This window comes from Hibiscus syriacus, unplaced genomic scaffold, assembly GCF_006381635.1.
Source record: "Hibiscus syriacus cultivar Baekdansim isolate YM2019G1 unplaced genomic scaffold, ASM638163v2 tig00000452_pilon, whole genome shotgun sequence".
NCBI classification, from domain to species: Eukaryota; Viridiplantae; Streptophyta; class Magnoliopsida; order Malvales; family Malvaceae; genus Hibiscus; species Hibiscus syriacus.
The window spans coordinates 917,594-989,682 of NW_024061787.1; the positions used below are offsets into that span (position 1 = coordinate 917,594).

General features: G+C 33.1%; 3 protein-coding genes across 3 annotated transcripts; 2 read left to right on the forward strand and 1 right to left on the reverse strand.

Annotated features, from left to right (window-relative positions):
* The first annotated feature begins 14,742 nt into the window (after positions 1–14,742).
* LOC120205733 lies at positions 14,743–16,525 on the forward strand. Its single transcript, XM_039205562.1, has 5 exons — positions 14,743–15,036; positions 15,656–15,743; positions 15,928–16,100; positions 16,286–16,364; positions 16,470–16,525. The coding sequence occupies exons 1-5, from the start codon at positions 15,019–15,021 to the stop codon at positions 16,484–16,486; spliced, it is 375 nt and encodes a 124-aa protein (XP_039061493.1). The 5' UTR covers positions 14,743–15,018; the 3' UTR covers positions 16,487–16,525.
* A 1,081-nt stretch (positions 16,526–17,606) lies between these two features.
* Positions 17,607–18,198, reverse strand: LOC120205742. The gene is made up of 2 exons (XM_039205572.1): positions 17,891–18,198; positions 17,607–17,780 (listed from the first exon to the last, which is right to left on the reverse strand). The coding sequence occupies exons 1-2, from the start codon at positions 18,177–18,179 to the stop codon at positions 17,764–17,766; spliced, it is 306 nt and encodes a 101-aa protein (XP_039061503.1). The 5' UTR covers positions 18,180–18,198; the 3' UTR covers positions 17,607–17,763.
* Positions 18,199–44,357: 26,159 nt separating this feature from the next.
* On the forward strand, positions 44,358–48,596 carry LOC120205722 (probable methyltransferase PMT11). The gene is made up of 9 exons (XM_039205554.1): positions 44,358–45,026; positions 45,654–45,806; positions 45,900–46,170; positions 46,533–46,643; positions 46,866–47,025; positions 47,269–47,526; positions 47,618–47,740; positions 47,954–48,031; positions 48,315–48,596. The coding sequence occupies exons 1-9, from the start codon at positions 44,385–44,387 to the stop codon at positions 48,511–48,513; spliced, it is 1,995 nt and encodes a 664-aa protein (XP_039061485.1). The 5' UTR covers positions 44,358–44,384; the 3' UTR covers positions 48,514–48,596.
* The last annotated feature ends 23,493 nt before the right edge of the window (positions 48,597–72,089 follow it).

The following is a 72,089-nucleotide window of genomic DNA, read 5'->3' on the forward strand; positions in this document are numbered from 1 at the left end:
TCAATGACTGAGGATTAAGTAAGAGATTGGAATAAGTTTGGAAACTCGAATGAACTTATGTGATGTATCCCTATGGATTATGAACCATAAATCAAGTACGTCAGCATTTCATGGTATAGTTGAAACATGGAAATAAAATAAAGACCATTAGAATTTGCTTGTCTCCTTAAGATCTATTCAGTGATGACTCAGATGATGATTTGTGGATAAGAATTTTGGTATTAAAGAGTAAATACCCTGAAAGGTTAATGAATTGACAAGTTAAGTATTGGTTCCAGAAGCTATTCATCTGGAGTGTTCGATAATCGGATTAATCGTCATAGATTGTAAAGATTCTGAATACCTTCAAATTTCGTAGAGCTTCAGAAAAGTGTCGAATAAGATGATCCCGATGAAATCTATCCTGAATAACCGATGATTTTGTCAGTTATCAAACTCTTCTAATAGTGATTGTAATTTCCGGCATTCTATTGGTAAACTGAAGATTTGCGTTTCTCTGCCCGATAAGATTATCCTGTATCTCTAAATAATATCTGGAAACTCTAGTGTGTTCCCTACTTATATGAATATTTTATCTGATTTCTGATTTGAATTCTGTTTTGACATCTGATCTGAAATCTGTTCTGATTCCTAACCTGGATTATGTTATGATATCTGATCTGAATTATGTTTTGATTTTTGATATCTCCGTTTACCGACGAGAAAATGTTTTAAATGGGGGGTATTGTTGAAGGAAGAAGTTTCGCAGGTTCCTCGGCTTTTTGCTCAGGGCCTTATATGATGTGTTGGGTTGGGTGTATGGTTCTGGGGAACCTACATATTATGTTGTGTTGGGATGGGATGGGATGGGGGTATATATATATATATATATGTGTTTTAAAAAGATCTGAAAAGTTACATGGTTTTGGGGAATACGCTAGAAGACCTATTATGATCTCCTGAACTCAGTCATCCGAAATATTTCTCTGAACTGAAAGCTCATTGTCCGTTACCACCTGAAATATCAGTAGGATCTCTGCTCAGCATAAAAATCTGTAAATGTTCGGAAACAATAAAGAAATATATATTTATCTGTATCTGCACGTTCATCAGCATCATCTGGTAGTTCTGTATTACTGAGCTTTTCGAAGCTCACTCTATTACTCATTTTTTCAGGTTAAAAGAATTGTACCAGTGCATCTATCGACTTCAGTAAGGGTTCTTCCGCATTGTTGCAGAGTATGGTACATGTGATTAGGGGCATGTAATTGTATTTTGATTTATATACGAGTTTGGAAATCTGTTTTATTTTTAAATAGTGAAAACTGATTTTATAAGTTTACATGTTCTGAAAAAAAAGTTTTAAATTTTCCGCTATTTTTACAGTGGGTCGCTCCGGTAGCCCTAATGTGACTTCCCGGATCGGATCGGGCTACCCGCATCGGTCTGGGGGGTTACAATTTTATCTGTCAATGATGTGACCCGATCTGACGAGATCCGACTGAAGTCCACCTGAACCTGAATTAACCTAGTCTTTATCTGTTTCGGACCTGAACTGTTTTGACCTGAACTGACATCAATCTGAACTGAAAATGACTTGACCTGAACCCAATCTGGATCTGGTGTCAAATCAACCTAAAAATAACACATAATGATTTGACATGTACCCGACCTGATCCGAGTGAAATCATCAAATTGACTTGATTTGACTTGTATCCGATTTTACCCGACCTGTCAAGATCCGACTGAAACCTATCCGATTATCTTATTTTACAGCCTTAATAGTACAATTGTAAAAAGATAAAACGTGTACTGTTGTGAATAGGAGATTATGAATCTAATGAATGAATTTCTTCTTCTCTCAAATCTATTTTCCTTTCTTCTCTCGTATCCTTCCTAAACAACCCTAGAACACATAAATAATAATAATAATAATAGTAATATATAGTTATTTAAGAATATAATATGTATTATGCAATATAAATACAATAATAAAATAATAAAAATAACATGCGAGGTCGGACGAAAATGAGTGTCTACAGATCTGCAACAACATCAAATTTAATGTTGGTTGTCGACCGCCGGTATTCTTTATTGTCTTTTTCTTCTCTATGTCATATCTTTATTTTCTTATATTTTTTTATCTTCTATAAGTCTACTTGTATTGTGCGTTTTCATCTTCCTTTATGACACATTTTTTTATGTTTTTTTGGCATGTTTTTCGGGTTTTTGACCTTTTTTATTTATCTTTTTCTATTGATTTGACACTACCACAACTAATTAATATGACACTTATCTAATATCTTGTTGATATTCCCTACTTTGGGCCCTCGGATTGGATTTGGATACCCGATTTACGTTCATGGATAGCTTTTTTCGTCGCTTGAGTTTGATTTGTGGTTTGTCGTTGGTGTTTCAATAGCTTGATTCCTTTTGTAGTTTATTTGTTGATGTGATCAAATCTGTTTGTATCTATCTTTGTTCGAGTTTCTTTGTTAGATTTAATATTTCCTTGTATGGTCCTTATGTGATCATAAGTTATTAGTTTTGTTCAATGATTATAGGAAGTTTTCATGTGCTTAATTTACGATTGTGATTGTAAATCTTTATTGTATTTTGGGATATTTACTATTTTAAATAAAATTATTTACTTTTATAAAAAAATCATCAATTAATTCATCTATTTTTCTCAACAGCTTTAACGTACGTCGTTTTTAACTTCTTTTGGACTATTAAATTTTAATTGGCACGTTCATTTCCTGCTTAAAAAGTTTCATTCTTATGCACTTATCCTTAGCTATCCGAAAGGAACTTGAAGGAACTAATAAATAAAACATTTTCAGAAAAAAAAATTCCAAAACAGAATATTGTTCTATTTAAAAAAAAAGAAAGCAAAAAAAGAGAGTGCATTTTGGAAAAAAAAATACTTTCAAGTTGATGCGTATTTTATGTGCAATCCAATTATTTGCTAATTCAAAATAATAGATCGTTGTAGTCCTTTTTTCCTTTTCTTAATTTTATTGTTTTTAACAGTGATATGATTTCATTAAAAGGTGCTTCCTAATCTCATATTTATTATAAAGTAGAAATTAATGTTTTGATTTCTCAACAGCCTTATCTAGAAATCTTGTGTTTATCTATTTTCAATTTTGGAAAATGCCAAACATATATTTAAGAACCGAATAAATTAGTTAATTTAGCTCATTGCTGCTAACCATGAATACACTGCTTGGTAACTAATATTTGTTAATCCTAAGATTGCTTAATTAATTCGTTTGATTATCTAATCACCCATCAATAATCGCTTTATTCTTTACTATTTTTGTTCTTATTCTAGTGAAGTGCAGTTCTCTTAAATCTTTTAATTATTTTTATTATGTAATGATTAATTCGGTACTAAAGTTTTATAAATTTCATTAATTTGATCGTTTTAATTAAATTTGATCTTTAATATTTTAAAAATAATTAAATCATTTAAAAAACGCCAACTAAAGAATTAAATTTTTAATGTAATCTATAGGATTACTAGTTTTTTTATATATTATATCAATAAATAATTTAATATTCAAAACGTATTAAATTTCATAAAATAGGAAAATAAGTATAATAAAATGTGATTCATTATGGTTAAAACTAAAAGAAATCAATTTTAAAAAGTTATTTCACTTCAAACACGTGAATCGTTAACAGTCCAAATGATAGTTTGATTTTTAATCCAATCGATTGTTTTTAGTCCTAACTAGATAAATGATAAAGAAAGATGAAATTATCGACACTAGTTTTTGTCCGTTCTTAATATTATTATTATTATATTTTTTTATTTTATTTTATATTATATATATTATTATATTAATTATATATATTATATTATATATTATTATATATTTATTTATATTATATTATATTATATTATATTATATTATATTATTTATATTATATTATATTATATTATATTATATTATATTATTTATATTATATTATATATATTATATTATATTATATTATATTTATTATATTATATTATATTATATTATATTATATTATTATTATACTATTATTATATTATTAATATTATTACTACTAATATTATTATTATTAATAATAATTATTACAAGCCCAATATTACAAATATAACCCGGAACCCGTTTACAGATGCTAACCCAAGCTAGGCCCAAATCTAGCAGGCCCATGAGAGAAGCTCGTGCAGCTAGGGTTTCTCACAAACAGCCCCAGCCACCAGCTCATCTCCACCGTCCGATTCAGATGAACATTCCAGATGATTCCAGAAACCCTAGGGTATCATTGCCACCTTGGGTATATTTCGGCCACCACCTCTACAGCTCCAATCGAAGAGTGCCACGGCTCCACTGCCTCTCCAGAGATATCCCGAAGGTTCCAGAAGATGAACGAGGACCGTACAACACATTAAGTTAGGGTGAGTCACCACCGTAGGTCCAGTGACTCGCCAGATCTTGTTATCATTGCACCAAATCTTCGAGGCCTCTATAAGGCGATCTTGCAAAGGAAACCCACAGGGAGAAAAAATGAGAAAGCAAACCAACACAGTAGAAAGAGACAGAGGAGCAAGAAAGAGGAAATAACAACAACAATAAGGACAAGAAACGAAAAGCAACAGAGCAATAACGAGAGAGAAACAAAGCACAAAGTGCGACAAAACGAAGAGAGCAACGCATATCAACCAAAGAAGTGGATAACTGAAAGCAAAAGGAGAGGAGAAAAGCTTACCGTATCGTCGTCGGAGTCTTCAACGTCTTCAAAGAGCCAAAATACCGAAGGTAAAGGACTTAAATCTTTGTTAATCTATAGGTTTTTTTTAGAGGAAATAGGTTTGGAATAGTGTTTAGGGTTGAGAGAGCTTCATTTTGGTTTAATTTCATATTTTCGGCCACCGTGGGTGGTAACTGGCAGTGGCAGATGACGCCAACGTGTGGTTGTCGATCGGTGATCGGCCTTCCTTTGATGGAGGAAGTTTAGAGAGAGGGCATAGAGAATGAGTTCTCTCATTCTTTAGAGAGAGAGAGAAATGAAGAAATGGGAATAATGAAAGCCTTTAGGCCATATTTTGGGTATTTAAACCCCTTTCCAAATGGTGCCATTTTGGGGAGGGGTATTTGCATAATTTAGGGAATGGGGAAATCATGTTTGTGGTCCCTCAAGTTTTGTAATCTTCCATTATAGCCACTGAAATCAATTTTTTGTACCTTTTAATTTAGTATTTGCATTTTATTTTATTTTATTTTCGTCCCTGCCTATGTTTATATATTTTTAGGGTAAAATTACATCTTTAGCCCCTATTTATTTTGTAATTTATATTTTAATCCCCTATTAATATTTACGGTTGAATTTCACTAATAGTACCTAGTGTTTTTAATATTTTGAATTCTGTCTTTTAATTTAAATATTTTATAATTCAAATTTTAATATTTTTATTATTAATATTACCATTAGTTTATTTTTAGTATTATAAATTGGACTTATTTATAGTATAGATTTAGATCTTTTATATTTTAATTATTAAATCACATGCACTTAGGTTATTTTATTTTATGAGATAAATTATAAAATATCTCCCTAATTCACTAGGAAGGTATTTTAAATAATTTGTTGGTATGAAATAATATTTTTAATGTAGTTTTTAATAGGATTAATAATATAAATTTAATTAAAAATTTATCTTTTACTGCAAAGACATTAATTAATAAATGTCGGTACTAATTTTGGGCGTTGTAGGGATGTTAATCCTTCCCCATACGTAACCGACTCCCGAACTCATTTTTCTAGTAAGCAAACCCGAGTTGTATTATTTTAATATTATTCTTAGGAATTTTTATTAAAATAATATGATATTTTGGTGACCAATCTCACTAAATAAAAAGATTGGTGGCGACTCTACAACTTGGTGTTTCATCTTATTCATGGAGGATAAATACTTACTTTTTCGAGACTAGTTACACCGTTTTGGGGTGTACTATTTGCACTCTTCGTCGCCGGGAAGAGAAATGTCTCGATAGCTTGGCAACTCTGTTGGGGAGTTTTTTTTTTCAAAAATGATAGTCCATCCACCAATTTATTAATTATTCGTCTTTGCATTAAATAATAAATTTGTTTTAATTTTTTTATTATTATTTTACTAACTTTTGTTTTTTATGTATAGATTTAATTTTGGGTCATTAGAATAGAATAATAGGTTGTATATTATTTATTTTATGCTTTTCCTCACATACTGAGCACTATATTCATGACATGAGCTAAAACCCCGCTCTTATCATGTTTAAGTGAATGAGAAACTACTCCCTCGTGTGGTTTTCACCTCCGTATGGACATAAGGAAGTGTGTTCCTTTGAATTGAACTTAATTTGAAAGTCTGTAATGGACTAGGATTGGGGGCTTGACAGTCCAAGGGGACACCAACAAAGGACAATTCGTTGACCCTTTTTACCCAAGAGCCAAAACCCAGCATATAATAAAACCTAGAACTTGAGTCTAGGTGGAACCTAACCCAAATGAGTCTTGTAAGCACACAACGAAAATTATATTGAGTCTTTTAATTTACGCATTTTTACTTTATTTTCTGAATAAATGCATGCGAACTAGAAATCATGCGGTTAGGTTATTTTTCCAAACCAAAGCATGAAACTAAAAAGCATGAGGTTAGGATATGATTTTTTTTACTATCCATTTTTTTTTGTATATTTTGAAACTGCATATATTAATTTCTTTTGCTTACATTGCATAAATCATGACATGATCAAAGGTATCGATTCGAGAGTGGTCATCAAAATGATTTTTATTATGGAAAGGGTTTCATGATCAAGTAAACTACAACACAACCAAGGAAGGACATCATGATCCAAGGATAGAAGAGATCTATGTGCCTAAAGATCGTATGTTCGTTGAAGAGAAAAATGAGATACGAGAGATAAAGGAGCAAATGTATAAGATGATGGATAGAATATCTGTTCTGACCAATGAAAAAGAGACTTCTACACAAAAGGAGAGAGAGTTCAATGAACCTAATACTGCAATCTCATATATACAAGTAACTTCTGATCCTAACCAATGTGAGAAATTTTTCACAGTCACCATCCATACCAACAATTTGTCAGGAGACCCTAAGGAAATAATTGTAAAAGTTCCCAGAGATGAAAATAAACCATGTATTCAGAACTCATCATCATTTAAGAGTCATTTCCCAACTTCAGAAACTAAGGATCAATCTAGTTTGGTTAATAATTATCTAGACAGGTTGATACCAAAGGTAGTCAAAGGTAAGAGTAATAGTGTGGGCATCTAGAAGGAAGGAAATTCGCTGAAGAATGAGGCTCAAATACATCATTTGGAAACTGAAAAATGATAACCTGAGGGCAGAAATGGAAACTATACGTGAGGATCTCCAAATGATCAGTCAAGCCTTTCAAAAGGTTGGTTTAAGAAATATCCTGGAAGAGTGGATAACAGGGGTCACTAAACTGAAAAAGAATTGCAAGAAACATGCAGATCAGGGCAAGAAGTTTTTTCATAATCTACGGGCTGTAGGAGAAATGCGTGATACAACTAACATCAAGTTGGAAAGATGCCAAGCCGAAAATCAAATTTTGAATAAGGTCATAATCAAAATGGAAGATTCGTATCATATCCATCAGTGTGGAATTGAAGCTGAACTAGAAGACATCAAAGCCAAAAATAAGAAATTGATGACACTTTTGGATCCTGTACAAGAGCTTATTGATCGCAAAGATTCCCTTACAAGGAAATATAAGAAATTAATTTATTTTTAGTATTATAAATTTGACTTATTTATAGTATAGATTTAGATCTTTTATATTTTAATTATTAAATCACATGCACTTAGGTTATTTTAATTTTATGCGATAAATTATAAAATATCTCCCTAATTCACTAGGAATGTATTTTAAATAATTTGTTGGTGTGAAATAATATTTTTAATGTAGTTTTTAATAGGATTAATAATATAAATTTAATTACAAATTTATCATTTACTGCAAATATATTAATTAATAAATAACGGTACTAATTTTGGGCGTTGTGAGGATGTCAATCCTTCCCCATATGTAACAGACACCCGAACTCATTTTTCTGGTAAGCAAACTCGAGTTGTATTATTTTAATATTATTCTTAGGGATTTTTATTAAAATAATATGACATTTTGGTGACCAATCTCACCAAATAAAAAGATTGGTGGCGACTCTACAACTTGGTGTTTCATCTGATTCATGGAAGATAAACACTTACTTTTTTGAGACTAGTTACACCGTTTGAGGTTTATTATTTGCACTCTCCGTCGTCGGGCAGAGAAACGTCTCGACATAAATAGAATATCATTTATCTAGAGAATGATAAATAAAAATAAATCTTAATTTATCTATATCTCTTAAAAATAAAATAAATGATAACTATAATCTTAAATTATCTAAAATGTCATAGTCTAAATTTAATCAAGCTGATTAATAAAAATATTAAAATTTCATAATTATTAAAAAAATTCCCTATTGACTTGTATAAAAAAGATTTATGTGAACTGATCATATATTTAGTTTCTAATATTCAATTGAGGTGTTTCAAGAGGGATGGGTCTACAACACACGTCACACACCGATATGTACCTGTATAAATTTAGAAATTGCTATTAAACTATGATAAAAATGATCTTTTGGTCATTCAAATTTTAAAAAAGTTATAAAATGAGTACCAAATTTTAGATTTTGTTAAAAAAAAGTATTGACACTAAACTATCGTTAAGGGCTAATGTGGCATATTAAATTAATAAAAAAATATCTCATTTGTTTCATCAATTGTGACTAAAATTTCATATTTGATACTTTTTCAATAATTTTAAGTAATAATTCCAAAAAAAATAGAAAAATAATTTTTTTAATATATACAGTTTCAAAATTTATTTTTGAAATTTTAATTATATTTTTAAAATTATATTTAAAACTATCAAACAAAAGTTAAAGAATTGAATCACATTGTTTAATAAAAAATGATTTTATTTTTATAATTAAAATTGTTGGATCTCAAAAACTATAAATGAATTTTTTAAAATATAATCACAATTAAATAAAAATTAATTATAAATATTTTATGAATTAATAAATTCATAGTTTTTAAAAAATAATTATAATTTTATGAATTAAAAGATTAATAATAAGTTATAATTTTTAAAAACTTTATAATTTTAAGAATGAATCGTGAATTTCTATATATATATATATTTAAAAAATTGATTTTTTATAATTCTTACTTCGAAATATTAAAAAAATATCAAAATGAAATTTAGTTTACAATTGAGGGTTCAAATAAGATGTTTTTTAAATTAATTTGACATTTTAGGTTATCCTTTTATTGATAATTAAAGATGTGATTTTATGAAATTATAACTCGAAGTCAATCCGAAAAACTTAATTTTTTGAGTCAATTTGAGTTCTGCTCACCCTTGTCGACTAAATGTATTGAATTTTTCTAATAGTTTGTTTTTACTAGGAAAGAGTAGAAAATTTTTCTTTTAAGTTTGCTTTTACTCAAATCCTTTTAGCCGAATATTTGATATGAAAGCATATAGATTTTTTTTGTTTATAAATTAATGAGTTATTCTTTTCATAAATCCATGTCTTAAAATATTTGCAGAAAAACAATTGACTTGGTTTGTTACACGAAAATCCAAGAATCATCTCAACTTTTTTCTCAACAGCAACAAAATAAAAACAAATTAGTGAATATTTATAATTTTTTGAAAAAATATATCAATATTTGAGTGATTACGGTTCACCTGTAATTAATCATTTATTAATTGAATCAAATAATTAATATTTTAAAGTAGAATTATTATTTAATATTTTTATTTTTATTTGATTTATTAATTAATTATTTTAGATTGAATAGTAAGAAGTCCAATATAAGGTGACCTTCACAAAGTTTTTTTATTAGCAAACATTTGAATTTGATCTTTTGGTCTTACTTAAAGAATTTAGGTCCTTTTTTCTAATGAGATCAAATTTTAACCATCAGGACACTTGCATGAGAATTCATAAAGTTTACATGATAATTTAAAATATTGATTTGATGGTTTACGATATTATTGTTGTAGTACATGATAAATGATGATATGGCAGATGTGCTTAATTAATTTTTTAGCTAAGTTCGAGGGCCTAATTGATTTTTTAGAAAGTTTAAGGACTTAATTAATTTTCTTGAAAATTAAAAAAAATATTTAAATTTAAAATATAAACAATTATTAATGTATTTAATACATTAAATATAAAAATACTATAAAATTAAATTATTGAAAAATTAGTTTAGGAACCAAATTGAATGTAAAAAGTTTAGAGATCATATTGATTTTTCAATGCAAAAGTTTGAGGTACCATTAAGTTAAAAAATAATTATTGTTAAAAGGATTTGAACTTGTGTATGTTAAGTTACAAATACATAGTTTTTAAATCTCCAAAATAATTTTAATGAAAATTCTAAAAATGTATTTTTTTTTTGTATTTTCATATTTTTTTCACTTATTTTTGCTTTCATTTTCCATAAATCATTTTTTAGTTTTACAGTTAAACACATTTTCTTCAACATTTTCTATTTTTAAAAAACATAAATGAAAATAGCTTATATTTTCTATGACCAAACATACATTTATAATCTTATTAGAGGAATTGGTTGTCAATTAATATTTGCATTCTTTAGTAATTAGTAAATAATATTAAAAGTAATTGCATTCTTTAATATTCTTCAAAGAAAAAATTATTGAGTGATATGAAATAAATAGAAAAGATATTCACGCAATTCATTCTATATAGAATATATGTCCAGCTTTTAATGAAATTGTCTAGAATATAAAAATGCTTGATCCATAGATAAGACACGATTATTAGTTATAAACCAAAATCTAAGACCTTCTCAATCTTTTCTCAAACAACATATATTCGGTCCCTTGATTCTTCAAAGATTTGTGGAATTGATAGATTGCCATAATATCTTCATTTCATGGCGTACGGTGTGTGTGCGTGTGTATCTTAATTTTTAATTTAAAATTTCTAATATTAATTTTAAAATTTATATATATTTTTTTATAATTTATTTTATTCTTTTTAAGAATCTTTAAATTCGTATGTATCCCCACATTTGGATATCTTCAAATTCAATGATTCTGTTCAAAGCTTAATAATATATATATAAATTGAAAACACAAAGAGTCAACTATTTGTTGTGCAACTAAGCATATCCCCAAGCATCAACTTCAGCCTTATCGACCTTACTCATGATCAACAACGAGTCTTCTTCTTAACTCTTTTTTATCCAACAACTTCTAAATGACCTTTCCTTTTTTGGAACTCAAATTAAATTTGGGATATTTATCTTTTTTTCTGCTATATAATTGTATAGCTTGTAATATTACAAGTAGGATTCATTTCAAATTAATTAGAAAACATCCACCACCACGTTTCGGGAACTTAAATTAAATTTTAAAATTATTATTTGTATTACTTATAATAAGTTTTTGTACATGAAGTAATATAAAATTGAAGTAAATTTAAAGTTAAAATTGAATTATATAATAATAAAAATATGAAATAAATTCAGACACAAAATGAAAAATAATTAAAACATGTCAAAACAGAAAATAACATGAATACAATATAAATATATAATTGCAGGGACGTACACATGATTTTATGTTAGTGGGTGAGTTTACAAAATTTTAAAGAAGGGCAAATTTATAAAATTTTAGAGGAACGAAAATATGTTAAACAGAGTAACAATCTGAGACGAAATTCGAAACCTGAGAAAATAAAAGAATAAATTAAATTCTATAAAAAAATAAGGAAAATAAAAGGAAGATAAAATACTCTTTTTATTTTTGATCTTCTGATCAGACTAAGTTGAGGCCTGTCGCTATACAATTTCCTTAAGACAGATTTTCGACCACTCCTTGGTGCTCGGTATCTTTCAACTATATGATCAACTACAATAGCATGAGCAATAGAGATCACGAACTATCCTTGCATTCGACTATAACCGGAAAAACTAAGGAGGAAGAAGAATATTTTCTAAGGAGAAAAAATATTTTTCCAACATAGAAAAGTTCTTGAATTCTGAGTTGTAAAAAACCTAACAAGTTTGCTCACTATTTATAGGGGATTTTCAAAAGAGTTTTACTCTAACCAAATTTCTTTTAATATGTAAATTTAGATAGATAATAAAATCTTTTAAATTTAAAATATTAAGCAGATATACACTCCTTTTATTATTTAAACTTAAACAAATATGATTTTAATTTGAAATATTCAAAAGGTATATAATTATCTTTAATATTTAAAGTTAAAAAGATAATAAATACATGTTTAAATTGACATATTCAAAGAGTAATTATCTTACTAATATTCAAATTAAATAATATCTTTTAATTTATAATATTTAAAAAGACTCTGAATTTAATATAAATATTAAATTCATCAAAGTAATTTATCCCTTTTTCCAATAATCCCCCACATGAAAGAAATTGATGATTTAATCAGAAATATTTTGGTACGATGTGGTGATAGCCTCTACGAACGATAGTTGCATAGGATAGGTAGGTTTCCTCTTTTGAACCTTCCCTTGTGACAGGATGTTTACTTTACTGACTAAACAGTAGACACAATGTCCTTGAATTGTTCTACCGTTTGTGTAAACGATGACATACTTCACACAACTACCCCTTTGATAAGAATTTTGTTATCGTTGGTATGTCCTTAAAGCCATGGACATCTGCTTGGTTCTACAAGAGTTTGAGAGAAATAAGCCCAATAGTCTCCTTGAAGTGACCCTATTTTATTCTCACATAGGTGACTTATGCTGCTCGGCTTACCACAACACACAAAAGTCATTAAAAGCTTTTTCTTAACCTACACCATTATGATCACTATTTACATCAAATTGGACTCAATTTTTAACAAGTGACAGCATCTTGTTAGAGGGTTAAGTGTATCGAATCATTAAATTATTTCAAATTAAATTGAGAACTAAATTGATATGGTATTTTAATATTAAATATTTATTGAATTCTTCTAAACTATGATCAAATTTATAGAATATGTAAGTTTTGGGGACTAAAATTGTTATTATTATAAAGTTATATCATCATCTCCTTTAAGTTAACTATCAAAATTAACATATAGATATCAAAACAAAACGTAATATTAGGTACCATTTTGTTAAAGAAATAGTTGGGATTCCAAAACAAAAGTACATGAAAAGATGGAGGGCCAAATACTTAGTTTACCCTAAAATTTAATATATCCATACAATATTAAAATATTTAAATTTATTGATCATTATTTGTATCTAATAATTTTAAAATTTTATTCGTATTCAGAAACAACTAAAAGTTGTCACATGTGTATGTGTATATAACAAATGAAAACCATATCTAGAAACTATATGTTATTTTCTCACTCGTACAATCTTCTCCATAAAAATTCAACAATCCAAAACAAAGTGTCAAGAAGGTACCCGAGGAGACACATGGCAAACAAGGGCTGGATTTCTACTTTGTTTTGGCCGATGCATCCAAATGGCCATTTGTTTTTAAAAATTAAAAAACTAGAAATAATATTTTTTTTAATAAACATGACATAAATATTTAATGAATTCACATATGATGCTTTTTCGCCTTTAGATAAAATACCCTTTTATCTAAAGAGTATAATTTATATCAAGGAGATTAATTATGCTATTTTATTCTTTATATTTAATATTTATGATTTTCTTTTTAATAATTTTTTTTAAAGTTTTAATATGTTTTATCTCCTTAATATCGTTTCATATTTTTTTATTAATTTTGCGAAGTATAAAAGATGAAAAATTTATTTATTTTGATTAAGCTAATCAAATGATTAAAATCTATATTAATTTGACTAATATTTTTTATCATTCTTCATTTTCACCCTTTATACTCAGTAAAACTTAAAACTATAATGTGTTACCATAAGACCAATACTTTGTTAATATTTATATTAAGATTATGTTAAAAATTACTGCTACGCATCAAGAAAATAATGTATCTCATTATTTTTTAAAAAAAAAACATATGAAAATTATTTTATTATTAATAATAATTAGTTATTTTAGAATAAATTAATATAAACATAAAACTAATATATTTTAAATAGAGGACGATTATTAGTTAGTTTTTGGAGATGAGACATAAAAAATATTAGAATAATATTCAAAATTTGAATCATATAATTGTGAATTAGAAAAATATGTTAAAAGAATTGTTTGATAATATTTTGATCAATTTAAAAAGTAACATAGACTAACACGAGTTAATTCAAATGGTCATGAGTTTGATATCGTTTAAGCAATGAGTCGAGTTTGAGTCATTGTGTATGCAGAAAATTTCTGCTGGAAGACTCTCCTACTAAAATTAGGTATGCGATGTAGATCGATCCGAATTAATTAAGGCATTAAAACTGAAAGGACAAAAAAATAACACAAATAAAATATAATTCTGTAATCTAAAACTCTTTGATTTTATCATCATCTTGATCCTGATAGAAGTTTCATCTTCACTATTCCAAAAAAAGAAAAAAAAAAGGAAAAGGAAAAGAAAGCAGAAACAATGACAACCCCTATTTTGGACTTATAAATAGAGTCGGATGGTTTGCCAACAAACAACATATCCCTACATCACTGCAAAGTCTTCACGTGCTCTCAGCTTTCTCCATTCTCCTTTGCTCTCCTTAGCTTAGCCTCTTCTCCTACATCTGCTGCAATCTTCTTTAGTTTTTATCTGTTTGCTTTGTTTTCTCAGGAAAGATAAAAAGAGAAAGAAAATCTTATCCCTGGCCTGACATTGCCAGCCACCTCTTTTTTTGTTTGGTCTCTTTCTTTGAGGATCGTTTCTTGCTTTAAGATATATACATATAAGAGTAGTTTTGTTCGTTGGTTGACAAAGAAAGATTTCTTTTATTAACCCAAAAAAGGAAAAGAAAGTTTTACATTTTTCTGGCATGGAAAACAAAAAGCAAGTAAGTGGTTCTTCATCTTCATCGTCTTTGGATCATCTCTTTGGTCCAAAGAACTCTTCTTCATCATCCTCAACTGGGCTTTTTGGGGCAATTTTCCCTCCGCCATCAGTGGTAAAAAACTTGTTTATAAACCCATTTTGCTCTTCATTTCCTATCCATAAATAATTCAACTTTGTTGGTTCTAATGAAACAAAATGAAATTTCCTTTTACGCTTTAGTCAAATATTTACTTGCAAATGTGTGAAAACTTGATGCTGGGAGTTAATATTTTGATTGGAAGTCATTAAGAAGTTGATATATATATAGGAGAAATTTGGTTTAACGCTATTTAGAGTTTGTGTGTGTGTGTGTGTGTGTGTGTGTGTATTTCAAGTGAACGATTCTGTAAAAGATGCAAAGAGGTGCTTTATATATAGTACATCGAGTGTTTGGCTATAGTCACTTGGTGGATAAATGCTAGCTAGTGGAGTTACTGGTCCATCTTTCTTGGAATATTTTAAATTTACAGTGTGTTTTGTTAATGAAAATGAAGGAATATGGGATATAAGTTTATATATACATTCCAATACTAGCTAGTTTCAGTGCATGGTCAATGATCTCATTCTGTTTCTTATTTAAGGTGCTTGGGAGGGACTCCACTCACTCTGGAATTAGGGGGTCTTGGAATAATCAGGGTTTAGCCCATCATGGCAGATTTAGAAGTCCAGGTTTCTTATCCCTTCTCACATAATTTTGTCTTCAAAGGATGATGCCTTTCCCATTGCCTTTTTCTGCTCTAATGAATTCTCTAAGAAGTTCTAACAACAATAATTAGGCTAGATTCTGAAGCAAGTAATGGCTTGAGAAACACGGATATGAGAGAACTTTCTATGAATCTTGCACATTTCACAGATCATACCACTGATTATACCGAGGGACAAAGCAGTGGCACAAGGAATAAAGACAAAAGTTCTTCCATTTATCACGATGAAACCGTGGAACCTTCCTATCTCAGCTCATCTATCTACTATGGAGGCCAAGAAAATTATTCTCCAAGGAACAATACCACCCAGTCTCCCCCATCTGTAAGCATAGCTTACACTATAGAATATTACTATGTTTAACACTATTATAAAGATACGATCTTTCAGAAATTCTCCTAATATATGATTTTTTTAGTTTCAGCATACTCATGTAAGAAACAAACCCTGCTTTCTCTGCATACTAAATTACCTGGGATGTCTCGTCTTCTTTTCATCTATATTGACAGTTCAAATTGGATGGGGGACATGATGATCGTGATGGAAACGATTCTAGTGATGGTGCTTCAAGAGGAAATTGGTGGAAGGGTATGAAAAAGCTTTAGATTTTTTTGGTGATAATAAAAAATTATTCTCTTTCCATAAAAATTAAAGTACTGCAGTGTCTTTAATCATTCTTCTTTGTTTTTGCAGGCTCACTTTATTACTAACATCTTAATCCAAAATTTCTGTCCAATACTCTTTTAAGGTACATATATATATATATGCAATATGATTATGATGTCTCTCCTTTATCATTTATATCATTACCACTTTGAGAATATGTTTATGGATTTATTTTGCATATCATTCATGTATTCTATCATATACTGCCCTTTTCTTTACATATTTCCTTCGAATCTATGTGATTGAAACTATGTTTATGGATTCGTTTTGCAGGAAAATTGGCTGGTTGCGTCGTGAATCTTATTATTATTACTATGCAAAATAATCTGATAGATATAGCCTGGCTACGGTAGAAGCATAAGCATAGGACTTTGTGGAAGAATGTTGGGTTCTTTTTCTTGTAATCTGATGTAAATTAAAGCAGACTGTTTGTTTTCTACAACTTCTTTGTACTATAAATCTAAATTTAAATATAAAATTATATTTTCTCTTGTCCACTTGATTTTCCCTTTAAAAGATTAAAAGCATTTTAGATTAGTTATAATGGCAAAATTAACCGCCATGATTTATTAAAATAGTCGTTTTGGTCTCTATTTTTTGGACCGTTTTGACCCCAACATATTATTTTAAGACAAAGTCCTTAAAGCCTTACTGAATAGTTACTTTGACTCTTATTATTTTTTTAGAGCATTTTGGTACCTAATATTTCATTTTAGGGTAAAAGACCCCCTTTTTTAGAGCATTAACCGTTCACTAATTCTTTCATCAACTGGGGATCTTTTTGTCCCAAAATGAAATGTTGGGACTAAAATTCTCAACAAAAAAAAAACCATAAGGGTCAAAATTAAAATTTTGATAAACATTGGGCGATAATTTTGATATTATGCCTTTAGTTTATTACAGACATGGAAAGATCACAGACTTGAACCCATTCTTCCTTTTTCTCCAAATGTCCGAAGCATATCCGAGCATGAATATAAATATATATATTAAGATGCATATCCGTATTCAACACTTCCACCTGAATTCAAATACGTGATCATCTAAATCTCGCGTATCCAATTACTTAGGGAATTTAGTCATTTAGTTGAATTAAACTCCGTTTAAAGTCATTTATAAGATAACCAAAATAGGCTTTTATTTAGCATTCAAATAGCTGGATTGAACTAAAAATATGCTTTTATTTAGCATTCAAATAACTGGATTGAAAAGTTAAATTCATAAGCTACATGAACTGGTTAATGGAAAGCACAAATTCCAGCAAACTCAGAACTACGAGTAAGCACACAAGCAACATCGGGAACCATGACTGTCTTCGTACTCATGGCAAAGTGTAAGCTGCAATACGCAAAAACCAGTTTTGAGTGATGCAAATTAAGGAAAACGAGACTCGATACTTGGAGAATCTGTAAATGATGCTATTGCAAAGTGAGAAAAAAGAAGAATACCACCACATCGGTAACCAACAGGACGATCAGCAATGTTGCAGCGTTTCGGAATGGTGATGGCGATTTCGGGCTTGATTCCGGAATTCTTAGCCGTGTTGGAAAGCATGACCGCGCATAGGCATGGCGGGTTCTGGCCTATTTTCTTCACTTGTTGGCAGCAACAGCTGGAAACTGGAGCGTTAGTATCTTGTGCAGCCGTTGCACATGGGGCTAACTTCCAGGCTTCCCTATCAGGGGATGATTTCCCACATTCACCTGCTCCTTCTACAACATTAAACATTTTATGCATATCCAGTATCTAAGAACATGAAGCTATATATATTGTCGCAAAATGGTACTTAATCGCTTATATATTGTCGCAAAATGGTAGAAAGTATAAATCAAATATGAAGTTAGAATATGATACATTTATTAAAGTTTAATTAATTTGTTTCGAATTAATTATTACGGAAAATCCTTTAATTCGAAAATGAAATATTGAGATTTGCTCATCCTCCGACGGGAAGGTTATCTCTTATATTTATTGCCTAAAAAGAATATTCCCTCATCGATTTATAAAAAACGTAAATCAAATATAAATTGAATATCAACATTTTACATAAAATAAATTGCTATATAAAAAACACGAATTGCATCATTTGAATTAGAATAAAAACACATTAATTAGTAAAATAAATTCGATTTATTTCAAGTTCACATTTCATTCGAATGTCGTATCAGGTCGCACTATTTCGACCAAACAATGCTTTCTACACTCATTCTACAAATAAGTGTTCTTGAAAATATTAGAGTAGAAAAACATTAAAAATGAATGAAACAAACGTTTTGTACAATCTTTGGAAACCAATTCCCAAGAACAAAGAATATATACATACATAAATAATACGAACAAATATATAACATCCATACATGGTAAAATGTAAGGAAACAAAATCTAACTATGCAAAAATTAAATTATAGAAGTAAAATAAAAAGATAATAAAATACAATAATTAAAAAAATAAAATTAAAGTACAGAAAAATAAAGAGACATAAATAAATGATTAGGACATTAAAGCAAATAAAATGTAAGTACTGAAATTAAATAAAGAAAATAAAAATGCATAAATTTAAAAGTGCATAAAGTTAAATAGCAGAAATTAAATGCAATAAAAATAAAATGTTAGTAGTTAGTAATTAGCGGTTAGAAAGGTTAGATGTTAGAAAATGTAGCAGTTAGCGTAGTCCGAACTATAATAATACGGATCATACCCGGGATCTGGGGATCACAGGGTCGAATCGAATAATTTAAACAAATTAACAAAATAAATATAAAAAAAGTTAGTGGTTAGCAGAGTCCGAACCATAATAATGTGGATCATACCCCAGATCGGGTCACCACAAGGTCGAATCGAATATTAGAAACAATAAATAAATAAATAACAATGGTTAAAGTGCAATAAAATAAAAGTTAGTAGTTAGCTTAAAATAAATAACATAGCAAAATTGTGATCAAATTAAAAGTTAGTAAAATATGCATGCATATTCAAAATAAATAAGAAATTATTTACCATAGTACAAAAGAGGCTAAATTACAGGGGGCTAAAGGTGATTTATCCTCGATAATGACAAAACTGTGAAACACACCGAAACTAGGAGGACCTGTGGGTGATTTACCCACTAATAGGTGACTAAAAGTAAGAAAAAAATTAGAGGTTTAGGGACCTTGAAATAATTTACCCAAAATCAAGATGAAGCTTTTTCATCCCTTCTGCCTCACAAACAGAGATTCTCCCAGGCCAAGTTAGGCCCGACCACAGCCCAATGGTGGCTTTTCTCAGGCCGGCCACCGGGCTGGAGACTATCATATTCCGACATCTTACAACTTCGACCGGAGATGGCCCTGGACTGACCCGGACGGAAACAAAACAACGATCTCCTCTAACCTTTCTATCATCCTTCGATAGTGAACCCTCAAACTCCACAACCATCGTTTCGACAGTCGTGAGTCGCAAAGCCTCACGTTAACAAAGACATACAAAACTCCTAACGACCAAAAGACTCTCGGCCGAACCCCCCCTAACGACTACAATAGGCGGCCTCACTCCCCGACCACCACTATCGGTGGTTGGGTTCCAAAACCAAATGTTTCCCCTAAACCTTACCTAAAGCCCCGGTTTGAAGATGTTCCCCGACCATTCAGCTTCCTAGACCGACCACCCTAAGGCCGACAAGGCTCCGACGAGGAACCCGATCGCCCCCTACACCTAGCTATGCGAAAAAAGGAAGAGGACAAGCAAATAAGACAACGATATGAAGAAGAGAACCCTTTTTTTTAATTTGCTTTCTTTCTGGTTTACAAAAGGGGGCCTTGAAATCTGCTTTATTTTTGGCTTTTAAAGCCCAAAATTACACATAGGTAATATTATAAGTTTGGTCCCTGTATTTTGTTTCCTCTTTAGTTTTAGGACAAAATTAAGATATTACAAACAGCATATTATCTAATAAGTTCAAAATCCACCAACATATCAACTGTCGAGAAACATGAATTTCCTCATTATTAACATTACGGAACCCTGTTAGAGTTGAAATACAAACATTTTGTAATGATCTTGGGAGATGAATTAGGTATTTGAAATGATAAATTAGGGTTTAGATGATGAATTAGGGGAAAGTGAAATTAATTGAGAAAAAGAGAAGTAAAGGAGATGAGCCTTAAAGCAAATCAACCCGTTTCTGCCAAGGAAGACGAAAGCTTGGATGACGAGCCCAACAATGGATTCAGCACATAAATTGTTGAGTCAATCAATCGAATTGTCGAAACGATTTTTTTAAAGGTGAAAATGTGATATTTTAAAAATCACATTAATTCTTAATTATCCTCTTTTTAATTTAAAAACAAATACGATTTAAAAGACCTCTCGCTTCGAAAAATTTTGGATTTCCTTTACGATCGAAAAAAATACAGTCCGAAGAGTCGCCACCAATCTTTGATTAGGTTGTGATTGTGCACCCAAAAACGCTTTTTCATTTTAAATAAAAATTAATTTTAATTAAAACAACAAATTGAGATATGCGTTACCAAAAAAATGAGTTCGAGAGTCGGTTACGTGTGAGGAAGGATTAGCACCCCCACAATGTCCTAAATCGGTACCTAGTCGATTAATTAACGTCTTTGCAATTAACTTTACAAATTCGAACTTAATTTGACTTTTAATCTCATAAAACAAAGATGTAAATTTAAAAACATTCAAAAGCACTCAAATAAATTAGATTAAAATTATCGAGTCGTTTTAAAAAGATAAAGAATGTTCGATTATTTACAAATATCAAGACCAGATCTTAAAAGCTATAACAATCTTTTCTCGATAAATTTAAATAGCCGAACATTTCTTTTTCTTCCATTCCCAAATTTTAAAGTGATGGATCAATTTATAGGCGTCACTGATGGGATACACTTTTATTTTAAAATCATTAAAAGCGGATATCAAATGCGTTATGACAACCCACTTTAAATAATTTTAAATTAAAAGTGTATTACCCTTAATCCAATTATGTAATATATCGAGTTATGCAAATGAGATTACCATACAAATTATGCAAAAAGAATGTCATACCAAAATTAATTAAACAAAATTAAAAATATCATACAACGTGACATAAAAAAAATCACACACTTGAATGAATGATGGAACCTAAATTAATATATTCGAAAGGATACATAAACACTCAACTGCAACTATATTTTACATATATATATTATGAACATGTTAATGATCCATAAAATTTGAAATTTGGTTAAGCCAATATATACATGCTATAATTACCCCTAGAATGACTTATAACAAATGTTTTTAATGCTTGCGTGTAATAATTTAAAAAAAATGCTCACCATGTTATATTTGGCACACATAAAATATATTATGGAGAGGATTAAAACATATTTACAGTGTGTATATATATATATATATATATATATATATACAACCGATATAATATCTTGGAAAAATACGTATTTTAAATATATGAGTACCTATCAGCGAAGCAAAATGTATCAAACAAGGACCATATTACGCATAATCACGCTCATATATTTATCGATATCATGCAGGATTGAAGCAGCAAATGTTAAAGACAAACAAACAAATTGCAAAGTAACAAACAAATAAAATAATATACCAAGGGATTAAAATACAACTTAATAGAATTGCAAGTATTGGAATCCAGATAAACCCAATCACACAAAAATGAAATACAATGGACTCCAATTAAACTACACCGTTTCAAAAAATATTAAATTAAGATATAACATTATAACTACCCCCGCTTCTACTAAATCTAATCATTCTTAGGGCCATTCTCTTCTCCTCTGCCATACTCTCTCCCCCTTCTCAAACAGGCTAACTTACTCTTTCTCTCGGTGATAACCATAAGGCTTCACTCGCGCCACCATAGGATTCAACCATGTTAGTTCTCTTGGGCCATCACTCTAGCCTTCACTCTTTTTTATTTTAAAAAACCCCAACCTAGAAATTAACCCCTAACTCATGTACAAGGTTTCTTGAGCAATTCCCAACGCTCCGGTTTTAATCCAGGTGACTAAAATAGGTAATCTTCTAACCTTTATTTTCTTCCTAAATAAATACCACACATATGAATAGTTACTAAAAATAAACAAAATAAGATGAAATACCTCCTTTTTAATGCTTGTTGTTTTTTCGTTGTTTTTTCTTGAGAGAATGTTACTGGCTTTTTGTGAATGATTGATATCCTTGCGAATGTGAGAGTGGAATCAAGGGAAAAAATTGTTTCCTTTTTATTGCTTTCAAAATGTTGAACCCGAAACTTTTACAAATTCCCCTCTTTCCCTTTCGTTCTGTCTTTGTAATCTTCTTGCTCGTTTTTTCTTTTTTTTTCTTTTTTTTGCTTTGTAACTTTCTAAAAAAACAAACTCCCAGATAGTGGTCAATTCTAAATTAAAAACCCATTTAAATTTTTTTAACTGCTAGAAGAAACCCCCATTTCGTGCTTCCTTCTCTTTCTGTTGGTGGATAAGTGAATCCTCATTTTTTTTTTGTTAATTTCCCATACTGGTTAATATTCCAGGTACACCGAGGCAGTTTTTTCAAGCGTGTGTTTCATGTGTACATAGCTAAAACATCAGATCACCATTATGATTCAATGGTTGTTCCTTAGGCGGCGCCTGGTAACACTTTCATAAAACCTAACGGGTTATAGGTTCTTCTCGGGTCCTAATCTTCTGGATTGCTATCTGGATGGATCGCCCATTTCCACCTTGAATTTGGCTACAATTCAGTTGGGCCTACAATCAAATAATATGTGACAAATGAATAATACTACACTTAATACTAATATATATATATATTAAAAAAAATCGAAACTGACACCATACTATATTTTATTATCTTTCTAAACTACTATATTACTATATATAATTATCAACAAATAACATAAAATAACATAACATAATCAAAATAAAATTATAAGATAATAGCAAAAAACTTCGGACTAAAAGATGTGTCTACAACTGCCCCTCTTTGTCCACTGTTGTACTACAACAGTAGGGCAAAGAATAAAGACACAAGTTTTCGTCCGAAGACGATCCATCTCGTCATAGGAAATCTGCACCACTGCGACTTCATAATAAGTCAGAATTGAAAAAATCTTCGAAAGACGGGTCCGCTCCCTATTCCTTCAGGGAGTAAAGGACTCGAAAAACATTCAACAAATAGGTTCACTCCCTAATCCTTTAGGGAGAATAGAACTCGAACAATCTTCAACAAACGTGCATGCTCCCTATTCGTTCAGGGAGTATAAGACTCGAACAATATTCAGTAAACGGGTCCGCTCTCTATTCTTTCAGAGAGTATAGAACTTTAACAATCTTCAACAAACGGGTCCGCTCTCTATTCCTTGAGAGAGTATAGGACTTTAACAATCTTCAACAAATGGGTCCACTCTCTATTTCTTGAGAGAGTATAAGACTCGAATAATTTTCAACAAACGGGTTCGCTCTCTATTTCTTCAGAGAGTATAGAACTCGAACAATCTTCATAAAATGGGTCCGCTCTCTATTCCTTCAAAGAGTATAAAACTCGAACAATCTTCAACAAACGGGTCCGCTCCCTATTCCATCTGAGAGTATAGAACTCGATCTTCATAAAATGATTTTGCTTCACTACTATTCCGTGAAGGCTTAAGATTGATTTGCTTCACTACTCTTCCATGAAGGCTTAGGTTTGAATTACTTCACTACTCTTCCGTGAAGGCTTAAGATTGACTTGTTTCGAAGGTCAAACTTGAAAATCAAACATTACCAATCATTAATGTATGTTTGAAAAATATTATACTAAAAAAGAAAGAAAGAAAGAAAAATTAGAATTTGAGAAAATTTCTAAAAATCCATCTCCAACGTGAAAACTTGTTTTGAAGCCATTGGCTATGTGAATCTACTTCGACTCAGTTATCCTCATCTTGGTGTTTCCATATCTTCAATCTTCAACTACCCCTGGAAAACCTGTAGATATTTAAGCCATCATGCAATTATGAAGGTCATGATCCTATTCATGTCTAAAATGTATGCAGTTATGCAATTTAATGCGTGTTCTTCTTCGAAGGAACTCCGTCTCCTTTTGATCTTGATGGAACTCAATTTCGTCTTGGGCACAGAACATTTGACCAGTTCACCCCAGTTAATAATCTCAATACCATAACCTTCGATTTAACAGGACCTTGACTTCTTTCTTTCCTGAAAACCCACCGGTACCTATAACCAACTTCTTAATTAATGACAATCTCCTTAGGTCATCTTTTAATGGCTAAGATTTTCTATGAACTCCAAAGTTTTAGTTTCCCGTAGCCACACAAGCTTACATGTTTAAACCATTGTCAGCTTCAGAATACCTGCATTTTCCAAAACCTTTTGCACAATAATACAAAATGATATCATGTACTTCAAGTTAAGCTATATGTTTTAGCCTTTCAAAATAAGATGCTTACAAAAGGGAAACTAACAAGAAAAGTGTTGAAAACATTTTTGTGTTTTGATATAACAAATTACTTTAAATGAATTTTAAGATTTTACAAAAGATTTTCTAAGTCTATTTGATTCAATTAATCGAATATCAAATTATTACTCCAAGTCTTTTAAGATCAATTTCAAACCTTACTAAATGTGTAAAATTGTGTTTTATACTTAATATATTTTTGAAACAATTTTCACAAAGTATTTTGAACCAAATTCAAGCCTAAAATCAATTTTTCAGAGTGATGCACTGATGTACCAATCCATGCATCGATGCACCATGAATTAAATTGAACATCGAATGCATTTCATGCATCAATGCACTTACCATGCACCGATGAACTGAGGATTTTAATGAAAACATCGAATGCATTTGATGCATCGATGCACCAGCCATGCATCGATGCACTCTGGCTATTTTGAAACATCGAATGCACTTGATGCATCGATGCACTCTTAGTGCACCGATGCACTAAGGTTCCAAAAGTCAAAATATTTGAATTTTACACTGATGCACCGATGCACCATGGGTATGCATCGATGCACTGACGTTCCCAGCTGCTTTAATTAATTGTTTTCACACTTAAACGACTCTATTGACTCCACTAATCATCTCCAACGTTCATAATCATTTGAAGGTGTATTTAAACAAACTTAGAAGCCATTGATCAATAACAAGAAACAACAAGCAACTAGAATCAAGAGTGAATCAAAGAGAAAGCATCAAACCTCAAGTTTGAGCATTTCAAGCCTATTTTTCATTCAATATTCATTTTGCTTTCAAGAACACTTATTGTGCTCAATTGTATTTATTATTGAGTGTTCTTTCTTTGTTCTAGAATTGTGCAAACATATTTGCCTTGTGAGGTTTTTCTTGTGAGTTTGCAAATTTTTAATCTTCTCTTTGAGAAAAGAGTGTTCTCAAGAATTGGGGTATATTCTTGAGGGAATTGTAAGGTTATCTCTTTAGCCTCAAAAGAAAGAAAAAATTAGTGAATTTGTTGAAAAATCCTTAGTGTGGATAGCTAAGGTAGTGGACGTAGACTATGATTGAGAAAGTCGAACCACTCTAAATCGATGTACAATTACTTTCAATTTTCTTCAAAAGCTTCTACCAAAATTTTAATTGCCAATTCACTCCCCCTCTTGGCTGATTCCATCGATCGATTAACTCAACAAAAATAAATCTCTTTGTTTATATAAATGCAGAGAATTTTTAGGTAACTACATTGCAAACATTTAACTGGAAAAAGTAAAAGAACAAAAGAGTAGGAGTCTTCAAATATCAATAATGCAAATGCTTTTGAACTGGCACGCCGTTAGAATGATTCGAGTGTAGCTTCTGTCGAAAGGATCTCCAACATTGTGATGATGCTTAAGAGTGTGAAGCTTTTTCTAAACCCCCAAATCTCCCATTATTGGATGCCCTAAACCAGTATTGAATCTCTTGTGCATTCAATTTCTCTCTTGATTATTTCAATCGAGACTCATTAATCTTTAGTCTCAACCCTGATCACCAACTGTCATTGTTACTATCCATATCAGGACCTCTTTCCACTTCCAAAATTAATTCAGAACCTCCACCATGCACTAATTCTAAATTTAAACAAAACTCAAGTCGCCCTTTGCGGGTTTTCAACTTGAGACCTCCTTTGGTTTCAATACGCCTTTTTCCGGGTTTTCATCTTGAACCCTCATTTTATTTTTTCTCTATTTTTTCATTTTTCATTTTTCTCTTTCTCTTTCTTTTTTCATTTTTTCATTTTTTATTTTCTCTTTTCTTTTTTCTCTTTTCTCTTTTCTTTTTTTCTTTTTTCATTTTTTTCTTTCACCATTTTTCATTTTTTCTTTCCTTTTTATTTTTTCATCAGGCGAAATATCTTTTAACAACGTCGAAATTTACTGGATAGGGTAATTCCGATCCATCCATTTTAGTTAAGACTAGAGCTCCCCCGAAAAAGGCTTTCTTGACAACATAAGGTCATTCCCAGTTGGGCATCCATTTTCCTCGAAAATCCTTCTAAACAGGAAAATCTTTTTAAGCACCAAATCTCCTTCATGGAATTCTCGAAGACGAACTTTCTTACCATGTTCTCGTATCATACGTTTTTGGTACATCTGACCATGACAAATAGCTTTCAATCTCTTTTCTTCAATCAAATTTAATTGGTCATACCTAGCCTGTACCCATTCTGCCTCATTTAGCTTCACTTCTGACAAAATCCGAAGTAAGGTAATTTCCACCTCAATAGGTAAGACAGCTTCCATACCATATACCAAAGAAAATGGAGTTGCCCCAGTTGACGTCCGTACAGAAGTTCGATAGGCAAACAGAGCAAATGGCAACTTCTCATGCTAATCCTTATAGGTTTCAGTCATCTTCTCTATGAGCCTTTTGATGTTCTTATTAGCCGCCTCTACTGCCCCATTCATCTTTGGGCGATAAGTGGTAGAATTATGATGCTTTATTTTGAACTGTTTACAGACCGAATCCATCACCTTATTGTTTAAATTCAATGCATTATCGGAGATAATCCTCTATGACAAACCATATCTACAAATGAGCTCTTTCTTTAAGAATTTGCATATTTTCAATTGGGTAACATTTGCGTAAGAAGCTGCTTCTACTCACTTGGTGAAGTAATCTATGGCTACCAGGATGAAGCGATGACCATTTGAAGCTTTGGGTGAAATTTGTCCAATAACATCCATGCCCCACATTGAGAATGGCCACGACGCTGTCATTACATGCAACGGATGAGGAGGAGTATGTATCTTATCTCCATAAATCTGACATTTTTGACATTTTTGGGCATAATTGATACAATCTGTTTCCATAGTTGACCAATAATACCCAAATCTCATAATCTGCCTAGCCATAACATGCCCATTAGCATGGGTACCACATATTCCCTCATGCACTTCTTCAAGAATCAACTTGGCTTCTTTCGTGTCCACGCACCTTAACAATACCTGATCCAGACTTTTCTTGTATAAAGTCTCACCATCAAGCACATACCCTAATGCCATTCTTCTAATGGTTCTCTTATCATTCTCAGTGGCCTGTTCTGGATAACTCTGATACCTTATATATTGCAAGATATCATAATACCAGGGGTTTCCATCTTTTTCCTCTTCAATATTAAAATAATGGGATGGATACTCATAAGCTTTCATTTAAATGGGCATCATATTTGAATGCTCGTTCATCTTAAATGTCGCTGCCAGTGTGGCCAATACATCTGCCATTTGATTATATTCTCTGGGGAGATAATTGAAAGTTACTTCTTTAAATTCTTCAACAAGTTCCATAACCAACTTACGATATTCTACAAGGTTAGGATCTTTTGTCTCCCATTCTCCTCTGAGCTGGTAAATTACCAAAGCTGAATCCCCATACACCTTGAGCATTTTTACTTTGCGTTCAACGACAGCTCTAAGACCCAGAACACAAGCTTCATACTCGTCCATATTGTTTGTACACTCAAAATTAAGCCGACTGGTGAAAGGATAATGTTCTCCCTCTAGTGAGACCAAAATTACCCCGATTCCATGTCCCATGGCATTTGAAGCACCATCGAAGTTCAACTTCCAATATTTACTAGTGGATGCCACTGCTTCTTCTACCGAAATAAACATTAAATCCTCATCTGGGAAATCAAAGCTCAACGACTCATATTCTTCCAAAGCCCTGCTTGCAATGAATTCCATTATAGCACTTCCTTTAATTGCCGTCTGGTTTACATACTGGATTTCAAATTCGGATAATAGGATCTGCCAACGAGCTAATCTTCCAGATAATGTAGGTACACCCATTAGATATTTCAAGGGATAGTATGATACAACATATATTGCCTAAGCCTTCGGGTAGCCCATACTAAAGCGCAACACAATTTTTCAATGGGTGGGTATCTAGTCTCACATTCAGTGAACTTCTTGCTGAGATAATATATAGCCCTTTCTTTCTTCTTAGTTTGGTCACGTTGCCCCAGCACACACCCCATTGAATTTTCATAAACCGACAAATACAAAATCAATGGTTTGCCTGAGATGGGTGGCGCCAAGATTGGAGTACTCGACAAATATCTTTTCACTACTTCAAAAGCTCTTTGACAATCCTCACTCCATTCTCCTGAGTTATTCTTACGAAGAAGGTGAAATATGGGATCACACTTATCAGTCAACTGCGAAATAAACCGAGCTATATAATTTAACCTCCCCAAAAATCCTCTGACTTCTTTTTGTGTTCATGGGGGTGGCAAGTCTGGAATAGCTTTTACTTTATCTGGGTCTATTTCAATTCCTTGTCTTACTACGAATCCCAACAGCTTCCCAGATGTCACCCCAAAAGTACATTTATTTGGGTTGAGTTTTAGCTGACATCTTCTTAGTCTTTTAAAGAGTTTTCTCAAATTCCCAATATGTTCTTCCTCTGTCTTAGCTTTGACAATCATATCATCGACATAAACTTCTATTTCTTTATGCATCATGTCGTGAAATAACGTCACCATGGCCCTTTGATATGTTGCCCCTGCGTTCTTCAATCCAAACGACATTACTTTATAACAAAACATTCCCCACATGGTAACGAACGTCATTTTTTCCATATCTTCAGGGTTCATCTTAATTTGATTGTAGCCAGAGAAACCATCCATAAAAGTGAATAAAGAATTTCCAGCAGTATTATCCACTAGAGTGTCTATATGTGGCAAAGGAAAATTATCTTTTGGACTAGCTCGGTTGAGATCTTTATAGTCGACACACATTCGAACTTTCCTATCCTTCTTCGGTACTGGGACGATATTCGCCACCCATTCAGGATATTTAGCCACTTTAAGAAACCCAACATCAAATTGTTTCTTCACTTCCTCTTTAATCTTGAGCAACATCTCGGGTCTCATTCTTCTCAGTTTTTGTTGTACCGGCTTACACTCAGGATTTATTGGTAGTTTGTGGACAACCAATTCTATATCTAAACCCGACATATCTTCGTATGACCAAGCAAACACATCCTTGTATTCTCGAAGCAATTTTATCAAATCTTGTCGACCTCCAACTGACAGAGAGGTTCCAATCTTTATTTCTCTCTTATTCTCATCTGTCCCCAAATTCAAAATCTCAATAGACTCTTTATTAGGCAGAATATGCTTATCTTCATTCTCCACCATTTTCAACAATTCAGAAGGTAGTTCACATCCCTCATCATCATCACAATCCTCGATTTCCCCTTGACATATAGGCTTCTCGAAATCAATAACCGGGTCAGAGTCATTAGCATTCATATTATTGATATCTGAGCTCCTGAAAAAATAATGAAAGAGAAGATATATATACATATATACATATGGGAGGATATTTTCCCATATAAATAAATAGAAAGAAATTAATACATACATATATACAATAAAGAATGAATGAAAAAATGCATGGGAGAATGTTTGCCATTTGGAACTAACAGAATGCATCTTTTATTGAAAGCAAGAAAAAATAAACAGCTTAACCCTTTACATAAAATACCTATTGCCCCAGGGTATGAACAACAGGGAGAAAGTTCCAGTGCATTACTCTATAACAGATTTGTAAACTATAGACAGTTCTTCCGCGGTCCAATTGTTCAACACGAAGCCCGGCGGTGCAGGATAAATGCCCATAGCTCTCATTTCTTCAAACTCACCATCAGTTATAACATTAATGCCTAAATCTCCCAAGGCATTCTCAACCATAACCTCAGTGTTCCTTGAATTCCCTTGAAATATATGCCCCCCAGATATGAAAATGCTGCTCAACGGCGGGAAGGTCGTGGGTTCCCAGCTAAGGTCTTCTCCAGCCAATCTGGCCTTTCTCATTTCCTGGCCCTTCTTAATTCCCCTCAACTTATCCCTTAGAGTTGGCTGATACCCCAAACCAAACCGATATCTTTTAGTAACAGGGCATATTGGATTCACCAGTCCTTGTAACTGACTTCCTAACCCTTTTCCAACTTTTGCTCCTCTTCCAAGGGTAAGCTTGAGTCCCATTTTGGTGCAATTTGACAATCTAGGCTTTGGTATCTTCCTGCCTTCAGCCACAAACGTAGCATTAAAAAACTCCAATGATCTGAAAGAACACTCGACCGCTTGCTCATCCACTTCAATATACGGAGCAATAGTAGAAACAGAAGCAATAATGTCCTCTTCAGCATGAATACATACCAACATTCCATCAATCATAAATTTTAGTCTCTGGTGCAATATAGACGGAACTGCACTGGCCTGATGAATCCAAGGCCTTCCTAACAAACAGTTGTATGTAGGCATAATGTCCATTACGAGAAATTCAACTTCATAAGTTGTTGCACCAATAGTTAGAGGAACATCAATCTTGCCCAACACTTCTCTTTTAGTCCCATCGAAAGCTCGAACAACACTTTGGCAGGTTCCCATAAGCGTACTATCTAATGAAAGCTTATTCAGAGTCACTAAGGGCATCACATTCAAAGCCGAACCATTATCAACCAAAACCTGGGACAACACATGCCCTTTACACTTAACTGTGATATGCAAAGCCTTCTGACTACCAATCATCCCAGAAGGGATCTCATCCTCAGAAAAAGATAAAAAATTATCAGCTTGTATATTGGAAACTAATCGGTCCAACATTTTAATGGGCAACTCTTTCGGAACAAAAGTCTGGTTCAAAACCTTTAACAGAGCATTCCTATGGGCCTCTGAACTCAAAAGTAATGATAAAACAGAAATACGGGCAGGCAACTTGTGTAACTGTTCCACAACACTGTACTCACTGTGCTTCAGAAACTTCAAAAATTCCATTGCTTCACTCTCAATGATAGGTTCGTTGATAACGAGCTTATCTTCTTCTATCTGCACATCAACCTTTTTCCCCTTATCAATCGCAACCTTCTTCTCAGACTCTTTAGGTGGATTAAGAGAATAACAGCTACCACTTCTGGTAAAGTATCCCACCTCATCTACTTCCTTATTCTCTTTTGTTACATTTCCCATCTGGCAATCATATTTCCAAGGCACTTGTTTATTATCCCGATATGGAAATGGAGATGGAGGTATAATAATCACTTTCGGAGCTACATTTTCAGGTAATCGATTCTTGGGAGTAATGATTAGGGGACAACTAGCATTGTAAACCCCTTTAGATGATCCTTCTTAAGAGAAAACTTCTGCTTCCTCTTCTTCAACAATCTCTTTAAAGAACTCAATTTCTTTACTGTCCATCATGTCTTGAACCAAAGATAGGAAGTCAGGACATTGCTGAATAATGTGTCCTTCACTGTTATGATACTGGCATACCTCTCCACTGTTAAACTGTTCACCCATCAAACTGGGCTTCAACAATCCTACCTTAACCATCTGACACCACACCCAACTCATGGGTGATACCACCTCACTAACCTTCCTTATAATTCTCTTTCTTTTTTCTTCAGTAATTGCGTTAACTCCTGCCCCTGCATGGCTTGGCAATGGATTCTAAGCTATATTTGGTTGTTCACTGTCACCAAAGTTGATGGCATTCCTCGTTCTCAAAGCTTGGAAAACCTTCTTAAACGCAGTAAAATTCTCAATAGAATGTCTGGGATTCCCCGCATGGTACTCACACTGAGCACTAGCATCATACCATTTGGGAAAAGGAGGTTGCATTGGTGTAATGTGATACGGTGAAACCACATGTCGATCATACAAAATCTAAAACAATTCCTTATAAATCATCGGGATGGGGTCAAATTGAGGCCTCTCTCTCCTCTGATCCCTTGCCCCTTGTCTATTGTCATTTTGTGTTGACGACACTACTCCTTGAGGTCGGGAAACAGTGATATTATTAGAATCATATTGCCTCACGTTACTGACTTCGTTTTCCTTTTTCCTCGTTGGTGGCCTCTTACTAGACTCTCTCCCTCGAGCTTTCCACTCTTAACTGCCATTTCAATCATTTCTCTCGCCGTAACTACATCAGTAAAACTTCGATAAGGATTACCGATAAGATGCGAGAAAAAAGGAGCCCTTAAGGTATTGACAAAAAAACATATTTGTTTCCTCCTCTTCCAATGGTGGATGGACTTGCACCGCTACATCTCTCCATCTTTGAGCATATTGTCTAAAACTCTCGTTAGACTTCTTTTTCATTCCTTGCAACATCATCCTGTTGGGCTTAACATCTTTTACATGTTTTTATTGCTCAAGAAAAGACTTACCAAGTCTTTCCACGATTTAATATTAGCTCTACTCAGCTGGTTATACTACTGGATTGTCGAACCAGTTAAGCTTTCCTGAAAACAATGTATTAATAATTGATCATCCCCTATGTATCCGGTTATCTTCCTACAGAACATTGTGATATGCGTAGAGGGACACCTAGTACCATCAAACTTCTCAAAATCAGGAACATTGAACTTTGGAGGCAAAACCAAATCCGGAACTAGACTTAATTCCTTCGCGTCGAATCCATAGACACTGGTATCTTCCTTCATGGCTCTAACTTCTCTTTCTAACTGTTTCCATTTCTCTCCCACCGGATTGTTTTGGTCCTTCTTATCTTCTTCATCAAGGTCTGAAACTTGATGATATTGATGTTCTTTTTTATACGAACTAGATCCAAGTTGTACGTTAACAGAAGCACCGACTGGATTAATTTGCACCTTCCCGACATGAACAGTAGTCACTTGAATGTTCTAAGATTGTTCTGGGGTGAACCCTGGAGGATAAAGTGGGTCCTCAGTTACAGCTCCTGGCATAGGGCTTTTCCCATATTCCGGATTTCTTCTTTCCAACAGACTCGCAAACTTGGCAAACATCTCCTTCTGGGCATTCATCATATCTTCTTGCATTTTCTTCATATTCTCTTGTAACTCCAGCTGAGTTTTCTCAAGTTGAGCAATTTTATCATCATGACCTTCCTCCGGGTATTATAGGGATGCTTGGAAGTTCCCAGTATTACTCTGTCACACAATCCTTTTATTAATGTTGATGTTTATTAATGAATATTGGAATATATGATTATGAATGAATAAAATGAGATGCAAAAATTTAAATGCATTAAAAAATGTATATGCAAAATGCAGGGTGTTGATCCTGGAACGACTCCTTAAAACAACTCTTTATATTAGAACGACATTCAATTACAAAGTTGGAACATATCACAAATAAATATGCACCATCTTTCCTATTTGTTGTACATGCGCTAGCAACTCCACAATCTTCTGGTTTTCTTCAGCCTTGGGATCCAGTTCTTCAGTCACATCAGTAGCTTCCTCAGATAGAATGACCAAATATTGAGTTATTCTCCGCGCGTGTCCTAGGTAACGAGCAATAAGGTCCTCTCTTTGCTTAACTCTCACATGAGCTCGCTCCCATCGAGAATGCCACTGTATATCCCCCTCATAAGGAACTATCGATAGCTCACTTACTTGCCTCTGAAAATCTTGAACCATGGCTTCAAGCTCACTCACTTGTTTTCTCAGACTCTCAACTTCCCCACGGCTTGAGCTACATTCCCTGCTTCTGTATTGTCGTAATGCAGTCTCTAAACTTGAAACCTTCTCATTCAACTTCTCATTATGGGCTTGAATCTCTTGTAACCGCTGCTCTAAAGAATCCTTTTCCTTCGATAAAATCTGAACTTGGTGTCTACTTTGCTTGAGCTCTTCTTGACTCTCTCCGGCTACTCTTTTGAGGCTCGCCACCTCTTGCCTCAATTCGACAGACTTACTCAAGCTAGAACCTGTCTGAGCTTTTACCATTCGCTGATAAGTTGATCGAAGATCGTCAAAGTCTAGCCGAATTTGCTTCTCCACTTTTTCAATTTGATATGCTATACTCTTCTGAATGCCAATCTCCAATCCCTTTTAATACACTTCATCTTCTATCTTCTGCAAAGTCATTCTCCATTGTCTCAGTTCTGCTTCGAAATCGCGCTTAGCTAACTCTAATGGAGATGTCACCATTCTCAACTGTTCTTCCACAGGCTGAATATTTTCAGGATTCACCATCGGGATGTTGTCATTTACTCGACCGCTTCTCTACTGCTCGTACTCTTGAGATAACTCGAGATCATAGGTGAACAGATTTACACGACAAGTTTGCTTCCAGGCCTCAACAACCCCTTTAACTTTACCCTTATATTGATCTCATTTGAATGCAAAATCTGAACTTACCTTGAAGATGACCATATCTCGCTTTCCATATCGGTAAAGTATATCCGAAGAGACATTCCACGAAGCTCGCCACAAAATATCACCATCCCTGATATCCTTGAAGATGACCATCTATTTTTCTTCGGTGAAGCCCCCAAGCCATTCTTTAGAAAGAAAATCCTTCAAAAGCAAAAACCCATCTAGAAACACTCGTCTTGGTGCCCTTTCAACATGTTTGAAATGACTTAGAATCCATATTAGTAACAAAGGCGCACACCCTATAAAGCGTCTTTCTCCTTCGCGCCTACAAGAACTCAAAGACCAGAACGTCTCAGCTAGAATGGCTGGAACAGGATCCACATGCTTGTCTAATCTTTAAAACAAGTCAACGACTGATACGTCTACATATCTCAGCACCTTTGGAAAAATAACGAGCCCATAAATCCCTAAAGCAAACAAGTCAAGCTTATTTCTCTTATCAGGGTGATGATCAATTACTTCTTTTATAGCAGCCCAAGAGATGCACTCACTGTCTCCCTTCTTCTTAACGTTTCTGACTACTCAATCTTCACTCATTCCGGTCATCAATAGTAATTTATTCTTAAATGAATGAGTGTCTGGCAGCTTGGTATATATTCTATCTATTTAGGACCTCGGACAACGGACCAAAGCTTGATACTCCTCTATTGTTGGTGTCAGATCCACCCTACCAAATGTGAAACAACTATAAGCCGGATTCCAGAACTGCGTCAATGCTCTAAACAGATTTCGGTCAATAGGAACATCCAGAAGATAATGAATATCGCCATATAACTGATAAAATATCTCCTTATCGGCTGCTTCTCATCTTCCCATACCTCTTTTAGCTCACTCAGATCATTTTGACGTACGTTGATGTGAGTGTAACCAAATAACTTTGACACGTATCCAGGCATCACACTATCCCCATTGGTCAATTGGGACTGTTCCGACCACCTCAGAACATTAACATTGTCCTCAACCTCTCTCTGAACCATTCGTTCCATATTACTGGCCTTCTATATGGACATCGATCCCAAATCAACACCATGTAATGGACATTACAATGCAAAACAAAAAAGAAATAAAGCAAAGACAACAAAATATCAGTTAGTAAACATAAAGCAATTAAGTCGGGATAATAATTTGTTCAAGAATCCTACCCACACATGATGGCTACCCAATCATGCTTTATCAGATCCTACCCAACATGATATCTACCCCCATGCTTTGTTATTCACAAAAAGAAATCCTAACCGCATGATATATAATTCGCATGTTTATTCAAAAAATAAAACTAACCGCGTGATATCTAGTTCGTATATATTTATTCGAAAAACGAAAATAAATGACTCAAAAAAGCTTTTCCTTGTGTACCCTCCTCAAGGGATTCTTAAGGTTCGGGTTTGGCTCAACTTAGGCTCTATGTTCACTATATGCTGGGTTTGGTTCTAAAGTAATAGGTTCTCGAATTGTCATTGTCGGTGCCCCCTTGGGCTGTCGAACCCTCAATCCTGGCCCATCATAGGCTTTAGGGGATCGAGTTCAATTTTGAGGGAACACGTCTCCTTATGTCCATGCCGAGGTGATTACCATCACGAGGACCATAAGGCGTGAGCTCCAAGAGCGATCCACTATCCCATACGGAGGTGAAAACCACGCGAGGGCATAGTCTCTCACTCCTACTTAAATAGGACGGAGCGGGGTTTTAGCTCATGTTATGATAATGCAGTTGTGCAGTGTGTGAGGAAAAGCGAAAAACAAACAATAAAAACACTCAAAATCAATTCCTAAAACACACAATTATTCTGAAACCATTAGCAAACAAATCAGTACAACTATTTATTAGTTAATCGAATTAAATTAAAAACAATCAAAATACAAACAAAACTTATTAAAAACCAAACAAGGGATCAAAAACCAAATTAAAACGAATTTATAATTTTCAATTGCAAAGACAATTAATTAATCGACTATCGGCCTAACTCTCTAAAAAAAGTCCCCAGCGGAGTCGCCAAGCTGTCGAAACGATTTTTTCTTAAAGGTGAAAAGGTGAGATTTTGAAAACCACATTAATTCTTAATTATCCTCTTTTTAATTTAAAAACAAATGCGATTTAAAAGACCTCTCGTTTCGAAAAATTTTGGATTTCCTTTACGATCGAAAAAAATACGGTCCGAAGAGTCTCCACCAATATTTGATTAGGGTGTGATTGGGCACCCAAAAATGCTTTGTCATTTTAAATAAAAATTAATTTTAATTAAAACAACAGATTGAGGTATGTGTTACCAAAAAAATGAGTTCGGGAGTCGGTTACGTGTGGGGAAGGATTAGCACCCCCACAACGTCCTAAATCGGTACCTAGTCGATTAATTAACGCCTTTGCAATTAACTTTACAAATTCAAACTTAATTTGACTTTTAATCCCATTAAACAAAGATGTAAATTTAAAAACATTCAAAAGCACTCAAATAAATTAAATTAAAATTACCGAGTCGTTTTAGAAAGATAAAGAATGTTCGATTATTTACAAATATCGAGACCAGATCTTAAAAGCTATAACAATCTTTTCTCGATAAATTTAAATAGCCGAACATTTCTTTTTCTTCCATTCCCAAATTTTAAAGTGATGGATCAATTTTTAGGCGTCACTGATGGGATACACTTTTATTTTAAAATCATTAAAAGCGGATCTCAAATGTGTTATGACAACCCACTTTAAATAATTTTAAATTAAAAGTGTATTACCCTTAATCCAATTATGTAATATATCGAGTTATGCAAATGAGGTTATCATACAAATTATGCAAAAAGAATGTCATACCAAAATTAATTAAACAAAATTAAAAATATCATACAACGTGACATAAAAAAAAATCACACACTTGAATGAATGATGGAACCTAAATTAATATATCCGAAAGGATACATGAACACTCAACTGCAACTATATTTTACATATATATATTATAAACATGTTAATGATCCATAAAATTTGAAATTTGGTTAAGCCAATATATACATGCTATAATTACCCCTAGAATGACTTATAACAAATGTTTTTAATGCTTGCGTGTAATAATTTAAAAAAAAATGTTCACCATGTTATATTTGGCACACATACAATATATTATGGAGAGGATTAAAACATATTTACAGTATATATATATATATATATATATATATAGCCGATATAATATCTTGGAAAAATACGTATTTTAAATATATGAGAACCTATTGGCGAAGCAAAATGTATCAAACAAGGACCATATTACGCATAATCACGCTCGTATATTTATCGATATCATGAAGGATTGAAGCAGCAAATGTTAAAGACAAACAAACAAATTGCAAAGCAACAAACAAATAAAATAATATACCAAGGGATTAAAATACAACTTAATAGAATTACAAGTATTGGAATCCAGATAAACCCAATCACACAAAAATGAAATACAATGGACTCCAATTAAACTACACCGTTTCAAAAAATATTAAATTAAGATATAACATTATAACTAAACCCCCCGCTTCTACTAAATCTAACCATTCTTAGGGCCATTCTCTTCTCCTATGCCATACTCTCTCCCTCTTCTCAAACAGGCTAACTTACTCTTTCTCTCGATGATAACCATAAGACTTCACTCGCGCCACCATAGGATTCAACCAGGTTAGTTCTCTCGGGCCATCACTCTAGCCTTCACTCTTTTTTATTTTAAAAAACTCCAACCTAGAAATTAACCCCTAACTCATGTACAAGGTTTCTTGAGCAATTCCCAACGCTTCGGTTTTAATCTAGGTGACTCAAATAGGTAATCTTCTAACCTTTATTTTCTTCCTAAATAAATACCACACATACAAATAGTTACTAAAAATAAACAAAATAAGATGAAATACCTCCTTGTTAATGCTTGTTGTTTTTTTGTTGTTTTTGCTTGAGAGAATGCTACTGCCTTTTTGTGAATGATTGATATCTTTGCGATTGCGAGAATGGAATCAAGGAAAAAAATTGTTTCCTTTTTATTGCTTTCAAAATGTTGAACCTGAAACTTTTACAAATTCCCCCTCTTTTCCTTTCGTTATGTCTATGTAATCTTCTTGCTCGTTTTTTCTTTTTCTTCTTTTTTTTGCTTTGTAACTTCCTAAAAAAACAAACTCCCAGATAGTGGTCAATTCTAAATTAAAATCCCATTTACAGTTTTTTAACTGCTATAAGAAACCCCTATTTCATGCTTCCTTCTCTTTCTATTGGTGGATAAGTGAATCCTCATTTTTTCGTTAATTTCCCATATTGGTTAATATTGCAGGTACACCGAGGCAGTTTTTTCAAGCGTGTGTCTCATGTGTGCATAGCTGGAACATCAGATCACCATTATGATTCAATGGTTGTTCCTTAGGTGGCGCCTGGTAACACTTCCATAAACCCTAACGGGTTACAGGTTCTTCTTTGGTCATAATCTTCTGGACTGCTATCTGGATGGATCGCCCAGTTCCACCTTGAATTTGGCTACAATTCAATTGGGCCTACAATCAAATAATATGTGACAAATGAATAATACTACACTTAATCATATATATATATATATATATTTTTAAAAAAAATTCAAAACTGACACCATACTATATTTTATTATCTTTCTAAACTACTATATTACTATATAATTATCATCAAATAACATAAAATAAAATAATATAATCAAAATAAAATTATAAGATAATAGCAAAAATCTTCGGACGAAAAGACGTGTCTACACGAATAAAATAATCAAGAGAGGGTGAGTTGACTAATAAATTTCTTTTGTGGAAGCCTTAGAAAATTAAAATTATTTACAAAAGAATTTATAGTGGTTCAATTTTCTCAATAAGATTTACACTCAATTGTAGCTATCCATACTAAGAATTTCTATAAAATTCACTAATTTGTATTCACACTTGAAGATAAGATGTAACCTTACAAACTCACCCCAAAGTCTTAATATTGCAGGTACACCGAGGCAGTTTTTTCAAGCGTGTGTCTCATGTGTGCATAGCTGGAACATCAGATCACCATTATGATTCAATGGTTGTTCCTTAGGTGGCGCCTGGTAACACTTCCATAAACCCTAACGGGTTACAGGTTCTTCTTTGGTCCTAATCTTCTGGACTGCTATCTGGATGGATCGCCCAGTTCCACCTTGAATTTGGCTACAATTCAATTGGGCCTACAATCAAATAATATGTGACAAATGAATAATACTACACTTAATAATATATATATATATATATATATTTAAAAAAAAATCAAAACTGACACCATACTATATTTTATTATCTTTCTAAACTACTATATTACTATATAATTATCATCAAATAACATAAAATAAAATAATATAATCAAAATAAAATTATAAGATAATAGCAAAAATCTTCGGACGAAAAGACGTGTCTACACGAATAAAATAATCAAGAGAGGGTGAGTTGACTAATAAATTTCTTTTGTGGAAGCCTTAGAAAATTAAAATTATTTACAAAAGAATTTATAGTGGTTCAATTTTCTCAATAAGATTTACACTCAATTGTAGCTATCCATACTAAGAATTTCTATAAAATTCACTAATTTGTATTCACACTTGAGGATAAGATGTAACCTTACAAGCTCACCCCAAAGTGTTAAGACTTTCAAAGAAAAAAATTACAATAAAAAAACTTTACAAGGAATATGTTTGCACAATTTAAAAACAAATAGAACACTTGAAGTACAAATGAGTACAACAAGTGTTCTTTGAAAGCAAAATGGAATACAAATACAAATGACTTCCTTTTGGCTCAAATTAAATGCACTTTATTTATGATATATTGTCTTCATATATGCCTTAAAAGCTTGCATTTATACACATTCAATCAATTCTAGCTGTTTGGGTAGTCATCATAGTCAATATAATTGTTGCACATAAATATTTTCACAATAAATATTGTCCAGACGCTTATGATATCGATATTATAAGGATGAGTGTAGGTACTACGTGTATTAATTACAATAATATAATTGTTTCAAGTTGGGAATATAAATACTTCATAAGTAGCATCGATACTGCTATTGTGGATCATATTGGTACTAAGAACAATATTAGTATCAAAATAACTCACTGTTTTTGAAACACTAGAAGAGTATCGATATTAAATTGAGAGTATTGATATTACTGTTATAAGTAGTATCGATAATAAATGGAGTATCAGTACCGATTTTAACAATAAAGTTCAATTTTTTAAAATGAGTATCGATATTATGGGAGAAATATCGATACTATTCAATAACTTTCAAAGAATTTAGCATTGATATCACATGAAAAGTATCAACACTACGAGACCAAAAAATTCATTTTTACTTGTTTAAAGTTTAAAACACTTAAAATTTTTGTTATAAATTATTTTCAAAGTTTGAAAAAATTCTTCAAGGGTTTAAAGAGAAATATAGAGTTTTATTTTAAATTAAAAGATATTCTTTAATTTGAATATTAGTAAGATAATTATTCTTTTGAATATGTTAAATTAAAATGTATACATTATTTATTTAACTTTGAATACTAAAAGATAATTATATTCTTTTAAATATTTTAAATTAAAATAATATCTATTTAAGTTTGGATAGTAAAAGATGTGTATATCTTTTTGAATATTTCAAATTAAAAGAAATTATTATATGCTTAAATTGGATATTAAAAGATATTTGTTTGAAGTAAATCTCTCTTGAAAATGTACTATAAATACTGAACTAATCGGCTAGGGTTTTTATATATCAGAATTTAAGAACTACTTTTCTTGAAAAAATATTCTCTCATTCTCTAGTTTTTCGGTGATAGGTAAAGGCAAGAAATAGTTATTGATCTCGAAAGTTTGTGCTATTGTTCGTTGATCATCGAGTTATGTTGTATCCTGAGAGACAAGCGACCAAAAGATCTCGAGCACCCAAGGAGTGGTCGGAAATATGTCTTTGAGGAAACTTTGTAGCAACAAACCTCAACTATTTCAGATCAAGAGATCAAAATAAAAAGAGTATATTTTTCTTTATAATTATTTTAAAGAAGTTTAATTCCTTCTATTTATTGTCTCAAGTTCAATTTTCGTTTTGGATTGTTCTTTGCACAACAACAACAACCAAACGAACAGAAATGCGACAAACAATAAAGCAAAACATGTCGTAAAGGTAGAGTTACAAAACATTAAAAAACAAAGAAAAGAGATGTGATATAAGAAAATAAAAAAAAGAAAAGAAAAAGAAATATCAACAACGGTGAACTGCACCAAGATTAACGCCACCACCTATCAACCAAAGATTTTTTTATTAGTCTATCAACCAAAGATGAAGAAAGAGATAAGCCTTACTTTAAAGTTTATTTTCCTAATATTTTGGTTTTTTTCTATTGCATGAACACGTTTTATAGTATTTTTCTTTTATATAAATTATACTATGAAAAGTATATAAACTAGAAAAACCATGTATTGTAATTCAATATTTTTTCAATCTTATTTATCTTCACAAGAAACTATTTTTAAATCTCACTATGTTATTGAAGTTATAATTGATTAGCATGTAATGTGCTACACACTAATTTAAAACTAACTACTAGATTCTGTGATACATAATGCAGATGAAAACAAATTTATACGAAAATATATTTATAAAAATATTCAATGAATAATCATAAATAGAGTGATAAATAATTTGTATATATGCGTACTAATCACATGTTCGATTATTTAATGGCATTTTTTTTATTATTTTTTTAAAGAATGAATAAAATTATAAATAAAGAGTGAAAGAAGCGCGTAATAGCAAAAATGCAATTACCGTTTACTTGTTTTTCAATTACTATATCTTTAATGTTATCATAATACATCAATCAAAATTTTAAACGTTAACACCAACCATTAGTTGGTCTAGTTAGGGGTAAGTAAAACTTAATTATACTCGAAAAATTGATTTTTTTAGCTCGAATTAATAAAATTCAACTCCACTCGATTTTTTTAAAATTCAAACCGAGTTCTAAAATAAAACTCAAGTAACTCAAAATTTTTGGTAATTAGTGGATTGATTTTTAAGTTTGAGTTGAGTATCTAGAATTTACCTAATATATGTATATCTCATATGAAAAAAATATGAAAAAATACTTATGTATTTTATATGGTTATAAAAAAGTCATTTAAATTCAAATCAAATGATATCATAATATTATAAATGTTTACGATTAAATTTAAATAGAATTCGAAAATTCGACTCGATTCGAAAAAATTTCAAGTCTACTTCGAGTTATAAAATAAGATTCATCAACTCAAATAACTCGATTTTTTTACTCGATTAGAGTTGACTCGATCGACCTCTAGGTTTAGAGGGATGAAGTACTAGAACCCCTAAGTAAGGTTAGATATTTAAACATTTGTGTTTGCTAATAAAGTAAACTGAGTTGCGAGAATCACTTTCATATCTATAGTACCTAATTTGGACTAGTCGGTAAATGAATCAGATATCAATAATTAACTGAAAAAAATTTAACCATTAATTGATTTTTGTTGACTATCCAGAATGATCTATTTGAAGTAAAAATTGAAACATAAGGGTTTATCACAGAAAAATATTTAATAGTACAACTGAATTAGAGTAACAAAAATTGAAAACTTCCGGCAAGGGTTAGTGTTTAATCGAGTGGAGTGGAGTGGAGTGGAGTAAGAAAGAATTCGAGTTATTTGAGTTGATGAATTTTATTTTATAATTTGAAGTTGACTTAATTTTTTTAGTCAAGTCAAGTAAAGATATTTCAAGTTATTCGAGTTAACGAGTAATATTTTACAACTCTAAATTGACTTGAAATTTTTTGAGTCGAGTTTATAAAATTCTAGTCGAGTCTATTCTAATTTTCGAGTTTGTGTTTAAATTTAATTATAAATATTTATAACATTATCATATTTGATTCAAATTTAAATAATTTTTTATAACTATATACAATACATGTGTATTTTTTATATTTTTTCATATGTGATATATATTTATGATACAGAGTCGAGAGACTCAACTCAAACTTTAAAAATTAATCTATTAATTATTAAAAAATTTTGAATTATTATTTAAATTTTTCGAGTTATATTTTATAAGTTTGAATTTAAAACATTTTTTAATTGAGCCGAATTTGTAAAATTATAACTTTTGGTACAACTATGGCTCTTTTGTCCACCGACAAGCGAGGAGTGAGGCTAGGTTGTAAGCAAAACACAAATCAAGCAAATTTGCAGGTTTCCAAAGATTTTCAAAGAAAGTCGTTTTGAGGCGTTCATCAACCATGAAACTTCTCGGCTATGTCGATTCGCTCAAAAGCCAAACGTCGATCAAATTTGCGGCCTTTATTTTCATCTCCTTGTTTTTCTTCTACTTAGGAAGGCACTGGTCCGATGGTTCCCGTCAACTCATCTTCTTCCCCCGTCAATCCCCTTCTGAAGCGACATCATCTTCACCTTCCGTCTCTCTTTCTCGTAACCTCAATAAAGAATTCAACATCTCCGCTCTCATTAACACTCCCGGACCACCTCCAGTTAAAAAAGTTCGGCCTCCTCCTCCTCCGCCGGAGTTCGAGACTTTCGGTATTGTAGACGAGAACGGTATGATGTCGGATAAGTTTGAGATTGGGGAGCTCGATCTGAACTTGGTGGAGAATTGGTGGAACGGAACGGAGATTGAAGTGAAAACGGGAAAAGAGGGTGTTAAGTCTACGTTTACGGTTAAGAAATTTGGGTTTTGTGGAGAGAATATGAAAGACTATATACCGTGTTTGGATAACGTGGAAGCCATTAAGAGGCTTAAATCGACGGAGAGAGGGGAGAGATTTGAACGACATTGCCCGGAGAAAGTGAAAGGATTGAATTGTTTGATTCCGACTCCTAAAGGATATCATCCTCCGATCCCCTGGCCTAGGAGCCGCGATGAGGTACATTGTTATGTTTAATTTTGAAGTGTGTATATTATTGGGTTGTTTAGCTAGAATCAATAATGTGTGATTTATTTCTTAGCTCCTTCTGGTTTTGGCTCTTTGGAAAGGACTAATTTAATGGAATGCAGAGTATCGTGCTGAGCTGAGTGAGTTTCCTTCACAAGTTCACAATTTTAAAGTGCTTAGGAAGGACAAATTAGAGTGTTTAATTTTGGTTGGATGAAGGGAGTTTGTGTTTATAGGGGGGATTACTGTAATCCAACATGCCTTAAAGTACCAATAGAGATCAAGAAATGTACCCTAGGTTAAAGAGTTTTCCTCTTTTTTTTCCTTTTTGGTGATGACTGAGATTACAGCATTGTTGAGTGGATTTAAGTCAGCTGCTGAAGCATAGAATAGAGAGAGTTGTAAGTTTAGGTGTAATATTTTGGTGATTTTGCTTTCTTTTTTCACCATGTGTTACCGAGGCAATTGGAAGAAAAGATGTTTTCTTTTTGGCTTTTTACCCTCTTTCTTTTTTTGTGCTTTTGCAAGTATTTTTGTTACTGTTTGATTGGTTTATTGATTCTTTCTTTAATTTGTAGCGTATCTAGTTCAATATTGATGTACTGGTTCAATGTATAGGTATGGCTCAAAAATGTTCCTCATACACGTCTAGTGGATGATAATGGTGGTCAAAGTTGGATATCCAAAAAAGGGAAGGATAAACTCAAGTTTCCTGGAGGTGGCACACAGTTCATACATGGGGCAGATCAAAATCTGAATCAGATTTCTAAGGTTATTACTAAAATTTTAAATGCATAAAAAACTACAAGAAATTTGGTCCCTGGATTTTGTTTCTGATGGTTAAATTTTAATCTGTATATTCAGATGGTTCCTGATATTACATTTGGTCATAACATTCGGGTTGTTCTGGATGTTGCATGTGGTGTGGCAAGTTTTGGTGCCTATTTGATGTCTCGGAATGTTATAACCATGTCAATATCTCCCAAAGATGTCCATGAAAACCAGGTTCAATTGGCACTTGAGCGTGGAGCGCCTGCACTGGTGGCTGCATTTGCAACTCGCCGTTTATTGTACCCAAGTCAAGCTTTTGATTTGATACATTGCTCTCGATGTCGCATCAATTGGACTCGTGATGGTTAACATTTTGTTCTATCCTATCTCGTCATTTTCTGTTAGCAAAGAAAATTCAGGAAAATGTTAATAATTTTGGGTTACATTTGAATCATCTCATGAACTTCAGGATTTAGCAATCCCAAGCGCTCATTCTTTTTTATCACTTTTTTACTTTACCAATGAGAAATTTCTTCAACAATACCGGTTTCCTTTGCTTTTCCAACAAGTTTGCCTTCTACCATTACTTTAAAAAACCACTTTTGTCCCATCTTTTTTATCGGTAATGTTCTCATGTTTTCTGAGATGTCTCTAGAATATTATTTTCATGTCAAATTCCGGGATTTGTTCTAATGCATCCTTCCATTCCTATTCTTTGTAATGCAGATGGAATTTTGCTTCTCGAGGTCAATAGAATGCTCAGGGCTGGTGGATATTTTGCTTGGGCCGCCCAGCCAGTTTACAAGCATGAAGAGGCCTTTGAGGAACAATGGGAAGGTATAAAATCTGGATCTAGAAATAGAATTCATATTATGCATGCACAGAAATGTCATAACTATATTCGTCACTAGAAACTTCAAATTTATAGCAAATGAACATTTTCTTTTATCCTGGTTGAGCGGTTTTTTCCCTTTTTGGCTTGTGTTCTTTTGATCAAATGTGTTTTATAGCAGCTTGAACGGAATTACATGATTATTTCCCGATTTTCTCTATTTTCAGAGATGCTTAGTCTTACTACTCACCTCTGCTGGGATCTTGTAAAGAAGGAAGGATATATTGCAATATGGCAGAAGCCCTTGAATAACAGCTGTTATTTAAGCCGAGAAGCCAGGACTAGTCCTCCTTTATGTGATCAAGATGATGACCCAGATAATGTTTGGTATGTTCACCTCTCTGCCTTTTAGTTGGAAAACTAAGCATTATAGGATGCTTAAGAATTCTGATTTTATTTGTGATGGATTTCATAAGTTGAGTATTGTCAAGTTCATTTGTATAATGCTATAACTTCACCAGTCTTAATGGAGTAATTTTAAACCTATTCCGAAACCTATAACTTTTTCATTTTGGTTGATGCAATTAGTTTCAAGTTACGTGGTTACATGATATTTGCTTAATCTCTCAGGTATGTTGATCTGAAGGCCTGCATTAGTCAACTTCCTGAGAATGAATATGGTGCAAATGTTGCTCCTTGGCCTGCTCGTCTGCAAATCCCACCTGACAGGCTGCAGAGCATACAAATTGATTCGTCCATAGCCAGAAAAGAGCTCTTCATGGCAGAATCAAAATACTGGAATGAAATAGTGGCGAGTTATGTCCGTGTTCTACATTGGAAGAAATTTCAACTAAGAAATGTATTGGACATGAGAGCTGGCTTTGGAGGGTGTTCTTTTAACCTAGTCTTGCACTGTTCTACGTTATTATAATTGTTTCAGCATCTCTCAAATCTATGGTTGATGTATTCTTTTCTGCAGATTTGCAGCCGCTATAATTGAGAATCGACTTGATGCTTGGGTTCTAAATGTGGTCCCTGTTAGTGGGCCTAATACCTTACCTGTAATTTATGATCGTGGATTAATAGGTGTCATGCATGACTGGTACTTCTTTTTCTTAATTCCTATCTGCAAGCTCTTCGTAGTCGATTGCATTAATAATGGATGCACTTTAGTTGTATACACCTTAAATATAACCTTTCATTCTAGCTTTTACCCCCTCCATAGGATCACTTTGGTTTAATCATTTCCTTGCTTCAAAATGTTGCTACTATTGCTTTGACTGGGTTATTAGCTAAATTGTGCCCCATTTACTAGGTGCGAACCATTTGATACATACCCAAGGACGTATGATCTTTTGCATGCAGCAGGCCTTTTCTCAATTGAGAGGAAAAGGTATGCACGCCAACTCAGTCTAATATTTCTCTGCTATATGATTATTGAAGCTCTGGTCATATCACGACATCCATATTTGCTCGAAACACAGAAGATTTCAGTGAGCACCTTCAACGGTATAATGCATTTTTTAGATAAAATTTTAAGCTCAAAAAATTGCTTGTTTTATAGTAACAAAGGATGGTGGTATTTGATAGGTGGAGCATTGCCACTGCCTGACATGGGAGTTCATTATATGTTGTTCAGTTTATTTATTATTTATTGATGTATACTTTTATATCAGATGCAATATGTCTACAATCATGCTTGAAATGGACCGGATGTTGAGACCTGGTGGACGAGTATACATTCGTGATTCTCTCGATGTTATGGGTGAACTTGTAGAGATTGCAAAAGCCATGGGTTGGCATCCGACTCTACGCGATACATCTGAAGGTCCTCATGCAAGTTACAGGATATTGACATGTGACAAGCGCCATTGAACAAATTTGAACAAGAAGTCCAACTTGTATTATCTGTGATATTTACCGAAGCGTACCGAAAACGTATAATCCAGAGAGGTAAATGCATGCTTTCATTTACAAGCGAAAGAAAGGAGCTTTTGAGTATTGAAATTTTAACAGCCTTTAGAGGATTAAGGGATGCCAGCTCTTTCAGTTCTTATAATTGGCGTGGAGTCAGCTTTAGAGAAGACACTTGATTTCCTTGGCCCAAAGATAACTTGATATTATTTTACAGCTCTTTTCTAATCTAATTGTAACATATATTGTCATACTATGTGCATTTGTCCCCCGTGAGACGGTAAAAAAAGAAAGACTTGAATGTTAGATTCTGATGTCTATAATTTATTTTATTTTATTTTATTTTTCATGTATTTGGATGTGTTGGAATATAATAGTTGGATACTGTAACAAACCGAATATTTTAAAATAATATTTAATTGAAATTTGAGGTTTTAATTGTGAAAATTGGTAAATTTTGGAGACTAAATTAGAAGTTTTTAAAACTTGTAACTTGTTTTAGAGTTAAAAAAATTTAGAGATAGCCCTGAAATTTACCCAAGAAAAATTGGTCAGATTGTTGTTATATACGTGCAATTGGTTTCAATCAGAAATCAATTGCTCCCAAAATCTTCTCCCAATCTCGACTTCCGATAATGATCTTGACGTCGTCTGAATTCTGATCGTCGTTTTGAAACCATCGTGTTCGTTATCGAGTGAGGAACAATTCCCTTAAATTAATTGAGGTGAAACGTTGTTAAACGCCGTGAATTTCAAGTCAAAGCCTCGACGTTTTTTTTAGCTCAATCGCCGAGAAAATTTTAAATTCATCGCCGATCAATGCTCCGTTTACGACACCTCCCGCACCATCGTGTTCCTTGTGCCGTTCCGAGTCCGCCGGTGTCATCCTCGGTCTCCGTCGACGGCGGCGCGTGGGGAGGTGAAGCAGTCAAACTTTCCGATTTGTTGAAAACGAGCTCTCTGCCGTTCAAAAATTTGAACCGAGCTTTGTAAGTATCTCGAAATCGCTTAAAATAATTTTTAAGAATTTTTCTGTAATTGTTCCGACGCTTATAGACGCCGCACGCGCCGCCACTACACGTGGGGAAGGCTAAAATAACCGGTTTGACCAGTTTTTCAAAGGGTTGATCGGTTTTGACCCGACCCGTTGACCCGATCCGACCGTTGACCGTTGATCGGGAGACATTTTGGGAATTAATTCAAAATAAGTGCTATTTAAGGAATTAATTTGAAATGGGTGTTATTTTGGGAATTAATTCGAAAAAGGTGTTATTTTGAGAATTTAATTCGAAAAGTGCTATTTTGAGAATTTAATTTGAAAAAGGTGCTATTATGGTATTTATTAAAAACAAAGGTGTTATTTCTGTAAAATGGTTGACAGTTTGTTGACCACCTTTGACCAAAACTTTGACCGACTTTGACCGGCTATTAAACAGTCGTTAATCTTTTCCGAGAATACCTATCCTGACAATTTTCATCGTCCCGAATTCGTTTTTGGGGTCCGTTTTGCTAAATTCGAACCCGAAAGTCTCCAAATCGTCAGTCAAACCTGTTGACTTTGATTTTGACCAAGAATTCAGAATTTCGAATGGTTATACTTTATGTTTTTCGACGTCCTAAATCTGATTCCGAAGTCCGTTTTGCCAAATTCTGACCCGAAATTCTCAAATCAAGCATGTGAACCCAAAAATGCTTAGTATTTTAATATTTTGATTATTTAATTGAGTTTTGGTTAAGGAATTGATTCAATAAAATATTGTATGAAGGTACTGGTATTTCATCTGAGCAAGGATCAGTTAGGTCCGGTGTTGTCTGTTCGTTAGATCAGTCTGAATCGCGTACTACGAGAATTACCCGTAGGTTTCCGTATATTATTTAAATAATATTTAGATTATTTATATTAGGATTCCAATATGGATTTTTCCAATTCGTAGGATCTAGCGCTGCAGCAGAGCGTGATCGACAAACCCAGTAATAATAAGCTTCTCTATCTGATTTCTCAGACTGTTACATATGTGTTTCCCGACAGTGTTAATTATTTCTGTTTTAAAATATACATCTGAACATTATGTATCTGATATCTGATTTACAGCATATTTTTGATATGATCTCTGGTTACAGTATTTTATACTGATTTTCAGAATATTGATTATCCGATATTTGAAATTCTGTATACTACTGATTTGTCTTCTGATTTCTGTATTTCTGTATATGATTTTTAATCATGAACACTTTTATGTTTTAAAGAATTAATCATTGTTTTCATTCAAATACATTCATGAACAATTATTGAAGGGGTATTGTTGAAGGAAGTATATCCGCAGGTTCTTTGGCTTTGTGCTCAGAGCCTTATTTGATGTGTGGGCTGGGTGTATGGTTCTAGGGAACCTACACATTCTGATGTGAGTGGCTGGGGTAGTGTTCATATTTTTTTTAAAAATGACATGATTGCATAAACCGACTTTACTGGAATATTTTTATCAGTATGTTTTTATATACACTGTATGGAACACACTGAGCTTTTCGCTCATTCTATAGATTTTACCTTTTTTCAGATAACAGCAGACCGTAAGCTAGCAGATTTGGCATAAGGGAGATCAACTACTTATTTTGTACGGACATATATCTCTATATATTTTTCGGTTATATTTGGTGACATGTATTTGCTATCGTTTTGGATATATATGTATTATTAATACATTTTGTTATGTATTAAATCTAATGTATTGTAAGATGTAAAAAAAACCTCTGAATGGGACATGTGACCACTTATATTTGGGTCTAACTTACAGACCGGGTCTGGGGGGTTACATTGGTGGTATCAGAGCCTTCGGTTTTAAACACTCGGACTGTATATGGGTCCTAAACTTTGGATTTTTATGAAATTTAAAAAAAAAATGTCACCTTATTTTATGATTTAAAAGTTTTCTCGAGATCCCTAATGCTAATCTGACATATGTTTTAAACTCTTTCTGTAGAGCCTTATAGATCCAACAATGAGTGATGCTAGAGGTCGTAGGACAGGACGTGGCCGTGGTTGAGGGCAAGTCACTCGACCTTCTGTTACGATCGACGATCTGATGTCTCCACGTGATCCTCCTGTTCCGTAAGTAGATCCGACCCTTTCTCATGATGACCAGTTTACTCCTGTGAGAGATCCTCCCGTCACTGGAGATGAGGATATTGACATGAATGAAGATGCCATTAATAGAGCTATATTCCGCATGTTTCAGAGAGCTGCCAAAGCCCCTAGTAATATGACTGCGGTTGAGATTTCAAATTCTCTGGTTGCTGATGGTGTAGTTCCATTCGAGGGCATTACTGGTGGACCTCCGACAGACGCTGAGTATTAGCTGGTGGACACAGAGAGGATTATGGATGAGATGGACCTCAGACCTGAGCAAAAGTTAAAGGGGGCCCTAACTATGTTGAAGAAAGAAAGCTTCAGAAGGTGGCAATCCATTTCTGGTAGTATTCCAAGGAACCAATTAACAAGGGATCTTTTCAAGACGCGCTTTCGGAGTCGCTACATCGGAGAGAGATATCTGCAAGAGCGACGCCAGGAGTTTCAGAATCTGGAGCAGGGTAATATGTCTGTTATGGATTACGAGGTGGAGTTCATTCGATTGAGCCGTTATGCTCCTGGACTTGTTGACACTGAGACGGATCGATGCTTGAGGTTCGAGAATAGACTCAGGTATGAGATTAGGAGTCGAGTCGCTACCCACCAAGAGAGGAATTTTGATGCTTTGGTTGAGATAGCCAAGACTGCTGAGGAAATAGAGCGACTGGGTATGGAGCACAAGAGAGATAGTGATCGAGCTCAAACCCGATTCAGGAGGCCTTCTGGTTCTGTTGATTCTTCTGCATATCCTAGCAAGAGAGACAGGGGTGATTCCTTTCAGAGAGGCGGTGTGAGTGTCAGACTTACTGTATCTGGTTCTTCAGCTGTTCAACCTTCTAGACATGGTGGATCTTCTGGGTTACAATCTTTGCAGACTTGTGATTATTGTGGGAAACATCATCTTGGGGAATGCAGGAGATAATTTGGCACCTGTTTTAAATGTGGTTCTGGTGACTATTTGATAAAGGATTGTCCAATGTCAGTTACTGCAGTTCAGACACCAGCTCGTATTCCCGCTCGTACTCAGAGTACTGTTCAGACTCCTGCGGGTGGTCGTACTCAGGAGAGAGCACCTGGATCGGCTAGAAGAGGCCGAGCATCTCAGAGTAGGGGTCTAATCAGATCTGAGGCCACACAACCTGCATTGGTTTACACTGCCAGACTTTGACAAGATCATGATGGGCCTAATGTGACTGCAGGTACTGTTGCTATTCATTCAGTTCCATACTTTGCATTGTTTGATAGTGGCTCTACCAATTCCTATGTATCGTATTCTGTTTCTGAGGGTCTAAATATTCCTGTTGAGAATACTGAGCATTCGGTGATAGTTCAAAGTCCCTTAGGCAAGTCCATTATGTTGGATGTATTTATAGAGAGTGCCCTATTGAGATCAATGGAGATATTTTTCTGGCTGACCTGATGGAGTTACCTTTAGAAGAGTTTGATTTGATTCTCGACGTAGATTGGTTGGACAAACATCGAGTAAATATTGATTTTGAGACTAAGAGAGCTGTTTTGAAGACCCCGGATAATCGAAAGATTGTAATGATCGGGGAATGTCTTGGATTTCTGACAAATGTTGTATCTGCTTTGATAGCTGAGAAGATGATCAGGAAAGATTGCGAGGCGTTTCTTGCTTATATATTAGATACTAGTAGTTTTCAGTCTGATATTGAAGGTATCCGAATTGTCAAGGAATTTTCCGATGTTTTTCCCGAGGAGTTGCCTGGATTACCTCCGGATAGAGAAGTTGAGTTTGAGATTGAAATCTATTCAGGTTCCACTCCGGTTTCAATGGCTCCTTATCGTATGGCCCCAAAGGAGCTTAAGGAACTGAAAGTTCAACTCCAAGAGTTGTTGGACAGAGGATTTATCCGACCCAGTGTATCACCGTGGGGAGCCCCAGTTCTCTTTGTCAAGAAGAAAGATGAGACATTGAGACTCTGTATTGATTATAGGAAACTGAACAAGCTCACAGTCAAAAACAAATATCCTCTGCCCAGGATTGATGATCTATTTGACCAATTTCGAGGGGCTTCTATATTTTCAAAAATAGACTTGAGGTCTGGTTATTATCAACTCAAAGTGAAAGATTCAGATATTCCGAATACTGCTTTCCGTACTCGGTATGGGCACTATGAGTTTTTAGTGATGTCATTCGGGTTAACAAATGCCCCTGCTGCTTTTATGGATTTGATACATCGGATGTTTCGACCTTATTTGTATCAGTTTGTAGTTGTGTTCATTGATGACATACTGGTGTATTCTAGAAGTGAAGCAGAACATGAGAAGCATTTAAGGATTGTTCTACAGATTCTCAGGGAGAATAAGCTATACGCTAAGTTGAGCAAGTGTGAATTCTGGCTCAACGAAGTGACTTTTCTTGGACATATCATTTCTGCTAATGGTATTCGGGTGGATCCAAGCAAAGTGGAGGCTATTTTGAACTAGAAGCAACCCAGGAACATTTCGGAGATCCGTAGTTTCTTGGGCTTAGCTGGTTACTACCGTCGTTTTGTTGAGGGGTTCTCCCTTATTGCTGCTCCTATGACGAAACTGTTGAGGAAGGATATTCCATTTGTCTGGTCTGAGGACCAACAAGCTAGCTTTGAGAAATTGAAGACTATTTTAACTCAAGCTCCAGTGTTGATTCAGCCTGAATCTGGGAAAGATTTTTCTGTCTACAGTGATGCTTCTCATTCTGGATTAGGATGTGTTTTGATGCAAGATGGGAAGGTTGTCGCTTATGCGTCGCGTCAGTTAAAGCCGCATGAGCGTAACTATCCTATTCACGATCTGGAGTTAGCTGCTGTGGTCTTTGCTTTAAAGATCTGAAGACACTACCTCTACGGAGAAAAGTGTTATATGTATACTGATCACAAGAGTCTGAAGTATCTACTTACTCACAAAGAATTAAATTTGAGACAGCGTCGCTGGTTAGAGCTTCTAAAGGACTATGATTTAGAGATAGAATATCATCCAGGGAAGGCTAATGTAGTGGCAGACGCCTTGAGTCATGAGGCGATATCAGATCTCAGAGCCTTATTCGCCAACTTGAGTTTATTTGATGATAATAGTCTGTTAGCAGAGTTGCAGGTTAAGCCTACTTTGGCCGAGGAGATTAAGACCAAACAACTTTTGGATAGCTCATTGCTCTCCATTATTGAACAAGTTAAACAAGGATCGAGTTCAGAGTATATTATGGATCAGGATGGTATTTTGTGTTTTCACGGTCGTTACTGCGTTCCTAAAGATGATGAATTGAGACGAGTTATTCTTCAGGAGGCTCATAGTAGTCTTTATGCTATGCATTCTGGCGGGGGACAAAATGTACAATAATCTTAAAGAGCGCTACTTCTGGACTGGTATGAAAAAGAATATTTCAGATTTTGTGGCGAGGTGTTTGACTTGTCAGCAGGTTAAAGCAGAACACCAGCATCCATCTGGATTGTTACAGTCAATTAAGATTCCTGAGTGGAAATGGGAGCGCATTACAATGGACTTCGTTACTGGTCTTCCTCTGACTCCTTCTAAAAAGGATTCTATTTGGGTGATAGTTGATCGACTCACCAAGTCAGCGCATTTTATCCTTATTCGGGTTAATTATTCTCTAGACAAGCTGGCTAAGTTGTACATTTCTGAGATCGTTAGACTTCATGGTGTTCCGTTGTCTATCATATCTGATCGAGATCAGAGGTTCACTTCCAGGTTCTGGAAGGCTTTGCACGAGGCTCTGGGTACTCGTTTGAATTTCAATATAGCTTTTCATCCTCAGACTGATGGACAGTCTGAACGAGTTATTCAGGTGTTGGAGGATATGTTACGGGGTTGTGTGATTGATTTCCATGGTAGTTGGGAAGATTTCTTGCCATTAGCTGAGTTTGCTTACAATAATAGTTACCAGGCGAGTATTTGCATGGCACCGTACGAGGTTCTGTATGGACGTAGATGTCGTACTCCTATATGTTGGACAGAGTTACATGATAGAAAAATTTTGGGTCTAGATTTGGTTCGAGAGACTGAAGATACTGTCAGACTGATCCGTGATCGCTTAAGAGAGGCATTTGATAGGCAGAAGTCATACGCAGATAAGCGACGTAAGGATATCGAGTTTGAGGTTGAAGATCAGATTTTTCTTAAAGTATCTCCATGGAAGAAGGTATTGAGATTTGGACGTAAAGGTAAACTGAGTCCGATATTTATTGGGCCGTATCGTATTCTGAAGAAAGTCGGACCTGTTGCTTATCAACTTGAGTTGCCTCCCCAGCTCAGTCATATTCATGATGTTTTTCATGTGTCTATGTTGAGGCGATACCGTCCAGATCCGGATCACATCATTCAGGTTGATGAGGTAGAGCTGAGACCTGATTTGTCATATGAGGAAGAGCCTATTCAGGTTTTAGAGAGGGATGAGCGAGTTCTTCGGAATAGGCGTATTCCAATGGTCAAAGTTCAGTGGAGTAATCGTAGCCCCTCAGAAGCTATTTGGGAGACTTTGGAGTCAATGGAGGCTCAATTTCCTCATCTATTTTCATAAGGTAAATTTCAAGGACGAAATTTCTTGTAGAGGGGGAGAATTGTAACAACCCGAATATTTCAAAATAATATTTAATTAAAATTTGAGGTTTTAATTGTAAAAATTGGTAAATTTTGGGGACTAAATTAGAAGTTTTTAAAACTTGTAGCTTGTTTTAGAGTTAAAAAAAATTCAGGGACTAAGCCCTGAATTTACCCAAGGAAAGTTGGTCAGATTGTTGTTATATACGTGCAATTGGTTTCAATCAGAAACCAATTGCTCCCAAAATCCTCTCTCCCAACCTCAACTTCCGATAACGATCCCGACGCCGTCTGAATTCCGATCGTCGTTTTGAAACGACCATCGTGTTCGTTATCGAGGGAGGAACAATTCCCTTAAAAAGCCGTGAATTTCAAATCAAAGCCTCGACCTTTTTTTAGCTCAATCGTCGAGAAAATCTTAAATTCATCGCCGATCGTTGCTCCGTTTACGACACCTCCCGCACCATCGTGTTCCTTGTGCCGTTCCGAGTCCGCCGGTGTCATTCTCGGTCTTCGTCGACGGCGGCGCGTGGGGAGGTGAAGTAGTCAAACTTTCTGATTTGTTGAAAACGAGCTCTCCGCCGTTCAAAAATTTGAACCGAGCTTTGTAAGTATCACGAAATTGCTCAAAATGATTTTTAGGAATTTTTTTGTAATTTTTCCGTTGCTTATAGACGCCGCACGCGCCCCCACGCACCGCCACTGCGCGTGGGGAAGGCTAAAATAACTGGTTTAATCGGTTTTTCAAATGGTTGACCGGTTTGACCGATTTTGACCCGACCCGTTGACCCGACCCGACCGTTGACCGTTGACTGGGTGATATTTTGGGAATTAATTCGAAATGGATGCTATTTTGGGAATTAATTCGAAAAAGTGCTATTTTGGAAATTTAATTTGAAAAGGTGCTATTTTGGGAATTTAATTTGAAAAAGGTGATATTTTGGGAATTTAATTAAAAAAAAGTACTATTTTGGTAATTATTTTAAAAAGGGTGCTATTTCTGTAAAATGGTTGACAGTTTGTTGACCACCTTTGACCAGAACTTTGACCGACTCTGACCGGCTATTAAACAACCGTTAATCTTTTCAAAGAATACTTATCCTGACAGTTTTTGATGTTCCGAATCCGTTTTTGGGGTCCGTTTCGCTAAATTCGAACCCGAAAGTCTCCAAATCGTCAGTCAAACCTGTTGACTTTGATTTTGACCAAGAATTCAGAATTTCGAAAGGTTATACTTTATGTTTTTCGACGTCCTGAATCTGATTCCGAAGTCCGGTTTGCCAAATTCTGACCCGAAATTCTCAAATCAAGCATGTGAACCCAAAAATGCTTAGTATTTTAATATTTTGATTATTTAATTGAGTTTTGGTTAAGGAATTGATTCAATAAAATATTGTATGAAGGTACTGGTATTTCACCTGAGCAAGGATCAGTTAGGTCCGGTGTTGTCCGTTCGTTAGATCAGTCTGAACCGCGTACTACGAGAATTACCCGTAGGTTTTCGTATATTATTTAAATAATATTTAGATTATTTATGTTAGGATTCCAATATGAATTTTTACAATTCTTAGGATCTAGTGCTGCAGCAGAGCGTGATCGACAAACCTAGTAATAAGCTTCCCTATCTTATTTCTCAGATTGTTACATGTGTGTTTCCCGACAGTGTTAATTATTTCTGTTTTAAAATATACATCTGAACATTATATATATGATTTCTGATTTACCGCATATTTCTGATATGATCTCTGGTTACGGTATTTTTTTACCGATTTTCAGAATATTGATTATTCGATATCTGAAATTTTATATACTACTGATTTGTCTTCTGATTTCTGTATTTATGTATATGATTTTTAAGCATGAACACTTTTATATTTTAAAGAATTAATCATTGTTTTCATTCAAATACATTCATGAACAATTATTGGAGGGGAATTGTTGAAGGAAGTATATCCGCAGGTTCCTCGGCTTTGTGCTCAGGGCCTTATTTGATGTGTGGCCTAGGTGTATGGTTCTGGAGAACCTACACATTCTGATGTGATGGGCTGGGGGTAGTGCTCATATTTTTTTTAAAAACGATATGATTGCATAAACCAACTTTACTGGAATATTTTTATTAGTATATTTTTATATACACTGTATGGAACACACTGAGCTTTTCGCTCATTCTATAGTTTTTACCATTTTTCAGATAACAACAGACCGTAAGTTAGCAGATTTAGCATAAGGGAGATCAACTACTTATTTTGTACGAACATATATCTCTATATATTTTTCGGTTATATTTGGTGACATGTATTTGCTATCGTTTTGGATATATCTGTATTATTAATACATTTTGTTCTGTATTAAATCTAATGTATTGTAAGATATAAAAAAAAAACCTCTGAATGAGATATGTGACCACTTAGATTAGGGTTTAACTTATAGACCGAGTTTGGGGTTACAGATACTGATTTTAATGAAATTAGAAAATGGAATTAGAATAATTTTCTTTTATTCTTTGAATTGGATTGATCTGTAATATGGTTTGAAGAGAAATTATCCGATCCACTAATGGCTGCTCAATTTTCTGAAAAAAGAAATAAATGTTTACCAATGTGCGTGGCCATTGTTGCTGTTCGAAAAGAATGCATTTTATATTATATTAATAGCAATTTATATTTATATTATTCAAAATTTATTTACAAGTGACAAGATTTGTTTCACCTTTAGCTGGAATCCGTCTCGTATTTTATTTTCAGATATCTTTTTTTCCCTTTTAAATATATACATATTCTAAATTATCTTTAAATACAGATAAATATCGATATTCAATAGGAACATTTAAATTTTTTAAATAAAACAGATTAATATTTTATATTTAAATGCTCACTCACTTTGTTAGAAAAGATTTTTTAAATTTACTTTTGAAATGTTTAACATGATATTCATATTTTAAAAGATATTTTTAAAAATTTGTGATTAATTGAAAACTTATGACCCATATTTTCTATGGGTATAAGCGGAGGTTCAATGATGACTTTATTAATCTATGTTTTACGACATTTACAATAGTGTCTCATGTATTTAAAATGGTTAGCGATAATAAAAGATTGATACTTAAAGTAGGATACTTGTGAATTGTATAAGAAAAAAAAAAACACAGCCTACATTAACAGGATAACAAGCATGAAAAATGTTTATATACCAACAATCTTAAGACATATTTTTTCTACTTTTTTTCTAATTTGAGACGATTCAGAAATCTTGATGAAATTGAGATAGTAAATCAATTCATCTTTGAGATTGTTCCTTCCGTTTCAATGAGATTGTTCCTTCCGTTTCAACTAGTTTGTTTAATCTCAAAGTGGACAAATTTGTTAACCAGAAATTGTCATTAAAAATAACATTGGTTACTGATTTTTTTTAAACTTTGATTCTGTTAGATAAAAAATAAAAAAAGGAGATTTAATTTTTTTATTCACTGGAATTATTATTAATTTTGGTTCTATTTTTTAAATAGAATAATGACCATTCCACCAATTCACTCAGCAATGCTAGAGCATTGTTCTCGACTGAAACTTCGAATCAAGTTTCGAATTTGAATCTGAACCAAACCGCAATAGCAGTTAGTCATAACAAGAAGATGTCGAAATTTTGTGGACATAATATTAAGACATGACAACCAAATATGTTGTTCTATCTGACCATGTTAAACTTGACCAAGTTCGTGAAGGAAGGTCTTCTTGTTGTTAAATAGGAAGAAGGAGAAGGAGAGGTAATCTATATTACCACCTTTAATATTGTTGAAGTTTAGAAGAACTCTGACTTTCTATGTCGGAACTATATCTTTAATGGATTACATGATTCATTGTACCCAGTGTATGATGTTTATGAAATGACTAAAGAATTGAAAAAAAGGCATTGTACCACTAATGCTAAAATGTTTTTAGTTGCCAAATTATTAAATTATACTATGGTTGATTCTAAACCAGTAGTAAATCAAGTGGAGGAACTCCAACTGATTTTTTATGGAGTTCTTGCTAAAGGAATGGTTATAAATGAATCCTTTCAGGTGGTAGCTATCATTGAAAACTACCCCTGATGGAATGAGTTAAAAAAATTACCTGAAGCAAAAGAAAGGAAATGACAGTAGAGGAACTGATTGTTAGAGTTCAAACAACACAAAATTAGGACGAAGCTGGTATCTAAAGGTAATATTTCCAAGAATGAGAAATTCAAAGGAATCTTCTACAACTGTTTCAAACATCCAAAGTAAGCCAAAGCTTACGAGATGAATATGATGGAAAGAATTGCTATGGATGCGAACGACTTGAATTTATGTACCGTGATCTTTTAAGCCAACCTAGTTGACTCTAATCCAAAAAAATGATGGCTTGACACTGGAGCCACACCATATTTGTTGCGATAATTATTCATTTTCTGAGTTGCCATCTTGCGATAATGGGGAGAAGCTCTACATAGGTAATGTTATGACTTCCAAGATCAAGGGTGTAGACACCTATTTTCATTTGAAGATTGTTTCGAATTTTTAGTAGTGTTCTATTATATATTTTATGTTATTTGGTATATGTTTTTTATTTATATTTATATATTATAATAGTTAAAAAAATTATATATTATAATATATATTTACATATTATACATAGTATATTATTTATATATTATAGTATATTTATTATATATATTATATATTTGTATATTATAGTATATATATATATATTATGTATTACATATAATATAATATTTATATTTATATATTATATGTAGTATACCATATATATTTATCATATATTATATATAATAGTATATATATATACATTGCTAATAATATTATTTTTATTTTTTTATTTCAGGTTCAGTTCGAAAGAGTCCAATAGGGTCTAAATTCAAATGCCAAAGTCCAAGTCCAAGGTCTAAAAAGAGTCCAACAAAGACCCAACAATCAAGCCTAACCCAGATTTAAAAGCTAACCTAATCTAAAAAGATAGGGTTTCTCATGTTTACGATTGACACTACCTTTACTGAGATCGTTGAATGGAGAAGAAAACCTACAGTCAGGATCAAAATAATTTAGGGTTTGAAAATTCTAAATATTATGTTGCTTGCAAAACCGACCAAGGGTTGCTAAATCTGGCCCTTTGATCCAACGACTGAGATTAAATCCAGATCACAATGGAGGATACCAAAAGTCACTAGATGATCGATCATCAGTGAGTAAAAGCCACGGGCTGAGGAAATAGCTCATCCATATAATACTTCAAACAATTTTAGCAAAAAAAAAAAAAAGACATGAAAAGATTTTATTTCCAAAAGAAATGACCAAACCAAAAGAAATCTTAATAGCGATTGAATCTAAAAAAAGAAAGGCAACCAAAATCAACTAGAGGCAATGGAATCAAAATCGGGACAAACAAGGAATTTTTCATTCGATTCAAAATAAATCAGAAGAAAAAATAAAAACAACACTTGAAATCAACAATTGAATCGCGTGGTTTTGGGAATAAAAAATTAGCAAAAACACTTCCCCCTGTGACTATAAAGTGGGCCTATAAAAAACCCAAAGAGAGATCAATTATGAAGAACTTGAGTACTCAAATAATACAAAAAAATAAGAGAAGGGAGACTTAGCTTCGGGATTGCCTGGAGGACGAACGATTGTCGAAGAAGCTAATCATCATTGGAGAATTGAAGAGGTATCGTCATAAAAGGTAAAATCAAACCATGCATGGCTAGATATACGTCGACAGGGGTTCTCTTTTGGTGATTGGAGGCCAGATTTGGTGGGGGAGATGAGGGGTTTTGATGGGTAGCTTTTAGGGGTCTCTGTCTACTATGGGTGTGGCCTGAGCGATGGTCGGTGGAAGATTTGGCCAATTTTTAGGATTAGGTCTAAGAAACTTTGAGAGAGTTTGGGAGCTTTTGAAAGGATTTTAAGGAGAGAGGGGAAAAATGAAAAAAAACATGGGTTTTATAGGCACATTTTTAAGGGTTTCTGGGCAAATTTCTTTCACAATCCTCTCTATTTTTCCATGGAATTCAATTTGGTGTTTTTTAATTAAATTTATGATTTTTAATTTTAATTCAATTTAATCCATGTTTTTTATTCATTGTGTTTAATTCCTCTAAATTGGTAAATTGACTTTTTATTTATTTTTAATGGACCTTTTTAAATTTCTTGAAATTTCTTCGAAGGTAAGTAAACTGGATTGTTTGTTTAAATTTTTACTTAACTTTTTAATTTTGCAATTAAGACAACCGATAATTATATTGTCGAAAGGGCAATTCGGGGGTGTTCACCCTTCCTCGATTATAATTGATTCCTAAATCTGACAAAATATTTGGTAAGATGTAGATTTAGTAAAAATGGTTAGTTTAAGGTGTCTGAATGCCTAACCTAAAAGGATCGGTCGCGACTTCATCACACCAATCTATGTCAAGACGTGAACCTAAGATCACCCATAGGACCGTTGTGACAAAGGGGAAGGGTACTACGGCTTTGAAGATGACTTCTGATAAAGAACTCGAGATGTAAAATGTGATGTATGTGCCTGACACAAACAAAAACCTTGTTTCTGGGACACATTTAAGTGCTCACGACATTAGAATAATATTTGAATCCCAAAAGTTGATTTTGTCTAAAAGGAAATATTTTTGGGTAGGGGATATATATTGAATGATATGTGAAAACTCAATGCTTTCTCTATAAAAGTCAAGACCATGAATAAGAATATTGCAATACTACATGCATTCATTACATGAACATGTCAGTGTGCAAAGTCATAAACATACAAAAGTACATAACAAACATGAGATAGGCCTAGTGGTGTGGTTGGAAGAATTTACGTACATCGAAAGCTCACATCCCAAACCTAGTCGAGAACAAGGCACGGTTTTGGAATTTACATACATCAGAATTCATACCGATACGATATGAAATTTACGTACATCGGATGTGTGCCAAACAAACCGTATCTGGATATTTAGAAACAAAGGACGATCATCATAATGCTATAGTAACTCGAGTGTTCTAGCCATTTCTCGAGCATCTTACAAAGGTCAATCTTATGTTATCCTATCTTGCTTGATTTCTAGGTGAGAAATTAGTTAACTTGTTTGTTTTCACTTGCATTGAATACTTGTAGTTCATACGAAATCAAAACACCCAAGCCCCAATTGGACCAAAATTGCCAAAAATCACTGTGGTCGATATTGTGCCAGCAATATCGATATTTACCCCTTAGGTATCGATACTCACTTGAGCATCAATACCAAAATTTGCTTTGATGTTTTGAAAAATACTTATAGGAGTATCGATACTCTATATTGGGTATCGATACTCCCATGAGCATCGATACCAAATTTGGCTTTGATGTTTTCAAAAATGCCTCAGTATTGATACTGACCCTTTGAGTATTGATACTTGACCCAGAGTATCGATACTCCTTGAAGGGGTATCGATATTGCCCTTACAAATTGTTTGATTTTTGCCTTTTACGAAGAATATTATTGATATTGTTCTTCCAGTACCAATACCGATGTACCTGGGTATTCTATTTTTGGGGATGAAATCATACCCAAAACTCATCCATACACTCCCCTTAGACTAGAAAATCTTATTAGAGTCTTATATAGGTCAAAAGTTGTCATCTTTTATGCTTACAAACATCAAGTACTAATTACGCCATGGATTTACTCTAGCATGCTTTCATGAGCTTAACATACCAATATGCACATAAAATGATCTACATGTGGTATGGTCAAGTTAGAAATGTGTTACCTTGAAGCTAGGCGACTAAAAAATGTTCCCCAAATCACCCAAGGACTAGCTTTTCCTTACCTCTAGCCTTTGAGCTTTCCTATTTCTCTTGAACTAATGAAATCCATAAAAATGAGTTGTTAACTCATTTTAAAAAATTAAGGGAACACTAGAAACAATTCTTACAACTCAAACTTTCCAAAAAAAAAAAAACGGGTTAAGCCTCTAGTTTCCATAAAACTACTAAAACCCATTTTTTGTTAATTTACACAAACCTTGAAAAAGAGGGCTTAATTTTAAGCTTCTAAGGTATAGTTCATGAATCTTACCATATAATTTCAAAGGAGGATCAGGATTCTTAAAGATTGGACCTTTGCTTGATTTCTTAGAGAGTGGGGAAGAAAAGACAAACAAATGGGTGAAAAAGAGGTGAAGGGGTGAAAGATGTGAGATCACCAATATTTAAGAGTATTCATCCTTTCATTTGAATAATGGAATAATTACTCTCCTAGTCCTTCCACTTTTTGGTTCATATTAAAAATACCTTTTTTAATGCTTGCTCAGCTCACCCCAAGCCGAAACCAAAACCAATTGGGTCAAAAACATCATAAAAAAGGGAAAATACTTTACCATAATTCGGGGTGTTACAACTCTCCCCTCCTAAGAAGAAATTTCTTCCTTAAAATTTACTTGAGTAGAAGAGGTGCAGATACTGAAGTTTCATTTCCTCTTCGGGTTCCCATATTGCCTCCTCTATTGTAATACCCTAAATATCGGGTTGGTAACTATAATAAAAGAATTTTAAATTTGGGGGAATAAATTAAATACATGGTAAAGTATAAGAAATGATTTAGAAATTGTGTTTGAGACCAATTGGTAAGAATAAAAGAACAAAAGAGGCATTTTTGTCATTTAAAGGGAAATGAATTTAAAATTCATTTTAATTAGGGTATTTTAGATGAGGAAAAAAGGGGAAAGGTGAGAAATAAGCTAAGTTCTCTTCTTTTCCCCTGTTACCCGTGCTCTCCTCTATAGCCAAATGTAAGACTTCATCTAGCTAGTTCTTCCTTTCATTTCTGGTTTGTTCTTGAAACCTTAAGTGATGTGTAAGCTTAAAGAAGGGTTAACGAGGATTAAAAGTAAGAAATAGAAGATTTATTTGAGATTGAAGAAAATGTTTTTTTTGAGTGATATGATGAAATATGAGTTTTTATTGAGGATTACAAGTATATTTGACTTGTCAAAGAAGTAAATAAGAGATTAGAAGCCTTGGATGTGATTAAAAACATGTATGAAAAAGTAGTGTAATTTTTAGTTTGGGACGTTCTTTGGATATTTTAGATGTTCTAAGAAGTAAAATGGAGAAAAGTTAGTTGGGTTAAGTAATGGTGAGTTTAATGGTATTATTGGAGGTAAAAATAAGAGATTTAAACGAAAGTTGGGCAAAAATCGAGCTAAAAAATGGAAAATCTGGGTAAGGGTATCAGTACTGGAAGAACAATACCGATACCATACGTTTAAATTTGAAGAAATACGATGAACATTATCGACACTGATGTAATTAGTATCGATACTGATATGAGTATCGATACTAAGAGAAAGATATCGATACCATGGATTCCAGAATGCAAAAATGTTATCGATACTGAAAGGGAGTATCAGTACCATAATATAGAAGCATCGATACAATGGTAGGGTTACCAATACTATTGAGCCTGGAAAATTTAAGATAGGATGAATTTTGATAGAAATTGAATATAATAGTACTTTTGAGTATTATTAAAAGTATAAATATTATAGAGTATACTAAGATTGGTATGGTATGTGCACTTAATGGATGCTTGTGTAAATCATAACCAAGCTCCTAGGGTTCTGCCCACCATATGCACTAGTGTCCTTTATATACACTATAGTGCTAAATCGAATATGACACATAAGATCATGCCCACCACCTGCACTAAGTGTTCTTTATATACACTATAGTGCTAAACCAGATATGCATCATGCTGCTAGACTCTATGACATGCCACCTATACCACTGTGCCTCAATGAGTTACTTGGGAATATCATATATATTTATTTCATCCATGGCAATGTATATCAATATAATTCAATATTGGGTAGTTCATACTCGAATTAACATTCATGAAAAACATCATATATATAAGCTAGTGATCAATGCATTTTATATTAACCTTTGACATATTTAGAATATGTCAAATATATGATGAATGTCATAAATATCACGCCAATATAAACAAGATAGACTCATCGCAAGTCTTCCTAATGACGTATGATTCATCCATGTATAATATTATGCTTGCATTTCAATCACATTGACATTTTATATACAAGTCAAAATATAAGTCTCACTAAGCTTTAACTTGATCCTTTGCTTTTGATTTGGTTCGATCCTAAATTTTATCACAATTTCCTATTATGACAATTTGCACTACCTTCAAAGAAATATTATTATGTATTAATCTACAGACTTAAAAAATATTCCATTTATATCAATGGAATTTATAATTGAATATGAATCTAACCATATAAGGTATTTTTTATACTTCAATTTGTACAATTTATAGTAAATTTTCAAAGCTGACTTACAAAAACTGTTTTGAGCAGAATCTGCTGCCTTGTTTTCTGACCTATCCTCGATTAAAAAAATCATATTTTTTGTATACTGCTTGAAATCAGTAGCCGTTTTTTAAACAAAACTAGACTAATATAAAAATCCAATGTTATAGAGATCGTCCTCTATTCATTTCTATATAATTTATGGTGATTTTCTAAACTTACTGCTTAAATCATAATTTCTAGGCATCTTTCACTGTTTAACATCCTCAGCTTATTCCATAATTTTATTAGCTTACCAAATAAACATATACACATGAATCAAAAATCACATAACATTTAGGAATCACTTCTTACCATAGTAACTCCGTCACTGGTTCATCACAAGCCAATGTTTATTCAATAACATAAGTACAAATTAAATATGCACTCACATGGTACCCTTAGCTTGCAAACTTCCTTAGAAATTTACATTCATCCTTAAGCTTCCTCTTAGCTTTAATATTGCTTGATCTTGATTTCAATCATAATCCAAATAAACACCATTACAACACACATACAATTTAACCACATGTTAGAATCTTACTAACATAAACATACAATAGAAAATAAATTCCTAAAAATCTTTCGATGCTCATTCGATACTAATTTCATGTCACAAAATCTATGTTGACCTAATACTTAAACCACCATCAACCTTTTTATCCAAACTCATAAAAAATTCACATAACATTTTCAACTTTCATTTTAACCACATAAACATACAATAGAAAATAAATTCCTAAAAATCTTTCGATGCTCATTCGATACTAATTTCATGTCACAAAATCTATGTTGACCTTAATACTTAAAGTTGACCACTCAATTACCTTTTTATCCAAACTCATAAAAAATTCACATAACATTTTCAACTTTTCATTTTAACCACAAATTATGAATTCTTTTAGAATTCATCTCAACTTTTATATTTTTATTCAAAATGGTCTCTTGCCATTTTTCCTCAATTCAAGCTTCAATTGATATAATTAAAAATTCCAGAATTAAATTCCAGCATAATACCTCAACAATTACACCATTTTCACTTAAGTCACTAAATTTCCCATATTTGCAATTTGGACCTCAAGCTTTACCAACTTTCCAAAATGATCCAATTTCACATTCTAGCATCAAATACAACATTCTAACATTAATTTACAGCATAGTACAACAACTATTGTACAATTTAACATCAATCCCTTAACTTTTTTTATTACCAAATAGACCCCCTAACTTTCACAAAATTACAAACTGGTCCAAACATCACTCTAAAGCTTGTAGAACCTTCCAAATATCATTTCTAACCTTAGGGAAAAATTTCCATTTTTCCTTATTTTTCTTTTTTAAGCCAAAAATTCATGGTTAGGGATTCTTAGGTTTTCAACTTGGTTCAAGCATGAATTCAACCTCCAAACAACATTTCAAAGCTTCTGCAATTAAACTCCTAAATAATTTATCCAAAAAACAAGTTTATCAAAAACCTTGGTTATGGCCGAATGTAATAGAGCTTGATTTTATGTGATTTAATCATCATACCAACTTGAAAACAACTTTACAACATAAACAAAAATCAAAATCTATCATCAAATCACAAAATCCTAACATCATCTTCATCTACCAAATTTAGGAACTAGGCATTTCAAGCAAGATTAACATGCATAATTGGTACTAAATGATAGAGCATTTCGACTAGAATGATTCTCCATTCCTTATGAATCTTGATACGTAATAATTATCATCTTTCAAAGTACATTTGCCATTTATTTAACTTAAATGAATTAAAAATTCATTCAATGAGAAATGATAATTTCCCCCCAAATGAAACTTTATAATTACATCCATAGATTGATACGTAATAATTATCATCATCCAAAGTCAAAGATGAATAAATTATTTTTCCCTTTACAACTTTACCCATGCACGTTTCTAAAAATTTCAATCTTGCCATTTTTCATCCAACGGTCAAAAATGAACATGGAAATAAATTCTCAAGTCCAATGACCTATATAATTTTTCATTATTTTAAAATATGAAAATAATATTTCTAAGCTTAATTTATCACCCTTCAAAATTTCTCAAAATTCCGATTCGATCCGGTTATCCGAATTTTTAACGAACTTTAACACTTTATAGCTTTTAACACAAATTTTGTATCGAAAATCTGATTCCCATGAAAACGTCATTCTTGGTGGTGAACTATTCATTTATGATTTCAGAGAACATAACTTTTAAAAATTACACTTTGGTCCCTAAATATTTTTCAAACTTTATACTTTGGGTATTAAACTTTCAAAATTTATATTTTGGTCACTAACTAAAATTTTGGGGTATTGAAAAATAGAACAAATTAGGATGACATAAGACTGACCTTGTGTGACAGTTGGGAAAAGGTCAGGACACTTGAGTCTCCTTAGTAATATGATGATTCTTTTCATGATGTGATATTTGTATATAGTCTGCTAGTGCTTTAGGCAATTCAATTGCTAGCTAGGCGCAAATGCCTCAAGACTCGACGGAGTAAGTTTGCTGGGCACATATCTGACGTACATAAAATTACAGGCCGTGTCCAATGCTCAAGAGCCTACATGTAGGGATGTAAGCTTCTAATGCACGTAAAATTTTGGTTATTGCCACAAGACCCTCGAGTATTCAAGGTAAGCTAGTGTGTTATCCCGAGATGTAGAAAATTCCTCCGACCACACGACTAAACGTATCTCATGTTTTTTGCTACACTTTTGCATACTCATGACTTTATGCACCGACATGTTCACGTAATGAATTCATACAATAGTGCATAGTTATTAGCGTGGTATTGAGCTTATGAACTCATGTTGGGAATTTGGTTATGTGCCTAGGTCATTAGAGAATCGACGAGGAGCCTATCGCGCAAGTAGATTCTAGTTCATTTTTTCCTTAGAGTATGTCTTGAGTCTTTTAGAGGGAATGTGTTATATGTACCTTGTATTATTCGAGTGAACTCTATTTTGATTTTAAATTCAATGATTGGTTTTTGTACGTATTTGGAGCTCTTCATATTTTGTAAACTCTGATGTTTTATTTCGCGTTACAATGAATGGTTTTAATTGATATCTTACAAATGAATTTGAAAGAAAATTTTGGGTTAGCCATTTCGGTGGTCCGATTAACGCTTTAACTGTTCGATCTTTGAGTCAGGCTAGATTAGGATGTTACAAGTTTAGATAATATAGGATTTTATTTATCATTATTAAAAGAGATATAAATTAATTATAATATTATTTTATCTCTTTTATAAATGAAGTTACTCTCTGAGGCTTGAAAGATGGTGAATGACCATTATAAATGGTACATAAAGAATTTGGCTAATTATGGTTCTCATGAACTTGGAAGTTTGAATTGGTTATTGTTATTGGAATGATTTATAATGCTTAGATATGATGTTTGGATGAAGAATTCATGCTTGAATCAAGTTGGAGATAATGTCTAAGGTATTATGTAATATTCGACCAAGGTGAATAAATTAGGGAAAATAATTCAATGTTGTTTTACGACTTGACATGATGAATTGATGATTATACAAGATTTACAATGTTTTTTTGGATCAATTTGAAAGTATGGAAAGAGTAAGTGATTAATTTGGCATATGTATAAATGATAGGTTTGATGAGGAATTTGATTAGAAAATGATGTATAATGTTTAAATAAGTTGATGGAAGCTTGAATCTAAGGTTAAATGGCAAGAAACCATTTTAGAAATTATGGAAATATTAGGATGAAAATTGAAAGAATTTTTAGAGAATTCTTTCCTGTTATGCTCTTATGTATGGTAAAGTACTCACATGTACTCTTGTTTGTATGTGTTTTTAAATGATATATGTGTAGATCTTGACCAAAATCAATCAAAGTAAGCTTAAAGCTAAGGAGAAAGTTAAGGAGTAAAGCGTATATCACTAATTAAGGTTTACGAGTGAAGTATATCAGGTGAGTGCATTCTTATCTTATACTATCATGTATAATATAAGGAAGGCTTGTGATGAGCTAACCTTGAATGTTTTGGAAATGAAAATGATTTGATTTATATTATAACATTTCCATAATATTTTGTTAAATGTAATTTAAATGATTTCGGGTTTGAATTATCCACTGCACTATTATATGATATAGATATATATATATCTATGGATATCCTTGATAATTTAATGATTACATTGAGAGTCTTGGGATCCAACCAGAGTCTAGAGGGTTTGGATATTACATGGGACCAATGGAATGACTAACCTAAAATTTTTCTTCTAAAACATATGATTTATGTAATTAAAAGCATAATTGAATTTGTGAAGTAAAACAAAATAGTTAAGTTTACAAACGGGGGAGCTCCCAAAAATAAAATTTCAAATATAATCAAGTTTGTTGAAAGAGTTATGACTCAAATTATACAAAAGGGTCTATGAGATACATGCCCACTAAGATAAACAAGGCGTACTCTGTGGCTTGTTGATATCTAGATTTCATAATCTGGCGATAAGCTCCCAGACAAGCACCTTCTGACCTGCGAATAGAAACAAATTTCAAACACTGAGCTACGAGCTCAATGCCACATAGATAACTCTACTATACTACATGCACCCATTAGCTATGGTTGCTAACAAGTTAAATCATGCAACAATGAAATGCATCAACCATAGATCATAAAAAAGTATCGAGCACAAAGATGATGTATGAACATATCAGGCATATACATTTATATCGTGGTCTTTCCATCGAATAACAGAAGTGGCTTAGCATTAATACTAAAGTGACTAAGCAATGGTATGGAAGTGCATTCACACTAATAATAAAATGCCTTAGAACTAATAAAAGAAAATCTAGATATCTCTATTCATAATTATTCTTCAAACATTCATGCACTCAAGCAGCTTGGTTGTCCTCGTCGTTTCCCGAGTATCAAATAAAGGATAGTTTTATGTCATCTTATTATGTCATTCTCGTTAATAACATTTGTTATTAATTTTTATTTCCTGCAATCTCATTATAGAAGTCTTAGCGACTCTATAACCTCCTTCCCAAGTACTTGAAATAAGTGAAGTTTTCTACCCAACCCAAGATGAAGGTACTGATACTGGGCCAAGCAGTATCGATACAGACCTTAGGGTATCGACAGTACCCTGAGTACCGATACTGAAATCAGCGTCAATGTTTTGGGAAAATTTCTCAGTATTGATACTCTTTCCAAGAGTATCGATACTCCCACTTGAGGGTATCGATACTACCCGAGTATCGATACCAAAAATAGCTTCAATGTTTCAAAAAATTATCCTAGTATCAATACCCCTACTAATTGTATCGATACACAACCCTTGGTATCCAAACTACCTCGAGTACTGATACCAAAATTAGCTGCTGAAATCTAATTTCTAATCCGAGTATCGAGACTAACCCCAGATTACCAATAGTCATTGAACAATATCAATACCATAAGAATGGGTATCAATACTTTATGCC

Coding starts and splice junctions, on each gene's coding strand:
- LOC120205733 (XM_039205562.1), top strand. Junction 15,744..15,927: donor TGGCAGATTTAGAAGTCCAG/GTTTCTTATCCC, acceptor CACATTTCACAG/ATCATACCACTGATTATACC. Junction 16,101..16,285: donor CCACCCAGTCTCCCCCATCT/GTAAGCATAGCT, acceptor CTATATTGACAG/TTCAAATTGGATGGGGGACA.
- LOC120205742 (XM_039205572.1), bottom strand. CDS start 18,179: ATGCATAAAATGTTTAATGTTGTAGAAGGAGCAGGTGAATGTGGGAAA.
- LOC120205722 (XM_039205554.1), top strand. CDS start 44,385: ATGAAACTTCTCGGCTATGTCGATTCGCTCAAAAGCCAAACGTCGATC. Junction 46,171..46,532: donor CATCAATTGGACTCGTGATG/GTTAACATTTTG, acceptor TTTGTAATGCAG/ATGGAATTTTGCTTCTCGAG. Junction 46,644..46,865: donor CTTTGAGGAACAATGGGAAG/GTATAAAATCTG, acceptor CTCTATTTTCAG/AGATGCTTAGTCTTACTACT.